This window comes from Neurospora hispaniola (genome assembly GCF_033458365.1).
Source record: "Neurospora hispaniola strain FGSC 10403 chromosome Unknown B0T23scaffold_16, whole genome shotgun sequence".
Classification (NCBI taxonomy): domain Eukaryota; kingdom Fungi; phylum Ascomycota; class Sordariomycetes; order Sordariales; family Sordariaceae; genus Neurospora; species Neurospora hispaniola.
Window position 1 is genome coordinate 11,555 of NW_026944421.1, and position 71,265 is coordinate 82,819.

The 71,265-nt window shown below is 37.5% G+C and overlaps 12 protein-coding genes across 12 annotated transcripts; 6 read left to right on the forward strand and 6 right to left on the reverse strand.

The window, feature by feature from the left end:
* Nucleotides 1-3,342: 3,342 nt before the first annotated feature.
* Nucleotides 3,343-4,211, forward strand: B0T23DRAFT_328208 (uncharacterized protein; the record flags this gene model as incomplete). Its single annotated transcript, XM_062835672.1, has 2 exons — nt 3,343-3,465; nt 3,561-4,211. Coding segments are annotated over 2 exons (774 nt in total), but the record flags the coding sequence as incomplete, so codon positions are not given.
* A 1,870-nt stretch (nt 4,212-6,081) lies between these two features.
* B0T23DRAFT_58624 (small Rho-type GTPase) lies at nt 6,082-7,832 on the reverse strand. Its single transcript, XM_062841508.1, has 5 exons — nt 7,516-7,832; nt 7,224-7,302; nt 7,126-7,131; nt 6,760-6,951; nt 6,082-6,689 (listed from the first exon to the last, which is right to left on the reverse strand). Exons 1-5 carry the CDS (start codon nt 7,548-7,550, stop codon nt 6,399-6,401), a joined length of 603 nt encoding a protein of 200 aa, XP_062687687.1. The 5' UTR covers nt 7,551-7,832; the 3' UTR covers nt 6,082-6,398.
* Nucleotides 7,833-10,234: 2,402 nt separating this feature from the next.
* On the forward strand, nt 10,235-10,627 carry B0T23DRAFT_58653 (uncharacterized protein). Its single transcript, XM_062841509.1, has one exon. The coding sequence runs from the start codon at nt 10,363-10,365 to the stop codon at nt 10,609-10,611; it is 249 nt and encodes an 82-aa protein (XP_062687688.1). The 5' UTR covers nt 10,235-10,362; the 3' UTR covers nt 10,612-10,627.
* Nucleotides 10,628-12,124: 1,497 nt separating this feature from the next.
* On the forward strand, nt 12,125-15,937 carry B0T23DRAFT_433528 (salt tolerance down-regulator-domain-containing protein; the record flags this gene model as incomplete). The annotated part of the gene is made up of 2 exons (XM_062840451.1): nt 12,125-13,654; nt 13,715-15,937. The coding sequence occupies 2 exons, from the start codon at nt 12,125-12,127 to the stop codon at nt 15,935-15,937; spliced, it is 3,753 nt and encodes a 1,250-aa protein (XP_062687689.1).
* A 2,502-nt stretch (nt 15,938-18,439) lies between these two features.
* On the forward strand, nt 18,440-20,039 carry B0T23DRAFT_58681 (uncharacterized protein). The gene has a single exon (XM_062841510.1). It carries the CDS (start codon nt 18,628-18,630, stop codon nt 19,846-19,848), a length of 1,221 nt encoding a protein of 406 aa, XP_062687690.1. The 5' UTR covers nt 18,440-18,627; the 3' UTR covers nt 19,849-20,039.
* Nucleotides 20,040-20,845: 806 nt separating this feature from the next.
* Nucleotides 20,846-21,660, reverse strand: B0T23DRAFT_348360 (uncharacterized protein). Its single transcript, XM_062836010.1, has 2 exons — nt 21,467-21,660; nt 20,846-21,373 (listed from the first exon to the last, which is right to left on the reverse strand). The coding sequence occupies exons 1-2, from the start codon at nt 21,592-21,594 to the stop codon at nt 21,085-21,087; spliced, it is 417 nt and encodes a 138-aa protein (XP_062687691.1). The 5' UTR covers nt 21,595-21,660; the 3' UTR covers nt 20,846-21,084.
* A 3,503-nt stretch (nt 21,661-25,163) lies between these two features.
* Nucleotides 25,164-25,712, forward strand: B0T23DRAFT_437251 (uncharacterized protein; the record flags this gene model as incomplete). Its single annotated transcript, XM_062840617.1, has 2 exons — nt 25,164-25,195; nt 25,315-25,712. The coding sequence occupies 2 exons, from the start codon at nt 25,164-25,166 to the stop codon at nt 25,631-25,633; spliced, it is 351 nt and encodes a 116-aa protein (XP_062687692.1). The 3' UTR covers nt 25,634-25,712.
* A 1,173-nt stretch (nt 25,713-26,885) lies between these two features.
* B0T23DRAFT_58699 (uncharacterized protein) lies at nt 26,886-28,205 on the reverse strand. The gene is made up of 2 exons (XM_062841511.1): nt 28,083-28,205; nt 26,886-27,964 (listed from the first exon to the last, which is right to left on the reverse strand). The coding sequence occupies exons 1-2, from the start codon at nt 28,094-28,096 to the stop codon at nt 27,325-27,327; spliced, it is 654 nt and encodes a 217-aa protein (XP_062687693.1). The 5' UTR covers nt 28,097-28,205; the 3' UTR covers nt 26,886-27,324.
* Nucleotides 28,206-28,563: 358 nt separating this feature from the next.
* Nucleotides 28,564-29,204, reverse strand: B0T23DRAFT_391389 (uncharacterized protein). Its single transcript, XM_062837937.1, has 2 exons — nt 28,936-29,204; nt 28,564-28,846 (listed from the first exon to the last, which is right to left on the reverse strand). Exons 1-2 carry the CDS (start codon nt 29,044-29,046, stop codon nt 28,709-28,711), a joined length of 249 nt encoding a protein of 82 aa, XP_062687694.1. The 5' UTR covers nt 29,047-29,204; the 3' UTR covers nt 28,564-28,708.
* Nucleotides 29,205-29,670: 466 nt separating this feature from the next.
* B0T23DRAFT_391391 (uncharacterized protein) lies at nt 29,671-30,598 on the reverse strand. Its single transcript, XM_062837938.1, has one exon. The coding sequence runs from the start codon at nt 30,339-30,341 to the stop codon at nt 30,159-30,161; it is 183 nt and encodes a 60-aa protein (XP_062687695.1). The 5' UTR covers nt 30,342-30,598; the 3' UTR covers nt 29,671-30,158.
* Nucleotides 30,599-31,201: 603 nt separating this feature from the next.
* Nucleotides 31,202-31,908, forward strand: B0T23DRAFT_391392 (uncharacterized protein). The gene has a single exon (XM_062837939.1). The coding sequence runs from the start codon at nt 31,421-31,423 to the stop codon at nt 31,826-31,828; it is 408 nt and encodes a 135-aa protein (XP_062687696.1). The 5' UTR covers nt 31,202-31,420; the 3' UTR covers nt 31,829-31,908.
* A 13,522-nt stretch (nt 31,909-45,430) lies between these two features.
* Nucleotides 45,431-45,595, reverse strand: B0T23DRAFT_328204 (uncharacterized protein; the record flags this gene model as incomplete). The annotated part of the gene is made up of 1 exon (XM_062835671.1): nt 45,431-45,595. A coding segment is annotated over one exon (165 nt), but the record flags the coding sequence as incomplete, so codon positions are not given.
* Nucleotides 45,596-71,265: the final 25,670 nt, after the last annotated feature.

Sequence of the window (71,265 nt, forward strand, 5' to 3'; positions counted from 1 at the left end):
GCGGCGTTAGTTCTATTCGAATAAAATTAATAATTAGTATCCTCCGGATAGGAGGAGCGGCTTTGCGCTTTGGGGTTAACTAGTAAAATAGAACATTCTTACTACGGACGATTATAATTAAAATTTAATTAATAAGAATTTTTAACGCTATTAATTAATCCCTAGGAAGGTTAATAAGTAAATAACGGCCTCGGTAAACGGGGTTAGTAAAATAAATTCCGTACCGGTTGTAATTAATCTCGGATTTATAATATTATATTTAAAGGAATTTTAAAATTACTAAATAATTCTTTAAAATATTATAAATTAAAAAGGTAATTATTTTACTATAGTATCCAATCTGGAGTTTAATTATTACTCCTTTAGAGATAATACTTTTAATTACCCTATCGGCGAGGATAAGCTTCTTTACCCGGCGGAAGTAAAAACGGGGAAGGTTATATTTAATTACGAAAAAATAATTAATAAAAATGAATATAGAATAGCTAGAATTAATAAGAGTAATACAATAATTTTTATACGATTTAATTATAATATAAAAAAATAAAAATATTGAATTTAGGGAAATAGAACTATTTAACGATTATATTCTAACCTCCTCCAAACCCTTTAACTTTATAAAATTTAAAACCCGTCTCTATAATAACGATAGGGAAGGCTTCTATATATAATTAGGTATAGAAGTTAAATATTTTTTAAATTATTATAATATTTATTACTAGTAGTAGTAGTAGTAGTAAGGGCTACGGTGGGAATAGCGATAATAATATTAGTAGCGAATACAATTCTAGTAATATAAACTTCTTCTCTACTATAGTAACCCTTACTTCTACCTTTCTTCTTCTTACCCTTATTATATTGAAGACTTTAGGAATTATAATTAACCGAGGCGAGGTAATTACGGGCGATATAACTATTATTACTATAATAGCGGTATTTATCCTCGCAGGTGCACTAATTGAGAATATCCTTATAAATAAAGATAGTAAAATCGATAGCGTCGAAGTCTATCTTATTATTACCCTAATTAATAGGAACGTTATTAGTATTATAAGAATTAATATTACCCGTATTAGTATTAGTATTATTAGAGCTATTATTAGCGGGGGCGCTATTACTAAAGATACGGATATTTATTTTATAGTAGTAGTTGGCGTTCTCTAAATTACCTATAATAGTGTGGCAGATTGCGAGCTACTTTTTAAAATTATTAGCCTTAGGAAGGTTGTAATGTGCGAGAACGTCGCGGAGGCGCTTATTAATCTTATTACGTAGGTAATAAACCTTTATAGAGTTATTAAAGCTATAGAAATTTATTAAATTAGTAAGCTCCAATTCGAATTCTATAAAAGATATATTTTTTATAAAGAATTTTTTAAGATAATAGTTAGTATTTATCTTTAAGTTAATATTCTAGAAATAGGTAACTAAATACTTTATAAATTTAATACCGGTCTTCCAACGCTAAAAATCTATATTTCCTCTATTTTAAATAATATTTAAATTATTTTAAATACTAAATAAGATTTCGGGACCTAATAGTATAGTAATACGAATAATCTTAATATCCTTATTAATATAGAGGAGGGGGTTATACTTCTACTAAAATAAAATATAGAAATATTATACTTTAAAAATCTTATATTTATAGGCCGTACTAATATTCTCCTTACCGGTAAAAATCGGCGGGTTTTCTACAATCTACTTCAAAGATAATATTTTACTAGTATTAATATTAGTAGTTTTATTAAAATTATTAAATAGGGACCGGATATTAGTATTATAAGATTTAAAGGCAGTATAATTTATATTAAAATTATTATATTTCTTTTAGAAGTTATTAAATTCAATTATTAAATTAAAATAATCGAAGTTCTTCTAATTAAAATTATTTTAAATTCTAATAACTACTTTATAAATAATTTTTAGTTCGTCCTTATTACGTTTAAGGTCGATGGTAATATTTTTATACTAAGTAAGGTTATTATAGTAAAGGCGACCGAGCGGGGCGATAATTAATTGGAAAGTGGGGTCCCGAATAATAATATTAGCTATATTAAAGTAAGTGCGAAAAATAGTTTTCTTTTCCTCGTTATTACTAATATTAATAAAAAGGTCGTTAATTATTATTGAAGGAAGGAGTTTAATAAATATAGTTTAATAAACGGTAATATTGGTAATATTAACGATTTTATTAAATACTTTATAAATATTATTTAAATTAAATAATATACTTTTAAGAAAGGTATTAAGATTAATAAGATTATTAATATTATTAATAGGAAAGAAAGATGCGTAGTCGCTACTTTCGTTGTAAAATATAAAAAAAGTAATTATATAAAGCGGTTTTTTATCCTTTAAATAAAGAGTACTTACCTTTATTTATTAAATAAAGGGAGTGAGACTATAATTACGACTATTGTAACTTACGACTGTCGGTGTTTGGGGTGCTGGACTCGGCGATTCGATAAGCGAGGCAATTTTTGTATGTACGTTGATTGAGAATTAATAGTATAATGAAAGAAAATAGGTTTACGTTGTAAATATAATAGTTAAAAAGTATAATTAATTATTACGGGTAAAGGGTAGATAATAGATGTGATTATACGTAATTATATGAAGGAGAAAGGAAGAGAAGTGTAGCTGAGTGTTTAGAAGGCTGGCCTTATAAAGGTAACCGGCGGCGGGTTTGATAGACCCGCGGCAGGTAGCGTTCTGATTAATTAGCTGCCGGTAATAGTCGGTTTGCCGGCGGTAATAATAGTGTACGGTAGTCTTAGAAGCTGCTGTACGCTGGCACCAGGCACAAGGTACACAGGCTAACCCTGTGATATGTAATAACGACTAGAAGCGGCTATTATATCTATAAAGAAGATTGTATATTGTTATTTATAAACTTCTACTTATATTTATAGGGATTGGTAGTACCTAAGGTATAAGGCGGGTAATATATAGTATTACGGCTGCTTATATAACCCTTCTACGGTGATGTTAGAATTGTTAATAGTTTTACACATCGTTAAACAAGGGTATAACGGTTAATCTTAATCGATTAAGGGTAATAATAAGGGTTATTACATACCCTTAAAGATATATAAAATAATAAAATTTCTAGTTCAGAGCGACATTTCAGAAGCCTTTTGGGCTCTAAATGAAAAAGACGGATTTTAGAGTAATCTACGGTTTCTAATTGGCTTAGAGTCAATTGTGGAGACGCCCATTTCAGAGCCCCAGTTTTCCAGCAATTTCAGAGCCAGACGATTAAAAGCGCTACCGAACAGCGCTCTTAAATTTCAGGCTCTAAAAAGTTCAGAGCCCCATTTCAGAGTATCCAAACACGCCCCAACTCCACCACTCACTCCTCCCGTTCTCTCCAAACCCACCGGCTCCGTATCCCAGTCGAAAGGTGATTTGAAACCAAAACGTCCGGCGCCCGAGAAAAAGCGATCGCTGTCGAAACGGGACGTAGTGCGCTTCTTCTTTATGTAGTGGAACGTCGACCACCACCACCATTGCGCGCAACCGAAGTGACAAGAAATACACGAAAGTACACAAACAAGCACACGACGACGCGAAACACCACCCCAATACACGCACCCATCATGTCCTCAACATTCACATCCCTCCGTGGCCTCGCCACCCGCCTCTTCGCCGGCGGCGCGCGTCCCTCGCCATCATCCCTCCTCCTCCCCAACAAGCCCGCGACCGCCGCCCTCCCCACCGCGATCCAACACCAACAAACCGCTTCCTACGCGAGCAAGGGCAAAAGCGGCCCCCCAGCCGGCATGTTCTCAGGCCAAAAGGCCGGCAGCAAGAAATCGAAAGGGCCCAAGCAAGTCGACCCGCGTATCATCAACATCCTGCGACACTTTGCCGTCCTCTCGCCCAAGCGGATCCCCCCACCCCTCCGGTTCGGCCGCAACAGGTACCTGCGCCACTGGACGATCCATCGCGCCTGGCTTCTTTTCCGTCGCCAGCAGCGCGAGCAGCGCGAGCGGATCTTGATGCAGCAGCACCAGAGCATGAGCAATGCGTGCGAGGAGCTTCGCAACACAGAGGGTCCCGGAACGAGGGAGACGGGATACCTGTATCGTGTGGCGATGCTGAAGAATGGTGTGTACGGACTGAAGAGTATCCCAATTGAGTATGCTAGTCGGGCGTTGGTGGAGACGCCGGGTAGGCAGGCTTGGAATCATGAGTGGAAGCGGTAAATGGGATGTTTGAGAAGGTGGGGAAGGATAGGGGTCTGAAAAGGATGGAGGGACGGGACGGGCCCGTATTTGTCTGGTGTGGGCATGAGAGATATAACAACCTCTGGGGATGGCAACAAGATGAAATAGTGCCAAAAGGGGGGTTTGGTTGATTGTACGAGTAGGGATAAGCAGGATTTTCCGTGGATTTGCTACGTTTTTTTCTTGCGTCAATTCCCGGTCTTGTTCTGGCCCATGGGTTCTGATCAAGATGTCCGTCCGTCCCCGACTTTGGAACGGAACGAAATGGTGGAATCATCGTGATCCGAGGACGACCGAAACCGCAGAGCGAGATTCTTGTTGGGTCAAGGAATGGGAGTCTTGAGGCACGCAAAGGGTGGTTCTGGAAGGAGGAAAATCAGCGACTGCTATACCCTCCCGGCCAAAGCATGCCGAGAGGGGGACAGCACAGCGAGACCGACCCGTGTGCCTGTTACCGCGTGTATTTGTTTGTGTATAAGATCCGCGCTTTGGGGAAACAAGGCAATACAGGCACGCTGCTACAACTAGAGAATGCCTCTTGATAAGTCTCGACAGCTTTTTGAATGTCTTTCAGGTTTCCTATTTATGCTTCTCCCCACCTGTTCCTGCTCTACAACTTTGAGTATGGCCGTGCTGGCATCCAGCAGCCAAGCCTCGTCCCTGACAAAGTTGTTGAGACACAAATTGGCCTGCCGAATAGTCGCAAGAATCAACCGAGCATGTCATTGTCTATACATGAGACCTTGGGTATAAACACGGATTCAAGCGTCTATGTTGTCTCTGTCAAACCTAGCTTCTAGGCAATTTACGAATTAAAACATCCCTAAAAGACCCTCGGCAATGTGTTTTCGAATTACACGTAATCTCTATTGTAGTTTTGTAACGGCATAGCTTAACTACAACGAGCGGAGAGCGGTCTCAGACTATCCACATCCGTCTTTTTTTTTTTTTTTTTTTTTTTTTTTTTTTTTTTTTTTTTTTTTTTTTTTTTTTTTTTTCCCATGACCGCTCGCTTTAGGTTACCCAGTTGACTGATCGCCCGCCAAGGCTACAGTCAAAGGTCTCGATTACTTTTGTCTCGGACGAGCAAGCCTAAGCAACCTTCCAGTTCAACTTCAGTCCCTCGTCGTCACGCAGTGCTAAATATTGATGTATAAGGAATTTCGAGTTGCATAGAATAGGCATCTAACCAACAATTCTATCTTCTTTGCAACTCATTTTGCTGCGACTGGATCTGCCCGAGTATCAAGAACAACGATTGCCTCCGCCATCTGATAACTTTGTTCCTCTTTCCCATCACCATGTTCTTCTTTCCAGACCTTCTATCAGTGGCCATTCCAGTTCAGTTATTTTGCAGAAATCGGGTTCCATGGGTTGTAAAGATTTGGATAGAAAACCTAAGATGGAATCCCCGTTCATGTCTCGCTCTTCCTTTTTGACACCCAAATAACACAGATTATGCCAAATTTCACCGCAAGCCGCAAAATGAATAATGCTGAAGGTGTGAGATACGAAACCCGGACAGTAAAACATGTGCCAGCCACATTGGGTTGCCCAAAGTCATCCGAACCCGCTGTTTGGTTAGTTAACACGAGAAAGCCGTGACAATCGAAGGAAAGTCTAAAGCCATATTAATACATAAGATATGTCTGAGAAAAAGGCTGGATGAGTTTCTCATGTGCCGCGTCCATTTCTCCTGCCGAAGCATCTGGCTGAGTGAAAATGAAACCCATGTGGATCATTATGGTCATTTTTCGTCCCGACATTCGATGTCCTGAGCAGCGAGGTTGATGTGGAGAGAGTGTGAGGCGAGGTCGAACCTTTCAAGTCGGCTGGCTTCAATGATTTCGGAGAGAACGTGTGCGTCTATCGAGTTACGCAGAGTTTGAGCTGAGGAGCCTTTCAACCAAGTGAGTGTAGATCCCTGCTCTTTTCTTCCCAGCCAAAAGGGAAGTCATCTTTGTGGATTTGATTCCCACTGCCGTTCTCTTTCGAGTTTGAAGCCATACGGAGTTCGAAGCCATATATACCAGTTATCCGCGCCCAGCTCTGCTTATGCTGGTCTCTGCTACAGCAGAGCTGGTTGTCGAATTCCTGCGCGCGATCGTTCGAAAGAAAGGATGGCGAATGGAGAGGATTCATACGGGTCCCCTTATCCCAGGACTCTCATAGAATCACACAGCACCCGCTTCCTTCCTTCTTCTCAAACGTTAGCAGCGCCGCTCGCGTGGCTGCCTCGAATACGTCGTCAACACCTTCTCCGGTAAGACTGGAACATTCGAGGTACTTTCGAGCGCCAATCTCCTTTGCTATCCTCTGGCCTTCGTCCTCCATCACGAATCGTTGGGATCGCTTTCGCATTTCTTCGATGGCAACTGGATCTCCCCTGAGATCCTTCTTGAGACCCACCAAAATGATGGGAACATTGGGACATCTTTCGTTGGCCTCAGTAACCCACTGTGAGAGGTCCTGGTTAGTGGTCTGACTTGATGATTTGCTGAGACAATGTGTCGCTCGAACCACCCACCTTGTGTTTAACGTTGTCCAAAGAATCTGGCGTGTCGACCGAAAACCCTATTAGAATGACATGCGCCTTTGAGTATGCTAGTGGTCGTAATCGCTCATAGTCTTCTTGTCCGGCTGTGTCCCATAGCGCTAGCTGAACCGACTTGCCATCTACTCGGCAGTCGGTAACGTAATTCTCGAACACGGTGGGGATCTATTGAATATTGTTATCGGTTAGCACGACGTGAACATGGACAGCGAGTATTAGGACGAGCGTGTTGGAGGCTGTCCATGTGATATGCTCAAGAGCACAGGAAGCATTGGGCACGGGGACACCGTAGGCCCGTGCCGCCATATGGTTTCACCGGCGGCTTTAACAAGTACTCACATATGTCTGTTCCCGCGCAGATACACGTTAGCCATTGATTCAAAGGTACGGATAACAGGAGGGCATATGCGTATGCGGGATCGGATGCGATAACTTACGGCTGGGAAAAAACCCAAAGTGAAGACGCTCAGTAGACTGGTTTTTCCACAAGCACCGTCGCCGATGATGACGAGTTTCCTATATCATACGGAGGATTAGCGTCTGCAGATTGGCGAGGCAACCAGTTGCTGGTATGTGTCTGTTCTGGAGGCTGGTGCAGCACAACGGCGGGGAAGGGGTTTGGTGTTCCAATTCGGTCACTCGAAGAGCTCTGGGTCGGACTGATTCGGTCCCGTACTTCTCCATCATTTCCCGAATCGCAAAGCCCAAGCAGGACAGGTGCTAGCTTACCTGCGGATGACATTCTGAGGGCTGCCTGATGCCATTTTGGGTAATGGCTGTAAATATCCTGAGCCTTGTGTTTGTCCAAACCAAGCTCACTTCGCCTGAGAGGACCTCGAGCCCCCTGGGTCTCTGCGCTGTCGACGGTGTGTAGTAGACGATGCTCTTGGGTTATTCAATTGCGAATTGCTATCGATGAAGATCTATCGGATATTGCGTTTCGGGATTGAAGTCGTCGCCGTTGCAACTGTACACACAGTTGGGGGTTGGTCGAGAGTATGTCGGGTAGAGAGGTACGAGAAGATGCGTTCGAGGGGCGGTCAACCTGGAGGTACCAGCAGGCTTGCGAGAAGCCAAGCGGCAGACGAGCGATGCAATCGGGAGAGTAGTAGAGCGCGTACGTTGGATTGCGTTGACGGCAGAATTGGACGAATAGGTGGGATAAAGCGAGGAGTAATTAGAGACGAGGAGAGAAAGGTGGAAAAGCTCAGAAAAAAAAAGAAAAAAAAAAAAGTTGATGGTTGGGAGTGAGGATGAATAGGGACAGGACTTGAACTGGAAATGGACCTGGAACTGCAGTGGAAGTGGTAGTTGCGCGCAACAGGCAGCTAGCGGAGCGGTTGGACAGTGACCGCGACCAGCAGTGTCAGGGCAGTGCTCGTTCGTTGGTAACCGGGTGATAAGGTAGGTAGGTTGGTAAGCAGCAGCAGACCGAGGGGAGTACCCGTGCCAGGACTGAAGTGAGGAGTCGGCAACTTGTACGGAACAGGAGAAGTGGAATTGAGCGTAGACTGTGCCTGCCTGGAATCCTGGACTTGGACTTGTGGTGGTGGTTTCGCGGGAAATTTTGAGGGGAAAACGACGGTTGATAGTTGCTGATCAAGGACGGGGGGCGCTTCTCGCTTTGAAGGAGTTCCGCAATTGCATTTGGGATTGATCTGAAAAGGAAACTGCCCCTGCCTTGATGGGATGAATTACGGCGGCTGACATAAACATCCTGGCAGTGAGGCTTCGAAACGCCGGACTCCTAGAGGTAACGGTGTAGGCAAGTGCGTGTGTTGTAGGTACAGTACTACGTACGTAGTACATGGTCCAGGCTCTGGGCTCCACCCGACTCTCTCTCTCACTCTTCAGTGTTCAGTCACTGTTCACGATCCATGTCCCGACCATGGAAGTGCCGACAATCCCAGGACCATATCGATGGACAGATGAACCAAACTGAAAGACACCACAGCCTACGCCTTTTTCTTTACACCCACCCACTACAGCAGCGACGAACACAGTCGAAACTCCAGTTACCGACAGGCTTGTCAAAGCTCGTCTCCGGCCGGCCTGGTTTGCTTCAAGATTGGTGTTGGTCCGATCCCTGTCGCCGCGACGGGGACATTTGGAGACATTTGGAGACACACAAATCCACGATTCCCAGGCACGGTACATCAGATTGTCCAATGTAGCGATGCTTGGTGTGTTGCCGCTACTAACTCTAGCGATCCAGGGCCCCCTGATTGCTGTTCTTGGTTCCCTTTTCCGGATGACAGCGACGGCCCTTCCTAGCAACAAACAGCCAAACTCGGGCAGGATGTGGACCTGTAGGATCTGTCCTGAGTTGTCTGTTGCACCAAGTCCTACCGTCGTCCTACCCTCCTTCACCTCCAGCAACCTCCCACATTAGGACATTTCCCAAGTCTGCGCAGTCTTCTCTGCCTCTCACGAGACTCTCTCATGGTGTGATGAAACGTCACTCTTTTTCCCTTTGCGGGATGCTGGCAAGATACAAAAAAAGAGCGGTCCTACCTCGTGTTGACGGGTGGGCCGCTTCCACTTCTAGCTTGTACTTGCCATCACAGCCATAAACGGTCGCGCGCTGCTCGAATGTCAAGCATGTCAGGGCGCAACGATCGTTTCTGATAGGTTATTGCAGCGCTGAAGCTTGGGCGATACCAAGGCTGTGCACTAATTAACGCTTCGGAAAACGACCCCCCCCCCCCTGAGGCTCGGGGCTGAGGCGATCCGCACGCAAGCCGCTTACTGCCCACTATGTACCCACTCTCTCCGGAGCCCAGCATCGAGAATCCAACGTGAAGGTCCCCAAAACGACATTTCCCGGCACTTTATGGCCAGTCAAGGTTAACTTACTTTCCGGGGTAAGGGAATTTGTCCTTCAGGGTTCCTGGTCAAGTGTTCCCTTCCGGGCAAGAAGTCCGTTCGAAGAGCTCAAGTTTCCAGCCGTGTTTATGCTTCGGTCCCTTTTGCTCACAAGATATCGAATCATGGGTTACGGTAACCAGACAAGATGACGGCCAGCCCGATTGTATGGGTTTACGAGGTAGGAGATACGTTCGATCACTTGCAGCATCTCCAGGCTTGTGCCAGACTGAAAATCCTCACCTCTCTGACATCAGTTTGGAACCATGTCTTGCTTATGATGAGCAAAGCCAATTACCCTCTAGCTCGATCCGCTTCACTCCCAACTCTGCGCCATTTCTGCGTTGAGCATTTCGACATTACCAAACCACAAGACAGAAAGCTTTTCGTCCACATCGTCGTCGCTCTCAAAGATACAGCAAATATTTCAGGGGTAAGTAAACAAACCAAGTAAAATGACCCTAACCCTGGTTCTTGGCAGACATGATGCCACCTTCTGTTTGGCAATGACAGCTTGAACGCGGCCTCATCCCTACCTAACAAAGAAGGTGGCATTTTTTCGGGTACTACATGGGCGATCAGCGGAACTCAAGGTGACGGCTTTTTTGTCATCGGCGAGGCGGCCTGTCGACACGTTTGGGAGGTTCAAGTCACGGCGCCCACGGGCTTTGACTCTTCCCGGGCTGTCATGCGTGGGAAACAGGCACGCCTATGGAAACAAAACCTACTGGTTGTCTAAGACGACTGAAGATGGGATTGAAGGTTCTTGATGGCAGCTTTACGGTACACCAACCCGCAAGAGAGTCATGCTTCGTTGTTAGTGCATCCCGTCTAGCAGCGAATCTGGAAAAGAACACATCTCTCCAAAGGCAACCTGCTGTTCAGTCTGCCAATAAAGATTTTGGGGGATGCGTCGACGTTTGGTTCCTCTGTGTCGCTTCGGAATGGGGCCAAAGATAACGTATAGTGGAAACTGAGATAGAAAGAGCGTCTCATATATGCTTGCATAACAATGTTGCCATTACCAATCCGTTGGCCAAGAGGGCCGTGACTACAGCCGATTTGGCTAGAAACATCATGTACCAGCACTGGATTGTACACGCGAATAATAAATCCAGAAAATGCACCTTGGTGGCCGTCACGAAACCGTTCTACTTGTAAGTAGTTGTGCAACTGCCTCAAGTGGTACGTAGAGGTACAATCTGGAAGTTACAGCTGTCTTATCGATAAGACTGTCGCTTGGCGCAATGAGCGAGTGGAAACGATGAATTCGAGGATCAGAGCGTCCGTCATTTGGCGAGCATCATCCGTCAGGGGCATGATGCTTTGCTGACAGCACGTGATGGTCAGCCTCGCTGTGGCTCACCAATGAAAATCTGTGGGGTTCGTTCTTCAGTCTCTCTCGCTGTGTGGAGTTTTGAGGCTACCCGACCCAACTTCGAAGGCAAAGACGCGACGTAGCAAGGAAGCGGCATCTGAAAACATCCGAACAGCACACTGGAGCAGTGGCCGAAGGAGCCACATTCGCGCTGTGAGGGGAAGGTGGAAGGCTTGCCGACCCTGCCCGCTCTGCTCGCCCAATCCACTTCATGCATCATTTCAGTTGCCGGTGCCGCGTTCCACTTCAGTTCCAATCGCATCGTCTCCACGGCAGGCCTGGTAGCTGCTCGTTGCTTGCTGTTCTACCTTTCAACCCGCTGCCTTCTATCTCCTCCAGTCTCCAGCTTGTTCATGATCTTGACAGACGCGGCTGTTCTTCTTTCCCCTGGCACCCAGACTAGAGGTACCCTATCGTGACGCCCTGCCGGGTCTTTTTTTATTCAAAAGCGCGCCTTCTACTCGTTGTAGCGGGCTGCCCTTTCGTTAATTAATCCCGTTACCTCTCTTACGTGAGTTTCGCCTGGTCCCCAAGTCGCTGATCTTTCAGATCGCATTTTACTACCTACCCATGCACCATTTGCACCAATCTGTGCTCCCTCTTTCCCACCATCGACATCACTCGCGAGTCTCCCTTTCCGCCTTTCCCGGCCAAGATAGCGACAGCGAGGTACATCATCATCGCTACTCAAGCTAGCGGTGGTACATCAACCCCTCCCAGCCGCCTAGTCACACCAACCAGTTCTCTCTGCCTCGAGCTCAAACCAGGACTCGCTTTTACATTCCATTCTTTTCCAACCACCACGACAGTGACAACGCCAAACCGCCGTTGCTCTATTCCCGCGAGCTACGTGCTTGGCTTCACGTCTTCATACACTGCATATTATCCCACTCGGTCATCTCGTTGCCCACCCGATTATCCGATCTGCGGCGCCGTAGCCCAACCGCCTCACATCTCTCTCAGCTTGGAGCTTACTTTGTCCTCAATTTTAGTTCTCGGCCGGACCCTTGCCCCTCCGATACCGTCGCACGGAATCGCATGTGCCCGATCCTCGAATCTGCTCGCGTCGTTCATTCTTGATACCAGAGTCAAACCATGAAGGGCAACAGTCGTCACCCTTCGGTGCCACCGCCGCCCTTGGCCCCGCAGTCGCCCACCTCCAAGGCCACGGCAAAATACACAAACAAAGATGGGTCCAAGTTCATTACGGTTCCCAAGGGGTCAACCCCAGCCGACTCGGCCCAGCCGTCCCCGACGATCACCACCGCTGCGAATGCTGCTCCCGGTCCACAATCGGCATCTACCTCGCATACACAAGGTCATGGGTTAGGTCAGGCGGAGGGACAGGTGCAACCTGTCAATAAGAAAAAAGCAAAGCGGCGTCAAAAGGCTGCGGCAAAGGCGGCTGCCACGCAAGGCATAGCTAACCCAGCACCCTCGAATGGCTTTCCGAGCCCTTCTCCGTCGCACGCGCAGCAATCTACAGAGGCCGATCACGACGACAGCCACGATGAGCATCTGGAAGAGTTCAATGATCGCAGAGATTCGCGGGCATCGAATATCCACGAGAATGGCTTTGCGCAAGGGGCGACTACAAGTTCTAAAAAGTCCAAGAAAAAGAAGAAAAAGAGCCATGCTGGTCAAAATGCGGCTGAACTGCCAAACAGTCCTCAACATGACACCTATGTCCCTGCGCCCCAATTGTCCCAACATCCGCGCCCGGGCATATCAAAGGAAAAGATTTGGAACACTAGCTCTCAGGAGGAGAGGGAGCGGATCAAAGAATTCTGGCTGGGGTTGAGCGAGACAGAACGCAAGGAGCTGGTTAGGGTCGAGAAGGATGCTGTGCTCAAGAAGATGAAGGAGCAGCAGAAGCACACATGCAGTTGCACTGTGTGTGGGAGGAAGCGGACGGCCATCGAAGAGGAGCTGGAGGGCCTTTACGATGCTTACTACGAGGAATTGGAACAGTACGCAAACCATCCCAATCAGGGCGAAGCGCCTCCGATGTTGGGGCGACGCCCGTCGTTCGGCTCCATGACAGGTATGCGCCCGCGTGGCCTCCCGACAAGCTATTCAAGTCACCATCAGCCCTCACATGCGCAAATCGTCGACCATGGTGCCGAAGAAGATGACGAGGAGGAAGAGGTTGAGGAAGAGTACAGCGAGGATGAGCAGGACGAGGATGACTATAGTGATGATGAGCCTTCAGAAGAACTGCACCGATCCGACTACCCGGCAGACTTTTTTAATTTCGGAAATAGCCTGACTGTGCAGGGTAGGGACAGATTCCCCATTCTTCCGTCTTTTCTACAGAGTATTCCCTCTCCGGGAACTAGCAATAACGCTTATGGCTCATCTTCTTTAGGCGGGATCCTAACCGTTGCCGACGACCTGCTGAAGAATGACGGCAAAAAGTTCATCGAAATGATGGAGCAACTCGCCGAGCGACGCATGGCTCGCGAGGAGGATGCGAGGGACCAGTTCGGTAGCCCCTTTTCTCACTCCACCGGCGACCGCAATGCCCATTATCACCCCCCGGCCGATGATGAGGTAGACGACGAAGAATACGACGAGGATTACGATGATGACGAGGAGGAAGAGTACGACAGTCAAGATGAAGAGGTATGGGTTCTACGTGTTGCACCGTTTGGGGGAGTGTTAAGTCATTAATCTGTTATTTAGGAAACCATGACCGAGGAGCAGCGTATGGAAGAAGGCCGCCGGATGTTTCAGATTTTTGCCGCCAGGATGTTCGAGCAGCGGGTACTTACTGCGTACCGTGAAAAGGTCGCTAGGGAACGGCAAAACATGCTGCTCGAGGAACTAGCCGACGAGAAAAGACGAAGCGAAGAACGCCTGGTCAAAAAGCAGAAGGAAGCCCAAAAGAAGAAGGAACGGCAGGCGAGGAAAAAAGAGCTTCAGGCTGAAGAGAAGGCACGCCGTGAAGAGGAAAAGATGGCTGAGGAGAAAGCGAAGAAAGCCGAGGAGGACCGGCAAAAAGAACAGAGAAGGCAAAGAGAAGAGGAAAAGAGGAAACAGAAAGAGGCTCAAAAGAAGGCGGAGGAAGAGGAACGAAGGCGTAAGGAAGCTGAACGCCAACGACGCAATCATGAGCGGGAGGAGAACGAGCGCAAAGCGCGAGAGCTCAGAGAGCGGGAGAAGAAAGCACGCGAAGAAGCGCGTCTCAAAGAGAAGGAGGCCCGTGAACAAAAGGAACGTGAGGCAAGGGAACAAAAGGAGCGGCAGGAGCGCGAGAAGAGGGAAAGGGAGGCCAAAGCCAAGGCGGAGATGGAGGCCGCGAAGGCGGCCAAGGATAAGTCTAAGCAGGACGACCGAGCAGCGCAGAAGGCTGCGGCTCTCGCAACCACCGCGCCTGTGCCCATCACTCTGCCCAAGAGGCCTGCTCAGCCGATCCAAACTTCTGTGCCGGCTGCAGTACCAGCCTTACCTCAACAACCTGCAGCATATGCCTCGCCTGTCATTCCCGTCGCCACCCCAGCGTTTCCAAAGGTGCCAGCCCCGGCTCAGAGTCGTCAAGTACACCAGCAAGAGAGTGTCACAACTTCTTCAGGACCAACATCTCAGCCGGGATCAGCCGCTAGCCAAAATCCTTCTCCGCACACATTAACACCAGTACTTACAAGTCCTGGTCCCATAAAACCACACAGCAAGTCCGGGGTTGCTGTGAGCGGGACACAAAGCAGTGGGGTACATTTACCGTCCCCCGCCCCTTCAACGACCGTCAACGCGGGTTCCAAACCACTTCAATCCCAGGCAAATCCCTTTGGCGGCCCCTCGATGAACATGCCATTCCAACCAACTCCTCAGCCCCCGCCTGGTTTCAGCAACCACATGCAACCCAAATATCCTCCTTTCTACAACCCTGCCAACAGTTATAACAGAGTGGCACCGGGGATGATGGCGGCGCCACCGGGTTTTTCTGCGCCATTAGGCGGGCGGGCAATGTCGATGCATTCACCTGGATTCCCCGGGCCCCTGGATTCACCAGTGTCAAGCTTTGCCGGCTTGCCAGCTGGATTGAGCTCACTGCTAGGCAAAGATAACGTGCCGTCTCACACTCGTCAGGGTTCCGGTAGCTTCGAAATCGGGCCTGTCGGCTCTTCAAGTCAGCCCATCAGCCGGCCGACGCCCATAGGAAGACCGGCCAGCGTGGTCCATGGCCAGCGACGATCACCCGAGTTCTCGACTAACGGAACCGATCAGGCGGAACAAGAAGTACATCTCGGAAGCAGTGCACTGCTCGAGCCTGATGACACTCAGCAGGATTTTCCTGCCCGGTCTCATTTTGGTCTGCTTGGGACGTCTGCGCCCGGGGTTCGATCTGCTCCTGGATTTGGTGGGGGGCCGTTTGGGATGGAAACCGGTTTTTCACTGCCACACCAGAACAGCCCGTGGAATCCGGTACCTCCACTTCAACACAACCCATTCGTGCCACCGCCTCCGGGGTTCCCGTCATCGTCACATCACGGACCATGGAGCCAGGCGGCACCGCCAGGAATCATGGGCCGAACTCCATCCATCGTGGAGCGTAGTGCCCCGTGGTCTGTGACACTTCGCAAGTCGCTCTGTGCTGTATGCGAAGATCTCGGTGCTGGCGGTAGTTCGAGTTACGATGGGTTCATCCCGTTGGGGGAAATCATGGCCCATATGAAGCAGTTTACAGTGAACGAAAAAGAAGTTCTTGATATATGCGATACGGAAGGAAACCCATCCAATGGCGGGGGGAGTTTCATTGTGCGGGACCCATTGTCGCCAAGTGGAAGCCCGCTCATTCGTTATGTTCCGGACGATGACGCTTCACGAGCTCCATACGGCCCTATCAAACATCCCGGCGATATCGGCAGCCCGATCGTCGGTTCAGGTTCATTTAATGTCGGATCATAGGAAGATAAAACATCGCATTCGGCCGGGCAAGGAGAGCCACGGCAGCCGCGCGGGATAACAGGCACTGATCAGAGTGCAATTCGCCAGACATATTTGCAAAGAACTCGGGATGCGCAAGGGCGAACACAGACGAAGCCGGATGCTGAATAAGTGCAAAACTATTTAGGGTCTTTGAGGGACAATATAGACCAACGCAGTACAGGCACGAGTCTAGGCTCCGATCCAGCACGCCTATACAACCAGTCCGATGGTGATCAATCTTGGCGCCGATTATCGCGTTCGGAATCGGTTGCACGAGCCGGGTTTTCAGCTAGTCCCCAATTTGGTAACAGTAGGGAACCCTCGTCGCGAACCATTACGCCTGTGGTTCAAGGACAGAACAATCGAAACCATGTTTTTTTTTGGCAGAAATCAGAGCCGCTCGCCGTCTTCTACTTCCCAAATCGCTAGCGGCTGGCAGTCACAATCCAGCACAGCTGTGGCTCAAGGTCCGGATAGCCCAGATAGTTTTGCGTTTGGCAGAAATCCGGGCCGATCTTCCTCGGTATCAACTACGCCTGTGGCGCAGAGGCAGGACAATCCAGATGCTTTCCTGTTTGGTAGAACACGTACAGCTGTTGGGTAAGGAAATCCAGGTGATAGTTCGTTTAGCCGTAGCGCAAGCAATCAGCAAGGCCAACGGAAGAACCCGGAACGAACAACGTGGGCGTGGTGATGAGGGCCGATGGGAAGAAGGCTTTGACTTGACTGTGTATGGGTACGGGTGTAGGTGAATCAGCCGCCGTATATGGATGGGTAATGAGGGTTATGAAGGCCGGCTAGTGTTGGACGGCTTGTAAGCAACATATGCATTTGAAGTAAGCACTATCTCTCTTTCGTTGTCGGTTTTCCAAGGAAGGAAGCGAAGTATTCATCAGACAACAACAATGATGCGAGGGGAGAACGGGCATGTTCTTCTTGTCCTCGGTACTGGCTTGTTATTAAAGGAGGAGAACGCCGATGAGGCTCATACCCAATGTTCTCCCGTGGTTGTCGTTTGTATCTTTCTTTTTTTTTTTTTTTTTTTTTTTTGTTCAGCAGCATATTGAACATGGAAGCGAAATGGTAGCTACTTAGGCAGGCTGTCTACTGTACAATTCAAAGCAAGGAGATATTTGCTGGCTCTCGAAACGTTGAAGCTCGATACACTTCTTCCATGTTTGTGGTATGCCAGTGTTCAGGTTGGTGGTGGATGGTCCGGCTCAGCCACTCCTTTGTGTGCTGCTTGATACGATGATTCGCTCCCCTTTCCCGTTGTGTCCCCAGTGGCGCTGGCTGATTGGGCAAGGATTGAATAAGTCCAGACTGTTCGTTCGTGGAGCCGTTCATATTCAGAAATTCTGGCCGTCCTTGATCACAAAAATCCATCTTTTTACTCATGCCCAAGGTCATTCTGATCATGAACCCCCGATGATGGATATCAACACTGTGAGCAAGAATAGTACTTAGTTGGTGAATACTGGAAGAAACGGAAAGCTGAAAACGGAGCAAAAGGCTAGGCAAAACTGAGCTCAAAAGGGGACCATGTGGATTCACGCTGTTCTTCTGATTGGACGACGCATCTGAGACCGTGCAGTGCTCCCCATGTGGGGACCTTCAGCAGTCGTATGCCAAGCCTCTTTTCAATCTCGCTGGGAGCAAAGGCGAGAAGGGAGAGAGAGAGGGATCCCTGTCCAAACCCCCAAATCCGAGTTTGACAGGATCATTACTGTCCTATGTATAGACAAGCAGCCGAGTATCGTTGCTGAGATAGTGCGAGAACCGTACGGGCGGATGGGCGGTAAAGAGCCTTGAGGTTGTCGGATGCGCGAGGATGCCATCGTGAAAGTGTGTTTGTTGGTGGTGTTTGAGGCTACATATCAACAGGGGCTGATTTTACCTGGGGGTTGTGGTCCTATCGAGCGGTATGTATTGGGAATACCGATGCCCACTGGGGAGATCGCTGTCAAGCAATGTTTGGTCCTTTCGGGGTCTCTGGGTCCCGTCATCGAGTCGAGAACCGGGGGGCAAGGGGAGGGGGGAAAAAAGGAGCGAAAAGGAGGCGGTCGCTCTGGAATTGCAGGGGTTCGTTCGCTCAAACATGTTCGAGCTGACTGGGCTTTTTCCATTTCTCAGACACACGCCGCCGTCTGCTACCATTTCTCTCCTGCTTCCATTCCTGATCCACCATCATCAATACCGTATCCTTTTCGACTCATCTTAGGAGGGGAGAGACGGCGACAGCTTCACTTTGTTGTGTCGTTGTTGACAGTCTTCAGCATCTATCTCCACTGATCCCTACGACATTCCCGTCCTGCCTGCAACGTGCCGATCGATCCCTGGGCCAACGGGCATCACCCCCCAAACACCTGCAAAACCTGGGACGACGAACCACCAGTCAGCCCTTCCGATCTCCAAAAACTCGTCAACCCGCACAGCCAGCCTACTGGGATCACCAAACCTCGTGTGTTTCGGGCGCACAACCAAACAATCACCAGATTCATTCAGGAACAGGAAAGCCGACCTGAAGATCCCGCCTTCAGCTTACCGCCACTGCCATTCGAGAGCACTTGGAAGCAATCAAGCTACCTACGGCTCGATCCGACCCGACCGACGACCGCCCGTCCGCCTGCCAAGTCGAGTACCAGCCTGTGACGGGAACAAGAAGGAAAATGGCGGCAACAACAAAACACTCGTCCCTCGCCGCCTTGGCTTCCCTCTCCCTCCTTCTCTTCTCCCCGGTTTTTGCCTCGGCCCAGCAAGTTCCCGGTCTAGAATGCCTGCACTTGCGCAGCCACGAGCTGGCTGTCATGGCCGCCTGCGGTGATGAGGGCGCTCTCAACCACTACTTCTCCACCTTCCCCACCACCATGTCGTCTGGCGACCCCGATTATCTCAAGACCCTGACGAAATGCTACATCGATTCTGGCTGCAACGAGGAGGAAACCCCCGCGCAGATCGCCGACGCCGCCAAGCGCTGCTCCGGAGGGCCCGCCGCCCACCCCCATCATCAGCTGGGCTCTCGCTCCGAGAAGGGTGCCTTCTACAACCACCGCCTGCGCATTCCCGTTGTTCCCGCCAAGCCAGCGTCCATCGCCGTCGCCCGCGCCGCCGTCACTGATGCGCCCGTCGTCGAGCCCGATGTCGCCCTCATGAAGACCAAGATCACCGCCCCAGCCATCCTGCCCCGCGCCGATGAGACGACCGAAACCCGTGCCGTCGCCGGCACCGAGCGGCCCTCGTCGCCCTTGATCTGCCTGACCAAGTCCGACAAGTCGATCCAGTCGTGCCCGACCCAATCCACCGGCACCGCCTCGGGCAAGTTGCTGCCTTGCTTTGAGACCTCGGTGCCCGTCGACGTGTGCGTCGAGGGCCTGATCTGCCAAAACGCGAGCGGCCAGGGCATCAGCTGCATGTACAAGCAGTCCGGTCTCGAAACGGCCGGCATCGTCATGGCCATCTACTTTGCCGCCACCATCGGTTTGGCTGTCTGCGGCCTGTGCTTCTTCTGCTGCCGCGAGCGCCGCACCATGAAGAAGCTCGAGCGCGCGGCCGAGGCGGCCAAGATTGCGAAGGAGGCCAAGTCTAGCGCCATGGCCGCTAAGAAGCGCACCTCTACCGCCCCCGCCCTCGACCAGCATCAGCAGGAACAGGAGCACATGTTGGAGCAGCCGCTGATGGGCGGCAACGGGGGTTACATGGGTGGTGGTGGATATCAGGGTGTCCCCCTGAACAACGAGTATGATGATGTCCCGGCCCCGCCGCCGCATATGGCCGATACGGGATATGGTGGTGCGGCGGGAGTTAGGGGTGGGTCGGGTAGCGGAAGCCCGACGGGCGGAGCGCCCAACCCGTTCTCGGATCATAATGAGGGACACCCTGCCTTGAGGTGATCAGTCCATTTGGAGGTTGTGAGAGTTTCAGTGTTGGGGTTGTTGGATGAAAGCAAATGTTTTGGTCATCTACTGCTGGGGCAGTCAGGCTGCTGTGATTGGTCTACTGTTGGAACCTCGTGTTCGAATGGACGAAGAGGGGGTGGTTGATTGGAAGACAAAGGTGCTTTTTTTGCAAAGTCTCGCTGTTGGCGGCGACTGGGTACAGGTAGTGAATGTGTTGCATTGTCTGGTGTAGGTATCAATGGATAAAGAACGAATGGACGGGAGAAGGGGGTTGTGGCGTTCTTACAGGTCCGGCGGACTTTCGATTTTCCATCTCAAGGAAGCGCCGCCACTGAGCGGAAGCATGGGCTGCTGTCTCGTGGAAAATATCATTCGTCACTTTAGCATGCTTAACCCTTCATGATCCTGAAAAGCTTGGTGTTGCAGTTCTCGAGCCATTTGCTTCGTCATGGGCACATTGGAGCGTGAACGTGTTCTGGTGATCCGGCGTATCTGATCGGCGCAAGTAACGGTAGTTTGGGTACTGTATCTGGTAGTCGTGGATGATTCGATTCTCGCATCATTTCCACCAACGGAAATGCCGGTGAAGAACCTCCATCGATGCATGCATGGACTGCAGAGTGCGTTGCATCTATCTTCTTTACCGCTCTCAAAGTGCATGCTTTTGTACTTGGGGTCTACATAGCCACGCCGCCGGTCCCGTCGTCGTTGCCTCAGGCATAGAAACGGTAGCATAAACACTGTTATAATACATGGCTTATGATGCGCCGGAGCTACACAACCCGTGGCAGCCAACCCGACTGTGTAAGTTAATTGGAAGCTGGGAAGACAAGTTCCTGAAAATGAAACACCAGCTGTACTTCAATCATTCGTTGGTGTTCCGAGCATTGGGATGCAGTGCATATACGGGGGACCAAAAATATGCGGGATCAACAGTGCACCTGTAGCCCATTTGGTAACGAAGAAGAATACCCTGACAAAACATACAGATATTCGACGTGAAGCGCTATATATTGCATTTCGAAATACATTATTTATAACAAGGATTGGACCTTTGTTTGGCGAGATATCGACGAGTGTCTATGGGGTTGCTGTGGGTGATGAATGCATACACTGCTTGCGCTCCCGCCGCCCCCGAGTCTGGAAGAAAGAATGGAGAGGACGATGATACCACCCATAACAACAGTTCATGGTCCGCACATTCATTTTGATACAAGATCCCGTCCTCAACTAAGCAAGCGTAAAGGAAGCCGGCCCCGTATATACACTAGCCCCGCTCGCACCCTGCCAGTCCGAAAACGGACCAAAGTAATTCAAATTGACCGTGTTGCCCACGACATGCGTATCGCTCAGCAGCACGCGCACCTGGTTGACGGCGCTGACGACGTTGAAGCGGAGCACGAGCTTGGGGTCGGTGGACGTCCACGCGCCGCTGTTGGTGGGCAAGGTGGTGCCGGGCGTGGAGTGCGTGAAGGTTGCGAGGGCGTTTTCCGGGTTGACGTTGATGGTGGCGCGGTAGCTTGGTTGGTGTTGAGGTGTTAGTGGGGTGTTTGTTGGATGGGAGGAAGGGTATGTGGGAAAGGGGGAGAGGAATGGGGGAGGGAAAACATACTTGATATGGGTTGCGTTGCGAGTGGCAGAGAAGCCGGTGACTGTGGCCGAAGTGGCATGCTGGGCTAAGGATGGAGCCGCGCTGGCGATGAGAGCGGCGAGGCCAGCGAGAGTAGTGGTGAATTTCATTGTGATACTGGGGTTATATTCGTGGTGTTTTTGATCTGGTTGTTCTCTTGGTTTCCTCGATAATTTGATAGCAGGGAGGTGCTAAATAATTGGATAGTCTGTCCTTGTCAAGCATGGAAAGGCCGGCTACTTATACTTTTTCTTCTGCAAATTCCTTCCTCGTATCCTACTTTACCTGGAGTTCTTGTTCTCGACAGCACTGGATTTGATTACGCTATTAATGTTCTAGATGCCGTCACAGTTGTGGTTCTCGACTTAAACCTCTCCAATACCATGTTAAAGACGCTCAAAATGTCCAATACGTACGTAATTAAATGATATATCTTCTCATGTGAATCGCTCTTGTGTGATGAAGTAGTTCATCATATCACGAAAAGTATTGGACATTAATTCCAGGTTACCAAATTCTCGAGTGTCTGGTTGAGTACAATGATTCGACGCCTCCTGGGATCATGATGCTTATTCTAGCATAATGAGTCCGTATGCGGCGAACAGCCCTGTGAGGTATCGTCTTTCTAAGAATTTCCCATTCCGACTACGCCTCTCAAAGACGACGCTCGCGATATCTTACCAAGGTTAGTAATATATGAGTAATTCAAACCACAGAGTTAAATGGTGTATACCTACCTTCCTTTCTCATTAAGCTTTGTCTTTTTGAGGGTCTGGAAAGATGGCAGTGAGAGGCGTGCATGAAATTCGCCAAGAGAGTTCCGTTGGATAAGTGATATTCTGATGTCTTCTCCAGAAAAGTTAGTTGTTGCATCGATGCTGTCTCGTCCCCACTAAATGATTTTTCGTTCGATATTCTCTGGATTGGTTGCACAGCGTTCCCACGAGAACACTCAATGGATTAAAAGGGGAGTCAAGAAATCGTCGTCGTCGCAAGTCTACCCCGGTCTCTTCAAAGTTTGGTACTCAGTAGACATTAGACTACCCCAGACCACGCTACGACACTCTGGGATTGAGATGTCCGAAGAGGCTGAAGCTCGGATTCTGCCTTCTCACCTAGATTGTGGGGTTGCCCCCAAGTTGTGCATACGAACACAAACAGAAAACGTTGTTCTAGACTTTTCCTAATTCTTCAGAATGCATCGTGCCCTCACCACACACGAAAAAAAATGTCCGGTGGTGAATGGTGACGGAGCTCCTAGTGTCCCAGAATCCTGCGAGAATGTCTGTCTCTCAGCCGTTAAGACAATATTTGCCGCTATGGTACTTGGCGGGTATGAATGTGCCCTTGTTGAAGCTTTCGTGGAGTTCTGACACATCATTTCAGTTGGTCTATTTGGTGAGACCTGAGGTACTCGAGTTATATATCCGGTTTTGGCAAGTTCCTTGTCCATGCAACCGAGTATTTTAGGGCTCCATTTATAATAACAATGATATAGTTCACGCTGACTGTGTATCTAGCTAGTCGCCCCCCTATGGGCACGTAGTCCTTCTTCAGTCAAGGCCGGGAGGAAAAACCCTATTTCCCGGATAGAAAACCTCCAGCTTCGTTATCGCCGCACCTCAAATACTAGCGCGGTCCTACTCATCCGGTCCGTCCTGCACACCTGCCCTCACCGGCATACTGTCTCTTACGAAGAAGAACCCATTTACTCGCACCACTAACGAAGGTCACCGCTAACTCGACGCATTTTTATTTTGGGATTGCCCTTCCGTATCCTTTCTCCGTGAGGTTGGGAGCTCTGGGTAGGTCTCTCCTTCCAAGTATAAGAAGGCGGTCTCCTCCCTCCTCCCTCCCTCTTTCCTCCTCTCTCCTCCTTTCTCCGTTCTTGTTGCCGCCGATATTTTTACCAATCTACTCACAGCTTGCAACACCCACCATGTCTGCCGCCGAGGCTTCCAGCCCTACCCGCGGCAATTCCGACGCTGCAGTCGACGCTGGAACTACCTTTAGGCCCCATTAACTTCGAACGTTATCGGCTGCGACGAGACGAGAATCATGAATTCTTCGAATTTAGCGTACAATTATGTTAGCTAAGTCTTCCATTCCATTCTGATTAGGGCAAGAAAAATAATAATCCGAGGATTGCATTGACTGATAGGGAAGGCAGGGAGGATCTTCTTTGTTACTGCATTGTGTAAGACTTGTTGCGTGAAGAAAAGAACAACTGCCGGTCAATTGGCGATCTCCTAACGACTGGAAATTGGAAACAAGCATGGGTGGGAAGGATGTCGAAAATAAGAGGACTCGAGTGTACCACGTGAGTCTTGTGGCTAGCAACGAAAGATGCTCGGGTAATAACATGCATCAAAGTTATGCATCGGACGAAGACCACCGCACAAAGAAATAAATGCTTTGTAGACTAGTACCGTGTAAACTCGACTATCCCCTGTGAGCGCCGGACATCTGGCAGAAATCTGCCAGAATTATGCTCTGTGATCACGCATATGCCAGCCAACGTGACTATCCATATCCAGTGAATGAAAACACGAGGATATTTCCTATTTTCTTGACTTGGGCACATTTGAGTATACAGCGGCTGGCCTTTTTTCTGTTAGCTCCCTGCACAAATCTGCCCTTTGTCCGGCGCCCAAGGAGGGATAGTGTTTGGCCAGTTTCGCGAGTCTATATGGTAGGTAGCTAAAAATGCGTGGTTATATGCAGGGGCAGACATGAAGTTATTAGGTATATAGAGGTAGGAGCTCCTGAACCTCAAGGTATTCCTTGAAGGAAAATAAAGTTGGAAAAAGAAGAAAAGGAATGACAAGCAAGAAAGCCAGCAAGCTGGAGGAACATGGATTAGATTTGAACAGCGGTAGGCACGATTTATCCAGTACAATGACTGCCAAAAACGTTGCATCGGACCTAGAATATCTAGAGAACTGCATATATACCTACATGCAGAAGTGACTGGTGCAATATACCTGACCCAGTTACCCGGCACATTTCCTTCCACGACTATACAACACTCGCGCCTTCCTTTTTTTTCTATTTTTTATTTTGCGTTCTGTTCACTAGATAAATCTAATGTTCCCCTGTGTCCCACAGTCCTAAAATCTTGAACAACATTCCTAAACGGAGCTCATCTGTCCTCAAATCTTGAACAACGTTCCTAAACGGAACTCATCTGTCCTGTCACTCATCTGTCACTTCAAACCTACAAACCTTGCTGAACAACCTTTCTACCCCAGGGACTGCTGGTTTTCCAAGCTTAAAAGGCAATTCCCATCGCACCCGAAAAACCATCTCTTGTTTCATCCATCATCCAAACTTGGGATTCGACCAAAAACTTTACTGCCAGACGAAAAGGCATTAACCATCGACAACCCCCCCTCCCACTCAGACAAATCAGGAACACCCATCGACTCCTGGCCACCGACCACCGACCAGCAACTAGCAAGCGTCATCCATTCCCTTTGCTATCAACATCGAAGGGTCGACATCACATTCTGAGCCAACGTCGTTCGTTAGCAAGTCGTCGTGTTCACAACCCGATCACCTCAAACCGTCAAATTCTCGACGCGACCGATCATCAGACCTCGGCAAAAGTGCCAATCGACTACCTACCAGTGACTAGACCACGCGCACGACAGGAAAGAAGTCGTCAGTAAAGGCAACCATGCCTTCTAAGAAACAAAGGCAGCATCACTGGTAAGTCCGACCCCGAGCGAGTTCGCGCAGTTGCCCCGCCTGCTGCGAAGTCCACAACGCTTCGTACTTCTTGACTGTTGAATCCAGACTGCTAACCAAACACCGCTGAAAATGCACAGCCCGGTGTGTACGCGCGTGGGCAATGTACGCTGCCTCAAGAAGCAGCACTGGCGCCCATGCGAGATTCACGGCAAAAGCGGCCATCATGGAGATTTTTCGGTCTGCGTGAAGTGTGACGGAAGTGAGAAGCGCGCAGAGAAGGCAGAACGGATTGAACGTCAGAAGGAGAGAGAGGAGCAGGAGAGACTCCGAAAGGAAGAAGCCGAACGGAAGAAACGCGAGGAGGACGAGGCGAAGCGGGCCGAGAAGGAGAAGGTTCGCCAGGAGAAGCATCTAAAGCATGAAAGTAAAGATGCGAAGAAGGAGGACGAAAGTTGAAATGTTGCGAGCAGGAAGGGGCATATGGGATGACGCAGAAGAGGAGGAGGGGCAGAGAAGGCTTCTGGCAGAGATGGACTCTGAAGTTCAATCAAGCAAGCAAGCAAGCCAAGACACAGCGTGGAAGGGAGGAAATAGGAAGAGAGGTGGTGATGGTCTTCGATTGTCGTTCACGCAACTCTCCGGCACTTTTCTGCAATGAAGTCACCACCACAACACCCATACGTTAAGATCAATAAACAAGATCCACCCAAAAACAAAACGCAAAGTCCCCAAAACTGAACCTATTGTGAAACGTGAATATGACTGTAGTTTCTCAAACGTGAATATGACTGTAGTTTTTCAAAAGAGAATCCCCCCTTCCCCCCTGTGAACATGTATGTACACCTATCCATCCATCCGGCCCACACCTAGTCGAAGTTCTTCAACATAGGTTCCAGAATGTTTGTTCGAAAGGCCCTAAGAGATATCTCATCCGCTGTTTGGAAGAAAAAAAAAAAAAAAAAAAAAAAAAAAAAAAAAAAAAAAAAAAAAAAAAAAAAAAAAAGAAGAAGAAGAAGAAGAAGAAGAAGAAGAAGAAGAAGAAGAAGAAGAAGAAAAACCTTATGAGAAAAATGGTAATGATACGATGCGGGAGCAACTGAAAACCTTGTATTGTATGGTGTGCGCACTGTTCCTGGTGTTGCGGCTCATTTTTGAAGTCATGGTTGGATAGATCGCTAATCCAAGTACTCCTATATGTCCAGTATACTTGTCGCCTCCCATTTACCAGGTAGTAAGGGCAAGTGACTCGATTCGTCCTTTGCATCCGCATATCTGGTTGACCACAGATTCAGGTAATTTACCTCCGGTGAAGTCAATTGCCGATGATGCCGAGTCGGAAGGGGAGGTGAATAGGTGGTGACGCATAGCCTCTCCCGCGCTGCAACAGTCATGAGTCCATTACCAGGTTCGGACGAGTTCCTGACTTGGGCACTATGGCTTCGGAATCTTGATAAGCAGAGATTGAAAAGGCTAGATTACGCTCCTGGGCTGATGGCGATATAGTGTCAATCGATTCGCTGACGGGACATTTTTCCAGAACCAGGACCGTTGTTGGAGTTTGAAGTGCTCTCATCGCTGGGGGCTGTCGTTCCGGGGAGATAAAGACTAAAAAGTGATCATGCAGTGCGCTTGCAATCGTGAGACCCAAACTGACATCCTTTATGCAATGCTGTGACGATAACTTCAATAAGAGTGAGACAAGTCAAGGATTACAAGACTCGGGAGGATAAGGTGGGAACATCGGGGGACTGCTAAGAAACACAAGACAAAGAAAAACTGGTATACAGCCGAGGTGCATTAGTCAAGTCAAGACAAAGCGCTTGCTCTTTCCTGACCTCAGTAATGGTATCGACTATTGATGATTGATCAGCTCCCCGAAGTGTAGCAAACACGGCCACCATGGCCTTGAAATCCACTTACGCACTAACAGCAAAACAGACCAGACGGGAAACAGAGCATAAAATACATAGACCCGGGAGAAAAGACAAACCCTTCACCTAATCAAATGTCAACTGTATTAACTCAAGAAAACCATGCTGCTTCTTATGCCCGGCTCCAAAAACGCTTTGTAGGTGGTGGGAAACCCCCTTCCTCCCCACATTCAACATTTTTTCTGTTCTCCATCGCAAACACCCTCCATGTATTATTTAATCCAGCGCCATCCTCCAAAGACCATCACCAAGGAAATGCGCCTCCTCGATCACCGGGCCCTTGCCCTTCTCCTTGATCTCCTTAGTCCCCGCAACCAGCACTCCAACGGCGCAAGCCTCCTCCTTGCCCTCAGCCAGGACGACAACAGGCTCGCCCTTCTCCAGCTCGCGACTCCAGTGTCCTTCCTCATCAGCGCCCTCATTGGGCACCTCGATCTCGTCGTTCTCGGCCTCGGCAGCGCTCTTCTCCCTCGGCGGCCTCTCATGCGGCTGCGGCAGGCGCCCGCCCTTGCTCGTCAGGCCGGGGGCCATCAGGGTGGCGCCACTCAAAACGAAGCGGATGGCGCCGCGGTCTATCCTGATGGTGGGGAAGCATTGCGGGAAGCGGTGGACGAGCTTGAGGTGGGGCACAATGGTGTTTTGTTGCGAGGGCGTGTCGGCCTGGAAGAAGAGCGGGGTGGTTCCGTCAATGACGTACAGCGACACGCGGTCGGGAAGCTTGATCTGCTCGAGCGAGGCCTTCTTAGGGATGATGTCGTCGATGTGAGGGGTCAGGAGCGGGTAGGTGGTCAGCAGCGACTGGCGCAGGTTGCGCTGGATCGAGGATTTGAGCTTCTGTTTGGGTGAGGGGGTAATGCTGTTTGGAGAGAAGAGTTAGCGGATGTTGGAGAGGTGGTGTAAGTAGAGTGACGGTGGTAAGGGAATATGGCAAACGAGGGCAGGTGAAGCTATGTTTAGAGCGGTGGATGACATACTCCTTCTTGAACATTGTGGCGGTATTTGCGACTTTGCGACCTTGTAAAATTATATGTTTTTATCTGTATGTGTGGAATTCTTGGTCGTCGTTTTGGCGAGTCTCGATGTAAGGACCGTCAAGCTGGGATATGTGTGTTGCTAAGTGAGGTGAACAATGGAAACAAAGTGAAGTGCTCCTCGCTGGAATCAATGGAGCTGGCGACAGGCGACGGTCGCGACGGCCAAGGCGATTCATGGCGGGGGAGGGGAAGAAGTTGAAGGTGGGGCCTCGACCTCGATCTGCCAAGACCGCCCTGCTGGGATCTGTGCAGCAGTCAACAGCCGCGCCAAAGCAGCCGGCGACCAGGGTGTGTCGTCATAGCGCAGCCGATAGAGGGGACGGTCGACGGCGATAAGGACATGGATACAAAGGGTCTCCGGGGCAACGGCCTCTATCGTCAGCCGTCAAGGTACTCACAGTAAGTCATGGCAGGATGATACTTTATATGAATTCGTCGCATTCGTTAAACACAGCGCCATGCTGCTATCTCCATAACTCATTAACTCGCTCGCTTCACAACTCCAGGTCATGCCATCATATCCTCAAGCCTGGTATAGCCATTCCATCACCGCTCTTTGTTCCCCCTTAACCGTGGACAACGTGGCTGACCTTCCCATCCTCGCCGACATGTACGTTGAGACGGTCAGGGTTAAAGTCTTTCGTGACCATCGAACCCGGCTCGATGATGCGGGTTGGCTTTGGGAGATCGGACTTGCAGAAGGTCTGTAGGCCGAAGAGAAAAGGAAGAGGGTCAGCTTCCATGCTTGGACGCCATCTCTGTCTTGCCATTCTCAACCAGGGGATGTTCTTACAGTCTCCGAAGTGTGGTCAGCGAGTGTCTTGCCGCACAACTTGTTCATCCACTCCTCCGTCTTCTGGACCGCGGGGTCGTTGGTGGTAACGCCGGGGACAACGAGAGGCATTTTGTCGGATATGCGTAGTGTCAAAGTTGATCAAGTTCTTGTTTTGTTTTGAAGTATTGTCTTGTATTTTTCCAAGCTTTCTTAGCGTGCAGGTGTCTTGGGTATAACGAGAGATGTTGATGTTGTTTTTGTTGTGGTTCCTTATATAGAGACCCGACACTTGAACTTCCCCTCAGTGTGCTGGAAGCCAAGGTGATGACGTAGCAACCTGAAACTCATCGCTAAGCCACATTCGTCACGGGGACAAAATGGGCTGTGGTGTGAAGCTGTGAGGCTTAGTTGGTGTGTCTGATCAGAACTAACAACTGAAACTGAACAGAACAAATTGAACTTGGGTCCGTCCTGCGCTCACAGACTCTCGTTGAAATTGGCTCCAGCAACACGCGTCAACCCGAAACGTACACTATCGTTCGACAAATTTTCGATCGGGTTCTTATATAATCTCGCGTACTGGTAGGTCAAGGTCAGGAGAAAGAGTTCAGCGTCTTAGTGGACAAGGTTCTTTTCTCGAGCCCGCCGTCAACAACCCATGCTGTTCCCCCCGCTTCAAACATATGCCGATGTACATTGGTGCAAGAAACCAATGTGCTACCACAGCGAAAGCAAAAAGATGTCCATGCTGAGAAAAAAAAAAAAAAAAAAAAAAAAAAACATACAACACCTGGGATTCGCTGGTCATCACCGACCCAACTACTAGTCAGGCCTCTAGGTTGACAGACTGAACTTGGTACAGTAACGTCTACATGCAGTACAGCTCCTCGAGGTCCAAATAAGGACATCATGAAGACGGGTGGCGCCACTTGGTGTTCCCTTTATGAAGGAACTGTATGGCTTAGCAGCTGGAAAGACACCCACCAATGGTATCCCAAATCTCGAAGTAGTATGGGTTTGGCCATAGACCCCAATTACCAGCCTGTCCCATTCCAGGTCCTTCAACTCCACCTTCAACGTTGAGCTCGGTTGAAGAGGTTAAAAGGGAGCTAGCGATGGCGACGTTGGGTTGAGTTGGAATGAAGCTTGATCCTTGAGCTGTAGAAACTTAATACTACTCTTCCTGGAAAAGGAGGGTAACACAGCTTAGTTAATACTACGACTCAATATCTTGGGCCGTGCTAGACAGTTTTCCTGTTTAACGAGTGACGAGGAAGGTGAGGGAAACAAAGCTCTTCAACTTCCATTAGCCGTTCACTAGACTCGGGGTCGACAACCCAGGTACAAGCTGCTACGCCCTTGCCCATTGACAGCTCCTCAGCCTCTTTCTGCGCAGACTCGGGCGTTATCAACCCGGCATACATAAATCCCTGCGTCGTCTCCCACCATTCAGCGACAGGGCACTGCAGGCATTGTCACTGCACTGCACTCCGCGTCCACTGTTTGCAAAGCAACGAAGCACGTGCTCTTTGTTCTTCCCGTCTTCAGCCTCTCATCATGTCAACCCATGCGCTCTATCTGTCACGCGTAAGGGCGTGCAATGCCTTAAGCCACAACACCATGCAAAAGATAGATGGATGTTCTGTTCGCTAGACAGAGATGCGAGTAACAGACGATAGGCTTGATCTGCCCAGTTCCTCAGGCGTGCACTTAAATCAAGGGAAACAAAGTACAAAGTCGGGCTTGTGAATAGGGCACGTGCATACTTTCAGTGGAGTTGGAGGCTGCCGGCTTCTGATCCTAGAGCTGTGGTTGCCTTGTCGCTCTCAACGCCGCCGTCACCCTATTTCGCAGCCCTGGCATGCAGCTCTCTCAGCCAATCGACTGGTACTGCGGCAGTGTGTTGCAAGCCAACCACCATGGTTATGATATGCCAGGATAGAATGAAGGGAAGTGGTGGGCTAATGCAGGCAGATGAAGAAGGTAGGTTAAGGCAGGTACGTGAAGGAGGTCCATCGTGATCAGTTTGTCGTAGTGGATCACCAAACCGTGATCCAACAAGACAAGAGCGAGAGATTCCCTTGTGCCACGCTCTCATCAGACTCGGCGACCAACTGAATACACATAACTGGGCTGAGGTAGTAGTGTAAGAACCACTCAGCAATGGTCTTCTGACCGAGTGCAATTAGCGCCAGCTCCCCACTCACCGTAATGCCTCCGTCCGAACGATATGAATATGGGAGGTGGTTGTTCAGTTTTTTGACCCTACCACATGATTAAAAGACCCGTTTCCTGTCCTTCCCGCTCCCATAGATAAGCAGAAATATTGAGTTCTCAATTACCTCTCGCCGAGTCCCAGCGGAGTTATCAAGTGCTACGAGCTCCCATATCCTCTACCCGGTCTACTTAAACTGTCTCTCCCTTATTATCTTCTTACTAATTCTCCTGATGACCTCCCTAAGCACAGACCATTAATTAATCTCTTTACTTCCATCTTTGCATAATGATGTGTATGACAGCTTCTATTACCAGAATCATTGCTGCGCTCGCTATCACCATCCAAGGTTCTGCCATACCCAGCAAATCAGGATGGTGGGATCATGATTGTCATATCCCGCCATCAGCCTCCTGGCCAGCGGCGACAGTTCCAACAGTACGACTTAGTTGCAACAAGGTTTTCTTCACCAGCATCCTGCCACCTGAAGCAAGCCTCGAGAACATCACGGCCGTTCCAGAGGGCGGTAGCTATGGCGAAGGAAAGGCAAATATTCCGTATCCGACTAATCCAACGAACCTTCCTGTACTATGTGCCGTAACGATCAAAGTAAGAAGTTCGCCATCGAGTGAGGTGTCAGATGACCCGACCCTATACCCAAAGCTTCCTGACCTAGTGGTCCGTATATTTACATAGAAAATTGGTCCGACCTACCAAAATAAAAAATTAACACAATTACTACAAAACGTATTCGTATAGAATCACTTCAACAGCAATATTAAGTAAGATTATTTCTCCTTTAATACCGGAATGGTATCGCTGGCGTCATCACATGTCAGATCACCTGACTGGGTGACCCAGCCGCTCAGTCGGGTTCAATTGAACGAACCGCTCCCACGGGGACCCGCCCATATAGGTCATGTAGATTAGATAAGGCTTGCGTGCCTCTCTAAGGTCAACCGACCGCACGCAAGCTTCCTGCTCGGGATTCTTCCTGCGGCATCACTTTACACATATTCAATCAAACACATATTATTATCACAACGTTCAAATACCCTCTCAACAGTATTAAATAGTAACTGCAACTTTAATTACTTAACTTAAACCACACCATACTATTATCGCCGACCAGCCTTATTCAAGAAGGCACTAAACAACGTCGCATCGAACAACAGAAGATCGCTTCTCTCTTCCAACAAAGACAAGAAGCATCTAAAAGTACATAAAACGAACTTAAGTACTCTTACAACCACATAACCACCTTTCCGATTCAAAAAGAAAGCGTCCTATTCATTCAATCAACGCAATCTTCCTCTCTCTATAATGAACTTAGGTACCCGTAGAGAATCACTTCGACCACACAACGAACTTAGGTAATCGTATAATTATTCTACACTCCTCCACCCTATACAGCGAACTTAGGTAACCGTATATCACTACCTAGATTCTAACGTCGTAAGACCTAAATACTAAAGGTTTCCCCCACTACCGAACTTAGGTACGTAGTAATATCCATTCCATTTTGATTCCTATTTACATACCTTCTATACTCTTAATACCAATCATTATCGTAAGATCATACCTAAACTCATACTCATTCAACATACTTTAGCCAACATACCCAGCTCGTTCATCGAATCCAACGACCCAAAGCTAAACTCTCGAAACATCCTCCCTACTTCCGAGGTCGGGTCCAGCCCCCTAAACCCTCGGCGACTCCATAATCACAATAGTCTAACGGATACGTCGGACATCTAAAACAAATATATTTATAATATTAATACTAATATCGAACATATTAAGAGCGAAGCTAACCTCTACCACCCCGACTATAATAAATCCTATATAACGACAACCACTAAGCCCCGCGGTAAACCCTTACTAATAAACATTCATACCCCGCCTATCGCAAATCCTCGTCGCAAAGTTCAATATCTATCAATAAGTCATCTTCAATACGAGATAACCCTTAATTGCAATTCAACCTCAGCCGGACTATTAGGACACCTATGTTAAGCTACGTAAATAAGGACCGATCGCGAACGTAACTCTAGAACTATAAATCTTCCTCGCAATAATCCGGACAAGGCCCTCCCAACGAAGCCGGCTAAATTCAACAACAATAAGAAATCGATTAAATATCTCAATACTAAACTCGATAGACAAATTAATACCCTATTCGACTAAATCACCTTACAATCAGTTAATATCTAGGACTCCTTAGATAAAGACCGCAAAAGGATTAAGAACCTACTAGTTGGGTAATTATCTAAAATCGGCGATATATTAGTTAAATAGTCGAAGAACATTAGGGAAATGATCGATTAAGCGGATAAAGAGAACGAAGCATTGAACGATTTATAGCGCCGCGAGATTAGCGGTGACTTTCAAACGGCTCTAAACGAGCAAATCGATACTTAGAAGAAACATTTAGAAGTTATATTAAACAATACTATCAAAAAACTAGCTAACTAGTAAAAGGAGACGGCTAAGATTATTATAAACAACATTACTAGACAAGTCAACAGAGTCCGGACCGAAGTAACAAAAGAAATCCGTAAAGAAGTATTAAAAGGATTATCTAATAATCCTTATACTCCTCCTAGCCCTATTCGGGTTTGGCTAAAGGAGAATTACAATCCTTCAACCCTAATTAAACCGTCAGCTAAAATAAGCACCTACGAAGCTAATAATATTTTTAACACACCCTTTAAAACTACGATATATACCCAACTAGCCAAGATAATCGCGGAAGACAAAGCAAAAAAGGGCAAGATTTAAACCTTCCAAACCTCTATAGAAAGCATATTTGAGGAAGCCCCTTACAAGGTATTGTTTCTAACTAACCCTTTCCGAAATCACGCCTTATTTACTAGAACTAGGCAGAACATTAACGAAATCATCAAACCAAAAATAATCTCTACCCTATTTAAGATAAGGGCGACTATTAATTTAACCCGGATTTAATCCGCACCCCCTCAAATCACTAACCCGCCTACGGTCCAACTCAACCTTAAAGGAACATCAGCGCTACCCCCCACCAAAGCCTAGACGTTATATTAATTTCAAAGACCCAACACCAATTCCTAAACCCCTTTTATAGGTTCCCCCTCCAAACCTATCGTCATTTTAAAAAATATTCCGCCTAAATAGATATTAAATAATACTAATACTAATTATAGCAACGATAGCCCACCTTACCCCAGAGACGACGGAGGAGAACCGCCGAACTTACTAAACTCCCCGCGTAGCAATAATAGAGGCAGCAACAGTCGTTTACCCTATATTCCGATCGGAAGCCGACTATACCTATATCCAAATAGAGGCGGACCCCCAAATTCCCTAAGAGGAGGAGGAGGCAGCCTACCGAGCAATAATAGCGACCGATATCGAGGATTCAGCTACAATAACGATAATGAAAATTTTGAAAAAATTAAATAGGAAGACATTGGAAGCTTCGACCTTAACGGATATAACCCCAAGGACTAAAGTGTCGTCAATGATAGTAAGTACACTATATACACCGACGTCTATGCTTTTTACAAACAAATACTATCCTTTATTACCGACGCTAAGTAAAGGTACCCAATAAACAAAATGAACAAACAACTCACACATTTATTTTATACCTGTTTGGCGGGTACAACGTATATTTAGTAGATAATAAAAATAGATAGCGGCACTAAACTCGATTGGAAAGGGAAAAGCATCTACGAATTATTAGATCGCTTAATTTTACACTTTTTACCAAACTCCGCCACAGCCACCGCAAAATTTACAAGAGGCTATTTCTACTTCCGTAATATTATTAACAACTATAACGCCCTTACTTACTATATCCAAAAGTAAATATACTATACTAAAACAATAGGTACTCTTACTAAGGATAATACCAACTAGTATAGAGTAATAATACAAATTTAGTCAAATATAAACCTCCGAATAAAGCAATACTTAAAAGCCCCGGTCAAAAAGGAATCTCTAACCAACTATATACAATTAATTGCCATATCCCGAACGGTACTCACAGCCACAACCAAACAAAAATCTAATTCCAACCGTAGGAACTCCAATAACCAATCTAACTTCGACTCCCGTAACCGCAACCGGAACCAAAATCGCAACCGCAACCGAAACTAAGATCGCAACCGGAACTAAAACTATTACTACAACCAAAACTAAGAACGCAACCGCGATCAAAGTCAAGACCATACCCGCAACCGCAACTAGAATCATACCCATAACCATAGCCGCGACCGCGATAATTATTACAATAGGACCGTAAATTATTAGGACTAATATTACAATCGAAGCCGAAACTACAACCTCGCCTACAATAGAAGATCCTATAACCACGCCCATTACGCAAGGGAAAGCAAGATTAACGAAGATTCAAACTCTAATAACAACTCCATAGAGGACATAACGGCGCATTTAGTACTAGAATCTACAAAGAAGTGTCGTAAGTACTCTAAATATTTCAAAATAAAGGAGCGTAAAACCCAACACTAGGACCGCTATAAATCGCCGCCTACGGCCAAAACTGAGAAATTTAAGACCCTATCCCCCCTAACACCCGAACAAAGAACATACGGATATTGCAAAGAGCAATATAAATCGCACAATACTCTATTCAAACATCTCAAAAAGTACAAACTAGCTGTAAAAGGAAGGTTAAAAGGGGAGGCCCCAACTCCTATTCCCCAAATCACGCCAACCCCTATTAAAACCACAGCCCCCATTAAAGTTCGCGAAGCCTATATAATAACGACTACTACTAATATTAATAATAGTCCTATCTCCAGCTACACCCACATAAGGGTTAATACTAGGGCAGCCCCGAATAGCGGCCCTATGGAAATATACATAAATCCCGGCACCAGCAGAACCCTAATCAGAAAGAAATTCCTTAAAACTCTGGAACACACTATTAAAACGCACAACACTAGAGTGAAAAGCATTAGAAGAAAATCAGTACGCATCTCTGAATAGGCTACATTCAAAATCTACTTCGAAGGCTTCGATAAAAATAGTAACCCTACCTTAATAAAATTTACAAAAGGAGCATAGGTAATCGAAAACCTCGAACCGAATATTCTTTTTAATAATAACTTCCTACACTCATACACCGCCAACACTAATTATAAGTCCGAGACTATCACATTCCAAAACCTCAACAACTTCTAAGTCGATTTTATAGCGCAAATCAACTTAAAGCCATGCCTCCGCAGGGTCACAACAGTTAAAAAGACTACTATTATGCCTGGACAATCTAGATATATTCCTGTCTATTACAAACCGCTACCTAAAGGTCGGAGCTTCATAATAAACTCAAAGTATACGGCAGCCGCCAACGCGGTAGTAAATTCAAAATCTCCATCTATAATATTCGTCAACAATACCACGGACAGAGTACTAGTAATCCCAAAACAGTTTCACATAAGTAGTATTACTAAAACTGCCGACAGCAGTTACTTAGCCCTTTCAAAGGGGATAATCATAGACTTAACAGCTATAAAACGCGCAAAAACCTCACTCAATCGTAAGTTTAAAGTTCTAATCGTTAAAACATTCAATATAATAGAAGAGGAAGTCCAACACAGAATCGAACCCCCACTCCCAGGCATAATCAACCCACCGGGCAAGTACAATTATATTAACAATATATCGGACAAAGAAATTATAGTAAAACTCAAAGCCGAATTTAAAAATAAAGATATTACGTACAAAGTCACCAAATACAAAAATAGTACTAGTTATACGACTATACTACTACTAAGGGCAAACGCCGAGAAATACTTAATATTAGAATTTAAGACTTCTAACAATCTACCCGAGAAAATCACCAATAGAAGCATCCATATATATACTCAAAACCCAGCGTTGGTACACAAAATCGAGCACCTTATCGACGAACACCCTTCTTTATAGGAAGAGGGAGGAGTTATTTCAATAAAAGAGGATAATATAATACATATACCGCTAGTAGAGGGCTGGCAAAACTAGCGAATTCGGGCCCGGTCTTACCCTCTAAGTAAAAAGGACCGGGAAGTACTAAATCAAATCTTTAAATCCTTATACAAATAAAGAAAAATAAATTAGGTCAACCAAGCCACACCTTTTGCCCACCCAGTATTCGTAGTCTAACGCACCGTCAAAGGCTAGTAGAAAGGCCGTATAGTAATAAACCTTCGGACGTTAAACAAAATTACTATCCCAGATAACTATCTATTATCCTTGCAATCAAAAGTTATCGCCTCCTTAAGGGGTAAAAGATTCATTACCATTATTAACGCTACAGCTTTCTTCTACCAATTTAGGGTATAGCTATAACACCGGGACCGGCTTACTTTAATTAACCCACAAGGATTAGAGCAGCCTAATATTGCCCTTATAAGTTACCGGAACTCCCCAACCTACGTCCAAAGGTTTATAAATCAATTGCTAGCTACTTTCGCTACCTTTTATTATATATTTATTAATAATATTATTATCTTCTCTAATATAGCGGAGGACTACCTACACTATTTAAAACAAATATTCAACTTATTCGCTTCTAAGAATATAGTTTTATCTCCGAAGAAATCGTTCATCGCCTACCTAAACATCGAACTACTTAATTTCAAAGTAGACACTCTAAGACTATCGACTACAGACGAAAAAATAGCAGCCTTCCAAAACCTCGAATTTCCCAATACCTTAAAATCGCTAAAGCAATACATAAGCGCATCGGGATTCATCCGACATTTAATTCTATATTACGCCAAGATGATTAAACTATTATAGGAAAGAAAGGTCGCCTTACTGACGGAAAGTCGCAAATCTAGCGCCATTATCGCAAATAACCTAACTAAACGAGCCAACTATTGTACAAAGACCACGTACAACCCTACGGACGCCGAGAAACAAACGTTTAGCGCGGTTTAGAAGGCTATTTATAATAATATAAAACTATATTACTTAAACCCTAACCGGCAAACGTTCCTACAAATCGACAGCTTATTGGAAAAGGAATATAGCGTAATAATATATTACCTAAAAGAAGGATACGTTTAAACCCCTAGCAACCCGGTTCCAACTAACCAAATCCTCCCCATTATATTCCTAAACAAGGCTCTCAGCAATACTAAAATAAAATATAGCCCATCCGAAATAGAAGTCGCGTGCCTAGTCTAGGCAGTCAAGCGGCTACGTACACTCGTCCACTCCTACAACTAACCCGTTATTGTACTAATAAACCACACAACGACAAAGGGCATCTACGAACAAACTATTCTCAATACCTCATCTACAGACAGAGGCAACCATCGCCTAATTAATACTTCCATCTACTTATTATAATACAACCTCAAAGTATATTATATTACAGGAAAGCTAAACTTCGTACCAAACGTATTGAATCGACTCCCTTCTAAAGGTAATAAGAAGGGACGGTTAAACGAAACGCCCGTTTTAGACAATATATAATTTATAAAAGAAGAAGTCTTTTTCGTAAAAGTAAAGGCGCAAATGGACCCAGCCACCAAAGCGAGCTTTAAGGAAAGCTACAAGTCGGACACTAAGTTTAGGCCGATTATAAGTAACCTTCGAAGCCACCCCAATACCACCAAGGTCGATAGCGTTATTTCTTACCCCAGGTACCTATTTGAAATTATAAACGGGTTACTTTACAACATCAACCCAATAGACAAAACAAGGCGATTGTACATCCCTAAAAACATAGTCCCAACTATCCTAAATAAAGCCTACAATAAAAAGTATTATTTCGGTAGGGATTATATAATATATAACCTAAGGGAATTCGCCATCGTCAAGAAGACGCAAACCATCAAGGATTACGTCCAACACTACCCAACATACCAACTCAACCGCACAGACAGGGAAGCTATTATTAGCAACTACCAATTAGTTAATCCCGAATATACTAAACCTATAAAGACTATTACAATAAACTTCATTACCAATCTACCCAAGGTCCCAACCTCGGGCACCGCATAGTACCTTCCCGGCTTTAATTTCTTTAACACTTTAATGCCAATATCTTACTACACATCAAAGAGATCTAGGCTCATCCCTGGCCACTCCACTTATACAGCCGAAGATTAGGGAAAAATCCTAGCACACGAACTAATCCTAGGCAATTAGGGATTTCCTCAAACTATCATATCCGACAGGGACAGAAAATTTACATCCCGAATCTAGAAGGGCATATAGAAGGCTCTCGGTACCAAACTATTAATAATAACAACCTATTACCCCTAAGGAAACAGTATAGCGGAGAAACGTAATTAGGATGTGGAGATAGCCATTTACTTTTATTACTTTATAAGGCCTGAATCGAATTAGGTAGAAATTCTACTTAATTTACAATAGAATATAAATAGCGTATACTCGGACCCAATCAAATCATCCCCCCACAAACAACTATTCGGCTTCAAACTAATAGGACCACTAGATCTAATCGCTAAAGCCGGAAGCAATATTATAAAGATAGCCGAAAACTACACTACCCTTCAAGACAGCTTAAAGGAAGACGCACAACTGGCCATAACCTTTGCTACCGCTAAAGCCAAAAAGCGATATAATAATAACTATCGCTAACGCGAATTTACTATCGGGGACAAAGTATATCTAAAATTATATAAAGGGTACTACTTACCCGGGCGCCCGTTAAGGAAGTTCTCCCAACAACGGGCTAGGCTATTTATAGTACTAAAACGCATCGGTAAATTAGCATATCACTTAAATCTACCCCCCGAAATAGCCGGCATCCACCTAGTCATCTCCGCGGCACATCTCAAAAGTACCCCCAAAGGCGAAGACCTATTTCATCGATTAAAACCCCCTCTAGGACTAGTAGAAGACAATCAATATAATTCCAATAACGAAGGGGAATACAAAATAAATATAATCCTAAACTATACGGAGGATAAAAAGAACGGAAGATGGAAGTATCTAGTGAAATAGACTAGCTACAGCTATAACCACAATAAATACCTCCCCAAAAAGGAAATAAAGAACGCTCGGAAACTAATAGTAGAGTACTAGGAACGTTTAGAAGGTCTGTAGAAAGCTAAAGCATTACTGTAAAAAGGAAGGAGGGTCTACTTTAAATAAAATAAATTAAAGGAACTGGCAGCATACAGAACTCCCTCCTATAGTAAGAACTTAAGACTAAGAAAGAAGTAAGGGGATTTACACATATACATTAGCAATACCACTAAGGACAATAGTAGTTCGTTTTAGTAGCCGGGACTTAATACCGGAATGGTATCGCTGGCGTTATTATATATTAGATCACCTGACTGGGTGACCCAGCCGCTTAGTCGGGTTCAATTGAACGAACCGCTCCCACGGGGACCCGCCTATATAGGTTATATAGATTAAATAAGGCTTACGTGCCTCTCTAAGGTCAACCGACCGCACGCAAGCTTCCTGCTCGGGATTCTTCCTGCGGCATCACTTTACACATATTCAATCAGACACATATTATTGTCACAACGTTCAAATACCCTCTCAACGGTATTATCCTTACAAGGCCGAAGTATACCGCTTGCAGTCTCCTTTTATTTAATACTTTAGCAATACTATTACGGATAAAATCGAATTTAATACTATTAATACTTTTACTTATACAAAGAATAATATATATATAAAAGTTTCCCCGCGGAGAAAAATCCCTAATCGCCCGTAGAAGACTTTCCCTATAGAGAAACAATTATTTATAGAAGGACTTAATACTAATAGGGCGCTATAAATATAGTTAGGGATTAAATAGTTTAAGGGTAATTTAATTTATCCTTAAACTATTTTTAATTTATTTTAATTATTCCTACTATTACTAATTCTAATACTTTAATTATAATTACTAAATTTAAACTTTAAATAAAGAAATTATAGTTTCTATAAACTCACTTGTATTATAATAGAATTCGTCCTAAATAATATAACTCCGGCCTTTACTATTATTATTGTAACGGATAAGGGGAGGGTTTATAATAAATTTATAATTAATATAAGTTCTATAAAATATACTTTAAAAATTTATAATTATATTTAACCGTTTTATATAATATATAAATAAATAAAATAGAGGAATATATATTATAGTATTACTTATATATTTTTTTTATCTATTAAATATTAATTTAAGAATTATTAGTAATATATTAGAAATATATTAGAAGTACAATTAGGAGACTTATATTCCCGTTCTTTTAGAAGGGCGTTTATATTAAACTATCCGCTTTTTTCTCTACTTTATTATTTTACTAGTTCTCTTACACTCCTCTATCTTCAAATTCTAATTGTAAATTTATTAAATTCAAATCTTCTTTATCTTTCTATTACTTCTCCTACTATATTTCTTACTTATCCTCCTATTACTTATCCTCCGGCTATTTTCCTTATTTATCCTCCTATTATTTTTTTTATTTATCTTCCTACTATTTATTTTCCGGCTATTTCTCCTATTTATCCTCCTACTATTTCTCCTACTTATCCTCCTATTATTTATCTTCCGGCTATTTCTCCTATTTATCCTCCTACTATTTCTCCTATTTATCCTCCTACTATTTATCCTCTAACTACTTTTCCTACTCATCCTCCTATTACTCATCTTCCGGCTACTTCTCCTACTATATTTCTTATTTATTTTTTTACTACTTGTCCTAAATTAAAAGTAAGTCCGATATATAAATCTAGAGGGCATTTTTAATCTAAATAATTAAATCCAATTCTCTATTAAAACCTATTACCTTACGTTTCTTAGGAATAATCGGGTGTAAAGTCCTATTAGGGATAGGGATAGTTATAGCCTAACCTAAGGTTATAAAAGCTATTAAATCCTTATACTATCCTAAATTTATTTATAATTAATTTAATTGTATTGAAATTTTATAGGGTTAAATTATATACTAATAATAATTATATAAACTTTAATTTTAATACTTCTAATTGAAACGTCCGGTAAATATTCTTTAGGAATATTGTAAATACTCTTTAAATACCTAATTAAATTACTATAAATTGTAAATATAATTTAGTATAATTAAATATTAGCTTTTATATTAATTTTAACAACCTTCAAATCTTATTTATATTAAAATTATATTAAATATCCGTGCTATAATAATCCAGCTTAGGCTCCTTCTAATAGTAAAAGATCTTATTAGGGACGATTATATATATACCCTATAGAAGTTAATAGGGATAATTCAGGAATAAATTAATATTTAATCCCTATACTTATATATTTATTGGCCTCTAAAGGGAATACTACAACTTAACGTTTACCTTTATCCTTAGATTTAGCGGGTTTCTAATTACTATTTAAATATTCCTTATATATATTAAAGGTTGTAAATTTATAATAAATAGGCGCTATTTTATAAAATAAATTATTAATTACCTTCGATAGATCCTATAGTAGTAGCGGAGTAATGGTAGTAAAATAATAAATATTTAAATAAATAAAGAATAATCGGACGAAAAAAATTTCTAAAAAAAAAATTGAAATTATTCCTCTTATATTAACAAATATATACATAATCGTACAATCTATATTGTTCTATACCTATTATTTATAAAGAGGGGTAAAATATTTAATAAAATCCGTCGATCTACCGACTAATTTCGGATAAAACCCTAATAAGTCCGAGGAAGTCCAAGCTTATTTGCTAACCTATTATATAATCTAAGTTTTTTTTTCTATTAATATTACTATATAGACTTTTATATAGACTTATACATCGCTTACATACAAGATTCGGCATCGTAGTATAATTAACATTTGTATACACTATCTTTTTAAGAGGCCACTAGTTCGAATTACCCTTTTTAAATCCTTTTTTTTAGGTTTTTTTTCTCTTTTTTATTTTTATTTCTAAAAAATAAATTTAATATATATAACTTTATATAAACGAGGATACTATATAATTTAATAGAAGGCTATATAACGCTTAATAACGAGTTTTTTGTATAGATAGAATTTTATAATTTATATTGTAAATAAAATATAATTTCCTTAATAGAAATATTACCTATTTATCTTCCACCTAAATCCGTATATATAAAACTATTAATAAATATTTCCTATAACGAAAATTCTAATAATATTTTTATTTAAAGTATAATTCCCTATAGGAAAATAATAAAGGTATAATTCCCTATAGGAAAATAATGAAGGTATAATTCCCTATAGGAAAATAATAAAGGTATGATTCCCTATAGGAAAATAGGGAAGGTATAATTCCCTATAGGAAAATAATAAAAGTATAATTCCCTATAGGAAAACAATAAAAGTATAGGATAAAAGCATACTTCTTTATATAGTAATAGTACGGTAATAGTAGAGGTAGTATTAGTATAATATATATATAAGGAAATCTAGTAAGGTTAGAAGGAATTAGGATCGGGAAGGGAATTTAATTAAATTTTATAAATATATAGCCCCCGGAGGGGGGGGGGGGGTATAAAGAGGCTTGGGGAATAGAAATATATAAATATAAGTAAAGAAAAATTGGAAAATAATTAATTCTAATATTTAACCTAGCGGTAAAAGGTAGTCTTTAATAAATTAAATACTAGGTAAGTATTTCTAAAACCCTCTAAGGGCTGCTAGCCTATTAAAAATATATTAGTAATATAACTTAAAGTATATATAAATAAAAAAAAGTATTAATTAATCTAACCCAACGCTTACTCTAATATTAAATATATATATTATTCCCGAATAAAAATATTAATTCTATTTTCTAACGTCTTATTAAAATAGAATTAAACTTAAACCGAATTTACTATTTCAATATTACTATCCCCTTTATACCTACTATCTCGACCTTTTATATTTTAATCCCTGTTCTTATTATTATCCTTATTAATTATTATTAATTCCCTATTCTTATTTTTATTACTTCTCCTAAATAAATTACTACTATAACTATCATCCTCTCTATTTTCGTTTATATTTGTTAAATTAATATTTTCCCTCTCGGATAGCCTCGGAATCTATTTAACGAATAAGTCTAAACCCGAACTCCGTAAAGATCTATATTATAAGCGTATTTTATAATTAAATACCGACCCCGTTCGACTTCTATTATACTTATTCCTATTACCTCTCTTAATTATTAATAACCTAATCCTAAAAATTAATTTAAAAAATAATCTAGAAAACGATTGAAAAAGCAACCTTAATATAGATAAAAATATAAAACCCCTCCTTAAAGTTATAATATTAGTAAATTCCAAAGCAATTATATTATTAGGAGGTAAGTACCTTACTACCGATAATATTAGTTAGATATTAAATAACGAAGTAAAGTTTTAGAAACTTCTATATCCTCTTAATATTAAATTACTCCTAGAACTAAATTTTAAAGGAATTTCTAAATATTTAAAGTTAATTAGGATGGAAAAGCCTTTATTTAAAAAACTAAAAGTTATGAAACCTATAGGCGTAAGGGAATAGAGGCGGGCTAGGATGGATATTATAACGCTAGAACCTCCTTTTAAGGAATAAAGGGTTAAATTAGGCTAATATTATTAGGGTTAATAATTATACTAATTAATAAAGAAATTATTATCGTTTAAATTGGACTTTAAATTAAATAAGAGTTTAATTATTATATTAGCGGCCTTTCTAATAATATTTTTAAATAGTAAATTAGTTTCTATATTAAGACCGGGGGTAAATTCCGAATTACTAAAATTAATAGTATTAATAATAGAATTTCCTATAATATTTATAACCGGGCCTCTACCCCTATAGTACAGTCTATTAGAGGACGAAGAATTTAAATTCGAAGAATTTAAACTCAAAGAATTTAAATTTCCCGAATTCGAAGAGTACCCCTATTTTAAATTATTACTCGTACTTATATATAATGGAATATTAATATTATAAACCTTACCGAAGAGTTGGTTATATAATTATATACTAATATTATTATTATAAAAACTTTTAATAAACTTCTAATTTATTTAGCTGGGGTCCTAAGCCTCTTATTAACTATTATTATTAAAAAGAGGCTTTAGGTTCTTTAATTTTGAACTTTCTTAATGGCTAGGTACTTTTTATATAATAATAATATTCGTAATATTTTCGACGAACGACTAGTCGGCTACTAGTTTACGGATAGCAGTTTTAGATATAAATGTAATAGCTTTATATAAGTTATAAAAGCGAATTTACTTTAGACTACGAAGGGTATAAATAAAATTTATTCTTTAAATATAGTGAAGGGCGCGATGTTTATACTAGTTAAATTAGTTAGCGGTTTAATAAATTATAATATCCTAGATAATTAAATTTTTATACCGATAATGGGTATATTTCTTTTTATTTTTATTAATAAAAATAATTAAATTTTTAAGACGATAATAGTTTAGGAGAAAATTAAAAGGGAAAGTATAGTGCGAGATAGGGATATAACTTTTTTCATTTAAAGGAATAATTAAAAATTAGTTTCTTATTAATATAATTTTAAAGTATTATAATTAGTTAATACGGGTTGGGCCGATCCTTTAATAAAATTATAAGAATTCATTTAGATTAGAGAAAGTGAATAAATTAAGGCCGTAAAAGTAATAGGTATTAATAAAGTAGAATTAATAGTATATTAGGAGGATCCGTAGGAGTAAATTAGAGGATTAGTTACTATAAGTAATATTACAATTGTATTCACTTTAAAAAAAGATATATTTAAAATTACTTCGGTTTCCGAGGGCTGTATCCTCTTCCTTTAGAAAGTCTTTATTTAGAATAAAAGGGTTAAATTAAAAAATAATATAAATAAATTTACCCTTTTTAAAAAATTAAAATTTAAAAATCCTAATTTAAATTTGGGTTAGGAGGGTATTAAAATTAAATTTTCTATTATCAATAGAACTAAATAAATCTAAAATAGTTACCTCTCCTTCCTTTAGTATAATAAATTTAATATTAGAATATACCCAATTAATCTATACATTTATATTCTCTTCTTTATTATATTATTTCTATACTAATTTCTAATTTGGAATACTGGTTGTAAGATATTAGTATAATATTTCTAGCTAGGTCTAATTAATATTAATACTTTTCCCACATCCAAATTTACTTTGTAGAACCTATAATTATATAATAGGGTAAGGGGTAATAATATTTTTTTTAATTATTATAAATATTATATACTACTTAAATATATTTTATAGGCCCTACCCGTAACCGTACAATTTCCACTTCCAATTTAATAATCTTTCTCCTAAAATTATCTACTTCTCTTTAGACTCAATCCTTTTATTCTTCGGCTTCGTCCTTTTATTTATTTACTTTAACTTTTTTAATTCGAAGATTATTGTTAAATTTAACCAAAATACTACAAACTTAGGTATATTATATATTTATATAGGGCCCTTCTTAATATAATTTATATTTATTAAAAGTAAATAGTAGTATAAAGTCGTTTATAGTCTATAATCCCCTAAATATTTCAATATAAAAGAGAAATAAATACTTTAAATTAAATTTAACGGTTATAAAATATTCGAATTTAATATTTATTATAATTGAACGAAAACGGATAGCGTATAAATAGTAAATTGAAGGAGATATAATATTATAAGGGAAATTCGGATATTTAACGAAGGAAAATATAATAGGAAAGAAAATATAATAAGAAAGGATATAAGAGAATATAATAGTAGAGGTTAAAGCGAACCGGCGTATTCGAGGTTTATTAAGGATTAAAAGAAGAAGATATTAACCGGAAGAAGAAATATAGAAATCTTCTTATAATAGGAGAACCCTAAGCTGTAGGAGGCGTATAAATATTAATAGAAAATAGAAGGACGGATAATAATTAGTACCTGCCCCGGAAATAGAAATAGAAGCTGAGGCGATATATTAAATAAATTTATTTATATTAAAAGGGATAAAAATATAAGGATATTAAATAAATAAATAAAAATAAAGAAATATTAAAAATTAAGATTTATTTCTAATAATTCTAATAGGAAAATAAATAAATAATTTATTAAATATTAATTTAGTAGAGGAGAAACTATTAGAACATAGAAATAGTATTAAACCGGCGGAAATAGTAATTTAATTAGGATATCTTAAATAGGGCCCTCCTCCAACTAAGGCATTTTAATTTAAAATTTCAAGTATAGAGTCTTATTTAAGTAGGACTAATTTAATTTTATATTACAAATAGTAATTTCATTAACCTTTTAAACCTATACAATAATAATTTAAACGTTATAAATAATAGCCTCTATACCTCCGGAGTAAATGAAATTTAAATATAAATTAGGATAGGGGGATAGGGTATTGAAGAGAGGCTTTTAATTATAATAATTTTAAAGTATTAGGGATAGAATTAAGGAATAAAATTAAAAATCGGTAAATTAGTATTATTCCTTTATAATATCTTTTATAAAGCCCCGGGTTATTTATTCTAAAATATATATATTCCCCTTCTTTAATAATATATCCTCGAAATAAAATTTCCCTATAGAGAAATTATAATTATTTTTCTATATAAAATACTCCTTAATTCTATTAGGAAGGCGAAGTATTTTATAAAAGCCCCCCTCCTCCCCTCCCGGTTGTTCCTTCTAATTTATTTTTCTTACTTTCTTTTAATTATATTTTAAAATAAAGTTTCTCTATAGGGAAACAACGTAGCTAAAGAAGATTTAATAATTTACTTTTCTATAGAAAATACTCCCTAATTCTACTAATAAAATAAAGTATTCTATAAAGGTTTCCTCCCGGTCGTTCCTCCTAATTTATCTTTCTCTACTTTTAACCACACTTCTTCGAAGTAAAGTTTTCCTACGGGGAAATAACGTAATTAGTAAAGATTTAATAATTTATATCTTCGTACAAAACACTCCAAATACACAGCCCCGTTATAAGTATAAACCCTTACCTATATTAAAATACCTCCATTCACTCGCTTATAATAACTAATTAGAAATTTTAATTTAATTTAATAAATTACAATATATTTATATATTTAAATAATTAAAGTATTTAACTATTTAATTCAACTAGATATTTATAATAACGCTCTTAATTTAAAAATTATCCCTATTTATATAGTAAAACCTCCTATTCAAATTATTCTTTATAATTTTCGATTACTAAATTAAATTATTTATTAAATAATTCGAAATTAACCCCTTTTACCCTTAAATCTTCTACTATATTTACTCCTATTTAAAAGACTGGATTAAAAGAATGTACTAATAAATTTTTATTTTACGTTTTTTTATTATATATAAATTCGAAATATATACTTAGAAATTAATTACTATAGAAAATATTAGAGGAATTCCATTCCTACCCTATACCTTATAAACGCTATATATTAATTATTAAATATTAGGATTTATATCCTTTAAAAATATAATAATATTTTATACCCTTCTAAATTATTAGTATATCCGCTATAACAATTACCCTATTTAAAGGATACCTTAAATATTTTATATAAGTATTTTCCTTATAATTAATAAGAATATTCTTAAAATAATGTTTATAGCGAATAAAAATTTTATTAAAATATTTATAGAAATTTTAATTAATAATTTATTTATAAGGTTTAATATAGTTAACTTTATTCACACTTTATTAAAGGAATTAGAAAAATAGAATATAGTATTTAAGGGCGAAAATAGGCAATTACTAGGTAAGGGTTAATTAGAATACAATTAAAATTAAATAAATTAGTATTATTTTACTTACTAAGACTAAAATACTATATAAATAAATTAACGGAAGCTAAAAATATCGGTTTAATACTTAAAAAAATTTTTATGCAATATTTTCAATATACCTTTTAAAATCCATTTATCTTTCCTAATATTTATTACTTTTATTCTATATAATAAACCTGCGTATATTTCTTTACCTCCCTGTATAGACTTTTTCGTAGTTCCGTATAATTAATTAAATTATAATTTAATAATTAAATATAGAAAGGGCCTCGCTAAAATAAAAATTATTCTCTCTATTTTTTTGTATAGTAGTAAACAACCCGGATAATACCGACCGGGGATATTTTATAGTAAGCGATTACTTAAATCGAATAATATTATTAAATAGGCTATTAAATATAACTTCCTTTATAGGATTTATTCTTTCCCTATAAAGAAATTTTAAATATTAAAATTTATATAGGCTTAAAATTTCTCTATAAAGAAATAATCTTAAACGGCCTAAAAAGTAATCAACGTTTATCTATAGAAAAAGAAAAAACGGGTATGTAAAATCGCTTAATACTAATATTTAAATTATTAAATTAGAAAACAAATAAATTAAGAAGTATAGTAATTATATATTTAAATAATTTAATAAAAATTTAAACCTATATTAATTTTAAAAGGAAATTACTTTATTTATACTATTATAAACCCTCCTATAAATCTAATATAATATTATATAAAATACAATTTAACCCCAACTAATTTTAATATATAACTTTTAATACCAACCCATTCTAATTCGAAAATATATTATATATCAAAATTACTACGACTATTATCTTATTTATTCAATCCTCTAATTATTCTATCCGAATATTTACTTATAAAATTAATTATATTTGTGAAGATATTACGGTATAATAATGTACCGTTTATTTAGTAAGTTCGAACTTAATATAAAAAATATTACGATTAATTACTTCGATTTACAATATTAGATTCTCGAACTAGTAAAATAATTAAACGCTAAAGGCATTTATAAAAATAATATTTCAATTAGTATATAAAATAGTAAAAATAAAATATAGGTAAGGTATAATATATACTATATATATTATTCCTAATTTTAAGTAATATTATTTCTATTAAGTAAGGTAAATTAAAGTAAGAACGTATTAGTATATTATCCAGCTTATAGTATAATACTATTTCTATTAAACTAATATTATCGGTATTAATTTTAATAATTTTAATAAAACTTAACAGGTAGATCTATAAAAGTTAATTCCCTCTCCAATAATAATTTAGTAGGTAGTTAATCTTTAGGATTGGTACTAGGTAATAATTTGAACTATATAATTTAAATATATTATTTAAGTAGTTTAAATTATTAAACTATTTATTACTAATTATTTCGAACTATAACCAAACGGCGCAGTATAGGAATATTAAATTCGAATATTGTCAGGAGGCTCAGAGCTCGTGCACGGAAGCACCTCAGCGGCTGCTGCTCCCCTTCGTCAACCGACGCGTAGGATTACTAATAATAACGCTTATATCGGGTCGGGCTCGTGGGAAGGATAATCCGGCACCGCGCCGAAGCGCCAAACTAGTACAGGGCTCTATAATACTCATTAACGGATAAACAGAGTTTGCATAGGTATAAAAGAGGCTCAACGGAACGTAATTTATTATAATTAGTAACTATCAATACATCTTTAAATTAACCCCTAACTTACCATCCCCTACATATAACCACGACCGTAGTCACCTCAACCTACCTTTCGCCTACGTTTCTAATAAATTAATAGTTCTTCCTCTGGGAATTAAGTTAATACTATTAAAATATATATACGTAGCGGCCAGTCTATTTCTTATATTACTAAAGCTATTCCTCATCCCTCTCGTATTACCACCCTTATAATTACTATAATTAAAACGATTTAACCTCCTCCGCTTTTATTATAATAATACTAATCTACTATAGAATTTATCGAAGAAAATAATAACGAAGACTACTTCTTTACACTATTCTAAACTCCCTATTCGTATCTTTAAACCTCGGAAACTAATAAATTCGTATATAAATAATAATTATTCGAATTTCAATTTGCTATAATCAAACTCTTTTTTAATTACTTCCCTTCGTATATATCCTAATAAGAATAATTCACATTCGTAAGCTTCGCCGAATAAAATTTAATAGAAAATTACCCCCCTATCCCTACTAAATTTTATTATTAGGACTACCTCTTTTATAATTAAATTTATATTTCTACTATATCTCTCTTTACTACCCCTTTATTAATAGTTATCGCTGCAATTACCCCTTTACTAACCGCGGCTATACTAGTCCGTATTAAATACCGTTTTAAATATAATATTACTAAATTTATTAGCGAAAATTTTTCGCAATTACGGAACTACTTCTATAATATTAATATATACTTTTAAAAATACCCCCATACTTCCCTTTCGTTCGCCATTAACTATATCGAGGGCAATCCTAAGAACGTATAAATCAAACATATATTAACTTTCTATAATAAGCCCAATTATAATACTATTTATAATATACTAATATAGAGCGACTTCCGTACCTTTTTAAAGACCGAATATAATAATAATACCTAAACTATTAAACAATCCGCTCTCAATAAATTCGAATATATACAGTAAAGCGCTTCGGAAATTATTCGTACCTTCTACAATTACTATTATACTAAAGAATTTAATCTATTATATAACTAACTAGAATATATTTAAATCATTACTTAAATTAACTAATTACACCCCCTATTTAAATAAAACATCCTCTTAATAGCTAATATTAATATAATAAATAAAATAATAGCGTACGCAGAACGGCTAAAAGGCCTAAAAAATATCGAACCGTCCGTATTGCATTACTAATACTAAATATCTTTAAAATATAATCTATTATCTTCTTCGTCTTCGTACCCTCCTACTTCCTCTTTAAATATCCCTTCTTAATCGTCCTATAGCAATAACCCCTCTAATTTTCTCCGTCGCCCCCCTACTACTTTTTAAATAAATCCTAATTTTATTTATTCCCTTTATTATTAAAAAGGCTATACATATAGCCAATATACTTAACTAAAGCTACCGAATACCTACTATAAATATAGTATAATAAATTATTTCGTAATAACATACCCGAACTAAACCTATTACAATTATAATTAAATTAACTATCTAGTATAGAATTACCCCATCCCCGTAAGTGCCCCCTTATATAAAACGAACGCCGAACTAATCGCAATTAGAATAATAGCCGCAACCGCTTAGGATAATACAAGTAAATCGCAAATATACTTAAAAACAAAATTATTAGTAAAAATTTATAAAAATTAATAGAATATATAAAGGTTAATAAATTCGGATATAGAATTAAATTTAATTAATAAACATTTATTCCTATCGAATATAAAAATTAATCTAATACCCTATCATTTTATTAATTTTTCCCTTCGGCCTATTCCTATATATAATATAACTACCTATCTTATTAGAATACGTAACTCTTATAGTACTAAACGGATAAAGTGAATTATATTTATTATAATTAAATCCCTAGCTATAGAAATTATTTTTAATTACCCTTAACTTTATAAATAGAACCCTAATATTAATTAATAATAATAATCGTTTCGATTTCGTATTAAGGCTAACAATCTTATATTAAGTATAATACCGGCGAAGGAAATATATAACGCTATAACCGTCCTAGTAGGGCTATAGTAGGATTTAATTCCGCTATTAGACCTTTAAGAAATAGTAAGGGTAAAGGAGGGTTTCCGCCTTCCCGTATATATAAATATCTTATTCAAAATTCCCTCTTCCTTAGTATTAGAATTTATAACCCCACCCATCGTAGTAGAATCGGCCGAATCGCCTCTAATCCCTACCCCCCTAATAAAAATTTTTTAAATAATATTTAATAATATTTACCCTACTCTAATACCCCCCGCAGAACTAATACTATTACAACCCCTAGAATTACTAAAGGAAATAAAAGGCAAGCCCGCCGTCTCTAAACTAATTATTCCGCCGGAATATAAAGAATTCTAATCGGTATTCGAAGCCTTAATTATACTCCTACCCCAATACAATCGGCTAAAATATTATATTAATTTAATCGAAGGGGAGTCGGCGCCTTAGGGACCGATTTATATACTAAATATTAAAGAACTAAAAATATTATACAAATAATTAACGGAAATATTCTAGAAGGGGTAAATTCGTCCCTCTATTAACTTAACGGACGCTCTTATTATTTTTATTCTAAAGAAAGGTAGAAAATTAAGGCTCTACGTCGATTTTAAAACGCTAAATAAAATTATAAAAAAGAATCGAATAATATTACCCCTTATTCAAAAAATTCTAAATTGGTTATTATTAATTAAAATCTTTATAAAATTAAATTTAAAGGATATATACTATAAAATTCGGATTCGAAAGGGAAATAAAGAGAAGACGGCGTTTCGTACAAAATACAAGCACTATAAATTTTTAATTATATTAATAGAATTAGCGAATACGCTAGTAATATTTTAAATATATATTAATAATATATTAATAGAACTAATAAATATTATATATATTATTTACCTTAATAATATCCTAATTTATAGTAAAAACGAAGAAGATTACATTAACTATATTAAGGAAGTCCTTTAACAATTATAAAATCGTAACCTCTATATAAACTTAAATAAATATAAATTTTATATAAAGTAAGTATCGTTCTTAAAATATATCGTTTCCCCGGAAAGCATAGCAATAAATTTAGAAAGGGTAATAATAATAGCGAAATAGGAAGTTCCAACGAATATTTATAATATTTAAATCTTCCTAAAGTTTATAGGATTCTATCGATACTTCGTAATATTATATTCCAAAATAACTATACTCTTAATAAAATTACTAAAGGGGAATAAACGAAGGCCATTCAAACTCACAAAGGAAGCAGAAGAAATATTCGCGGAATTTAAAAAATAGTTCTAAAAAACTCCTATATTATATTACTTCGACCTAATATTATAAATCCAAATAGAGACGGACACATCGGATTTTACAATCGGAGCAATTCTTATACAACTACACAATAATAAATAACACCCGGTAATTTTTTTTTTAAAGAAGAAATCGCCGGAGGAAACTAAATATAGGATTGGAAATAGAGAATTATTAATAATCATAGGAGTACTAAAGGTATAAAAGTAATATCTATTATATATAAATAAACCGTTCTTAATAATTATAAATTATTTAAACCTATAGTATTTTTAAAAAAAAAAGCGGGCTAGCGCAAAGCAAAATTAGTAAATATTAAAATTAGTAGTATATAACTTTAAAATTAAATATTATCCGGGAAAATTAAATCCGGCGGATAAACTATTAAAAAAATTATAATTACAAGGAGAAGAATAGAAGGTAGGGGGCGACTACCTATTAATAAAAATTATCGAAGGGGGCGAAAAAAAGGGTTGGACGATAAAGGAAAATTAAATAGTAAGGGCGCTAATAAAATAAATAATTTTAATTGGAAAGGAGACTTAAAGGACGGTAATAAAAGAGAGGGAATAATAATAGAATATAGGCGAAATAAAAGAAGATTGGATATTGGAGGACGAAGGGGTCGAATTGTAAGAAGAAAAGTAGAATTCGTAGGGGGAAGGTAAATTAAATAGGGAAGAAAGGAAATAAAAGGGAATTGAAAGTAATAGTAAAAAGGACGGAGTAGTAAAGAAAAGGGTAAAATTCGCAAGCGAAGCCACTACTAAATTAAGGAAGGAGGACGAAAGTATTATTATAAAAAATATAGGCGGATATATAATAGTAGTAAGGGTATAGAAGGACGAAAAATAACTACTACTATTAGAATAATAATTATTAAAAATATAAAAGGAAGATTTATTTATTATCGAAAAAGTATAGAAAAACGGCGAAGGGAAGAGACGGGCAAAGAATTAAAAAATAGGGGAAGATAGAATTCTATAATATTAATACTAGGTCTATATCCTGGAGCGGATATGGGCCGAATTATTCCATACCTACTATAATATAATAATAATAGAATACCTAAACTAGAGGAAAATATTAAAATATATTAATCAATTCTACTATTAACCTACTATTACAACCAACGTCGAATTATACGTCCGCGAATATCCAATATACTAGAAGGCTAAACTTTGCAACTACTAACTATATAGGCTATTAAGGTCGTTACCTATCCCTACTATCCTTTAATAAAATATTTCGTACAATTTTATTACTAGAGTATTAAAATTATTCGACCCTATATTTAATCGGACTTGCAACGCAATTCTTATTATTATCAACCACTTTACTAAATATACTTTATATATCCTTACGTAAAAAACAATTAATGTTCGATAATTTACATTCCTCTTTTAACGAAACATCTTCTAACAATTTAACCTCCCAAATTCAATTATATTAAATAGAAGCAGCCTTTTTACAAACTAATTTTAAAAGACTTACTACGAATTCCTAAATATTTATAAACGCCTCAATACAACTTAGTACCCCCAAATAAATAAATAAATAAAGAAGCAAAATTAAAATTTAGAATTATACCTCTAAATCTTTTATAATATAGAATAAATCGATTAAGCCAAAAAAATTATACTAATACAATAAACGTATAATAATTATTTCTATACCACTATTAAAAAGTCCCCTTCGGAACTATTCTTCGGGTATTATCCTTAAGGACTAATAGACCCGGAATAAGGGCAAAGGATAATCCTTCTAATAATAATTACTAATCGGATTAACGAATTACTTTACAAACAATTAAAAATCGTAGCGGCCTTAGAAGTTATTAACTAAGGGTATACGAAATAATATAATAAAATTCGAAAACTAAAGGAATTCGATATCGGAAATTAGGTTTTATTTAATATAAAGTATATTAAATAACACCGCCTAAACACTAAATTAGTAAATAAGTTTTTAGGACCCTTCTAAATTACTAAAATTATTAAGGAGAAAAAGATAGTATACCGACTTATATTCCCCGCGTATTACCGGATCTATCTAATATTCCCTATTACTCTACTAAAATTATACTATAGGAATTCTATTATAATAATACTATAAAGGGAAGTCGTAAATATTAAGGAGGATAATATTTAATATAAAGTTAAAGCAATTATAAAGTATCGTAAATCCGGCTACTAACATTAATTCTAAATTAAATAGAAGGGGTATCCGGACAATAAAAATTCGTAAATTTTATAAAAGAATATAAATTACCCGGACCTTCTTAAAGAATACAAAACTAGGGAAACGTAACAATAGCGTACTAGTAGCGGGCTAACTACTAGGTTAATAAAGGTTAATTAAATAATAGGAGGAAAATAGTAATTATTTAGAAATCTAAAATAGAAACATAAAACACAAACATAAAATATAAAACGTAGACACAAAACACAAACGTAAAACACAAAACGCAAAATACAAACGTGAAACATAAAACGCAAATATAAAACGCAAACGTAAGACGTAAAACGTAGACGTAAAACGCAAACGTAAAACACAGACATAAGACGTAAACGTAAAATATAAACGTAAAATACAAAACGCAAATATAAAATATAAATATAAAACGCAAAACGTAGACGTAAAATACAAACGCAAAATACAAACGTAAAACGCAAATATAAGACGTAAACGTAGGACGTAAAATACAAATATAAAACGTAGACGTAAAACACAGATGTAAAACGTAGACGTAAGACGTAAATATAAAAATATAAAACGTAAATACAAAATATAAACGTAAAACGTAAATATAAGGCGTAAAGTAGGGATATAATAATAGAAACGTAAAGTAGAAACGTAAAGTAAAAACGTTAAATAGAATAAAAAATAAAAAGGGAAGGTAATTTAATTTAATATAGGATACTAATAAAGCGCTAAATAGAATATAACCTACATTTTCTATTATCGCCCTAAACAAAAAAATCCTTAGTAGCGTCTACTATTATTAATATAAAATTAAAACCTACAACTTTAAAAGGGATACTCCTACGCACTACCGCACCTATTAATAATATTTATAAATACTATTTTATACTATTTATTTATAATCCTTCCTTGCGAATTTTAATAATTTATTTAATTTCTTATTTATAAATACCAGCCTCCTATTAACCGTCTAACGCTAAAGACCCTAATTACGACTAGGGGAGGGGGTAATGCGAATAAAAGAATTTAGCGCCGAAATATTTATAGGAAAACCGCCATCACTAGCAATAAGACCGCTAATAAGGGCCACCGGATTAATATTAATATTAATATTACTAATATTATAATAATTAAATTTCGAATAGCCCTTACAATCGAAATTCCTAACTCGGAATATATTAAATAATATTATAAAAAAACTATTATTAATAAAGTATACTTATATCGCAACCCAAAACACTACCGCAAACCAATACAACCGCTATAAGAGGGGGGTGGGTAGGGGGCTACTAATATTAGCAAAACGTACAATCTCAACCGCTATATCCTACATATCGTTCCAAAGATTACAAACACCGTAGAAGACTTTGAATATATAACGGCGCAGCGACAACGAATACTACGATCTCTCGTTGAACTCTGGAAGGAGAAGTCGTTAGTATAAAAAAAAAAAAAAAAAAAAAAAAAAAAAAAAAAAAAAAAAAAAAAAAAAAAAAAAAAAAAAAAATAGGGGAGATAATAAAGGGAAGATAGCGTACCTTTAATCTAGTAAATATACGTACCAATTAAATAGAATACTTCGCGCAAATTTAGAGTTAGGGCACTAGCGAATACTTAGGCTAAAGCGATATTATATCCTAAGTAAGCAAGGGGGCGGACATTATTAAAGAATAGGAAAAGAACGGCCGATTAGAAGTTAATTACGGGCGTAAAGCGAAAGGAAGGGGAAAATAGAATAAAAAGAAAAAAAAACGGGGAGGATAAATAAATATACTAATCGGGTTTATAGGGGAGATAGGGATTAATATATAAATATATAATAAAAATATATATATTTATAACGGGGGGCAATTTAAGTAAAGGGGTAAGTAAAGCGGCCGCGGAATTAAGGGAGGGGGTAATAGATATAATTATAAAAGTAAAAATAGGAAGAAGAAGAAAGGAGAGGCGAAGAAGGTAGGCGGAAGGGACGTTATATAAATAAAGGAGGAGGTCTTTATACAAATATAAATCGAAGTAAATAAATACAATTTAGGGCGGACGAATATAAAATAATATAAAGTAAATAAAATATTAAATAATTATATAAACAATAGGAGGAAATAAATAGAAGGATAAAACAAGGGCAATAATTAGAAGGGGAAGGATAAAACGAATAGGTAATAGGACGGTTATAAAAAGGTAGGAGAGAAAGGTAGAAAATAGGAAAGTACGTAATTCGGATAGCAGTAGGGAGAGCGGAGGAAAACAATTAGGAATCGTACCGTTAGAATAAAAGGAATAATACGAAAAATAAAACAAGGGTAACAAAAAGGCAATTAGGAAGGAACAACACAAATAAAGGAGGTTCGTAAAGGAAATAATATATAGAAGTAGGAAGTAGAGGAAAAAAACGAAGGTCCCGAAGATAGAACTTATAAGGAGGGGGATCGCATTTAAATATTATAGTAAATTGTAACTATTTATTAATACTTTTAAATTCAGTATAATATTCTTTAGTAAATAAAACGAAATTTATTACTTTATACGTTTACGGAATAATAATCTTAGTAATAGTTAGGAACCCGGCCAACTTTTTAAATTTAATACCAGTTTTATATCTATATTAGAATTTATAAAAATAAATATTATAATACTAATATTCTAACGAACGGTACGCTAACACTTTAAATCTAATACCGGTTTCGTATCCGTATTAGAATTTAGAAGAATAAACATTACAATACCAATATTCTAACGGACAGTATACTAATATTTTAAATTTAATACCGGTTTCGTATTCGCGCTAAAGTTTATAAAAATAAATATTACAATACTAATATTCTAGTGGGCAGCTTCGTATCTATATTTAGAATTTATAAGAATAAATATTACAATACCAATATTCTAGCGGGCGGCTCGCTATATTAGGGGCTTATAAGAATAAATATTATAATACTAATATTCGGGCGGGCGGCTCGCTATATTAAGGGCTCATAAGAATAAACATTACAATACCAATATTCTAACGGCCGGCTTTATATCCGTAATTAGAATTTAGGAGAATAAATATTATAAAATTAATATTCTAACGGGCGGCTCGCTAATAGCGAAGCAGCTACAATATCCGGAATACAACATCGGCGGCTATTACAAATAATAATTCGTCCAAACTAAAGGGCAAGGATATTATACCCTCGCCGGCAATATAGCCCAATAACGCTACAATAGTACAATACTAACACCCTCCGCTACTTAATTAAAATTTACTACGAATTACAAAAGTTCTAAGGATAGAACTTATAAAGGGGGGGGTCGTATTAGGAGGCTTAAAATTTATATATAGAAATATTTTAACAATTATTACTCCCCTTTATTAACTAATACGTAGGATTACTAATAATAATACTTATATTAGATTGGACTTACGGGAAGGATAATCCGGTATTGCACTAAAGTATTAAATTAGTACGGGGCTCTATAATATTCGTTAGCAAATAAATAGAGTTTATATAGGTATAAAAGAGGTTCAACAGAGTATAATTTATTGTAATCGGTAACTATTAATATATCTTTAGATTAACCCCTAACTTACCGTCCCCTACGTATAGCCACGACCGTAGTCACCTCAGCCTACCTTTCGCCTACGTTCTTAACAAATATAGTACTTAAATAGCGGTAATTTATTTGGATAGACTTATTAATTTATATACTATAATAAAGCCTTTCTAATCCTATAGTAGCCTAAACTTCATTTAGAAATTTAGAATAAAGAATATACCTTTAGAATTAGGGTATATCCTTTATAGTTACTTATTAACTATAAGAAGATCGATAGTAGTTACTTTAAAATATAATTATATATATACTTTTTTATAAATTTTACCCTAAATATCCTTCTATTTAGAGAATAGAGCGGCGAAGACGAGCGATTAATATTTATTATAAGTATTTTCGATAATAATTAATATAAATAGATTAGAAACGCGCTTAAAAATAAGCGGGTCTATTAGAATAAATTAATAGTCCTTTTAAGTTAATTAGATATTTTAAATATTAAATACTACTTTAGATAATTTTATATACTTTAATAAAGGTTAGAAAGGTAGAGTTTCGAGCGGTAGTAGTAAAATAAATAAATTATACTACTATATTCCTAACAATTTAATATATATTGTAATAGGAAGAGTAGATGAAGAATTTACTCTATAATTAACTATTATAGAATTTAAGAGTATTTATTCTTATATCCGAGATTGTAATAGGAAATATTCCTTATTCCTCTATATTATACTATACGCATCCTTCTACTTTGTATTTAATAGTACGGATTAATAGTTAGAGGCTATATTATTATTAATAATATCTCCTTATATAATTTATATTAGTAAATAAATTAATAAAATTCAAACGAATATTATAGGTATAGGGTTTCAAACTTCTACTTCACCCGTATTATTAGGATTTATTATATAATATTATCTATTTAGCTTCTTCCACTTTCTACTATAATTATAGGTTAGGAATTATAATTATAATAATACTATAAAACAAACTTCTAATAACCGAATAGTAAAATATTAAATTAAATTATATTCCCTTAGATTACTTCGAATATCTTTAATATATTATTTAATACAAATCTTTAATTACCGAAGCGGCCGAATTTTAGCGGCGATAGGTAAGAGATAAATAATAGCCTATATTAAATCCTTAATATAATATTTAACTTAAATCTTCAATTACTAAAGCGGTTAAATTTAAGTAGCGGTTATACTAATAAAGAAATATAATAAGGTAATTAGAATAGTAAAGGAGGATTTTAAAATAGTAAAAGTATATAATAATATGTATTATTAAAAATAAGAAATACAAAGTAGGAATTAAGAAGGTAAAGATTTAGGGAAAATTAAATTTAATAAAAAGGAAGGGGGGAGGGGGGGGGTAAAGAGGTATATAATAAATAGGCGGAATAGGATTCGTACTTATATATATAAGGGCGGTATTATAAATTAAACTACTCCTTATTAGACTGTTCATTATGTATAATATAAATAGAGTATATTTATACCTTTATTCGTTATTATAATTATTATTTATAGGGGTTTATATAATTTTCGGTTTGCGGGTATCTCTATTAAGATATATTGAAAAAGAAGTTATAATAGATATTAGACGAGAGGTATAAAGATAATGAAATGGAGTAAAAACTACACCAACACGAAAAGCACCCTACTATACCTAAATGTAGTAAGGAGCAGATCCGGAATTGAATATAGCTTTCGTCCTTAGGAATTAAAATAGAATAGTAAAGTTACAATTTATTAATTACTATTAAAGACTAACGAAAAGGATAAGATTCTCCTTATTAGTCTTAGGTTGGCTGGATAGGTCTAAGAGTTAGTTCTTTTATAAAAGGGTTACTAAATTTACTATTATAAGGGCGTTCGATGGTAATTTTGTAGTGTAGGAGCGGGATTCTTTAATCTATTATTAAGGATAAGTATTATTTGGTTTAGTTTAGAGTCCCTCCTTCTTCTTTCTTTTTAGTCGGGATCTCCTCCTTATATCCTTTTTTCTATTTATTATATTCTTAGGGTCCTATCCGATTAGTATAATAGATTTGTTCCTTAATAAATAATAAGTTAAAGTTTAAATACTTCTACCTATTATTTAAAAGTAAAAGTCTATAGTAAGGAAAAGAAGAATATATAAGGAAAATGAAAAAAGAATAAATGAATTACTTTATATTATACTTCCCTTTAAATATTTTTATAATCCTCCTTAAAAATATTTATATATTTGAAATAAAGAGTAAAGAAGGAATATACTAATACTTGTAATTAGGTAGGAGATTTATACTAAAGAAATAATAATAAGAAAAAACGAACTATAGGTTATATTAGTAATAATTTTAAATAAATAATTAGGGTAGAGGTTTCTTTCCTTATTTTTATCCTCTTCTCCTACGTCTCTTAATATTTTTAATAGTAACCCGCTCTCTCCTTTTTACTTCCTTCTTTTTTTTTTTTCTTTCTTCTACCTCCTCTTTAAATAAATCCTTTATATTTTCTAAATTTATATTTAATAGATCTTAGATTTTATTTATATTAATTACTTTAGGTTAGGATAGTTCCTATTTTATTTTCTTTAAAAGGGTTAGAGTATATTTCTATTTTATATTTATTATAGAAGTATTCCTAATACATTTAATCTTTAGTAGGTCCCTTATAATTAATTTTTTTATTAAAAATATAAAGTAATTAATTAGGAAATAGTCGTAGTTTTTAAATATAATTTTTACTACTTATATTTTATTATACTTTATTATCCTCTTTTTCCTAAATTTCGAAAGGGTAGAGGGGTCTAATATTAATTTTTTTTTTTATAGAGTTTATAGTATTTTAGGTTTGGGAGCGGATCCCTCCTTCTTTAATTTAGGCTTAGGTTTTAATACTTTATTAAATATAAAGGTAGGGTTTCTATCCTTATCCTTAACGCTCCCTCGCTTAGATATATCTATAATAATATTTTTCTATTTATTAATAAAAATTAAAATAAGTAATTTAAATCCTTATTAGATTAAATTATAAAAGGCTTTAAAATTTCCTATTATTACCTCTTCCGGCGGATTTCTAATAGTAAACGGATATAACTCTTTATTATAATTGTATTTATTATTTAGTTTATTATTTAAAGTTCGTATTAAATCTTTATATTATTCTTTATTTAATAATTCCTCCGTACTACTAATCTACTATATTCTAATATAATTATATATAGTACATATTTATTACTTAACTATAATCTCTTTTAATTATTTTATATTATTAATTTATATTTAAGGTTTTTAATAATTACCCTCTTCCTAAAAGATAGGGTTAATATAAGGGTATAATATATTAGTAATATACTAATCTTTACGTTTTATTTCGATAAAAAATAATTTAGCTGCTTCGAATATTTAGAATCTATAATTCTAACCAAATTATTAATAAGGAAATACGTATATTAAAGTATTACTCCGAACCTTTTCTTACTTTCCCTCTTTATTCTGGTATATATAGTTCTTTTTATATAAGACTTTAAGTACGGTTTTAATCCGTTCTACCCTTTTTGTAGTAAAGTTTGAGTTGTATAAGTACTATATATTATTTATTTAATCAATGATTATTAGTGAAAAGTAATTTCCTACTTAAATTAGTAGATATTACTATTATATTTTTATTAAGAATTCTTTAAGGTTCTCCCTTATTACTTTAAAGTGTAGATTTATAGTATTTAATAGTAGTATTATTGGTAGAATATAAATTTAATTATTGAAATTTTTTAATATTTATATTAAAGTTGCGTATATTTTAGTACTATTTAATTATTATTTTTAATTAATATAATACTATAAATTTACTATCCCTAGGGTATACGAATACTATAAAATCCTACCGGGCTAGGTAGACTCTAGCCAATCTTTTAGGGGGAGGAGATCTATTCCTATAACCTTCTTATAAGTATTTTTATTTATATTACTAAATATAAGAATAAATAGTAGTTCTATTATATTACCCTAATTCCTTTTCTCTTTATATTTGGGGAAATACTAATCTAAATTTAGTAGTAATTTCCTAAACGGTTTTAATTATAGGGGGCAAACCTCTTCCAATTATATATTAATTTCTCTTTAATTCTTAATATCCTCCGTTTATATTTATTTTATATTCTTTGTATATTCGTTTATTTATAAATTATAATTCTAAAGTACGGGGGTAGGGGGAATTTTTAATTATAATTTAAATTTAGAGTTCTTTAAAAGGACGGTTAGGTTTTTAGAATTACTTTCTTAAAGTATAGATTTATTTTCGTAAGAAGGAATCTCTTCTAATATTTATTCTTCCTATTTTATATTTATAATTTTAATAGGTAGGCTACTAGGGATTTCTTTCTTAATAAATTCTCCCTTCTCTTTTTATAATTTAGAAGGAGGTTTATTAGGGGAAGGGATTTCTTATATTAATTCCTACGTAGGATTCGACCTAGTAACGTTCGGGGGCGAATTTATAGACGGAATAGATTCTTTAATAATAGTAGGTAATAATATAACGGGTTAAATCTCTTTAGCGGGTAATTTTAGTAACTAGCGAATCTTTACTCTTTATTAATATATAAACTCTTTTTTGCCCTCCTTTTCCCAAAAGGCGGAGATCTCCTTATTGTTACTATTATTACTTTTAAATTTTTAATAGCGAATATAAACGATTTATTTTGGCTTTATATCGTTAGGCGGATCTTCTTTTATTATAAATTAAATAATATTAATTTTATAATATTTTAAAGGGTTAATTACGTTCTTTTTTAGCGATATTCTAAATTATTATAATTATTTATATTTAAATATAAACTTAAAGACTATAGGTTATATAGTTAGATTATATAGGTATAACATTTTTGTAAACTCCTTATTAAAGGGTCTTTCGAATTATAATTCCTCGGGCTAGATCTATAATACTTTTATCTCTCGTATTTATATAAATTATTAAATAATAGTTTATAATACCTTAAGTTAAGTCTATAGTTCCTTTATCTTATATATTTATGTAGGATATTAAATAATAGTTAATATAAATTTGTTTTTAATAATATAGTAAAATAATAGTAATTACCGGCGTATACCTTTATTAAAGATTTTTCATTTCTAATATAATTAATAATTTAATTGTATTATAAGAATTAAAAAAATTACCTAGGTATTATTTCGTAATTATAATCGGAACTTTAAATATTTTTCGGGTATAAATCCGCTGGAAAGGTATTTAATATTCCGTTTATTTACCTTCTAATAATACTTTTATACTTCCTATCCCTACTTAAAACCTTCCTACTTTTATTATTTAAGTAATATATATTTAATTAAACGTATTTCGTTTACTTCTTTTTATTTCCATTAGTAGGCACCTAATTTCTTTTTACTTCTCCTCGTTTATATTTTTACTAGTTTTTCTTTAATAATTGATTGTAAAATATCCTCCGAATCTTTCTCTTTAATAGTATAAATCCACGTTATATTTGAAAATTCTCTTCTTAATATTTTTAACCCTCTTTAGGTAGTAATTTAAATAGGGGAGATTCCTTTTAAATTCTAAGGCGAAAATCTTTAATTAAATACTAATATTCTAAAATTTATTTTTATTATTAGAAAAAGGTTATTGGTTCCTCTTTCGATTAACCCTATTCTTACCTTCCTTTTAAAGATTAAAAATAATTTAAAATATTTTAACGAATACCTTAATAGTAAGCGCTAGTTTCTATTAAAAGTTTTTATTAACCTATCTCCGGGTCCGTTCTTTAAGGATAGCCTTTAAAGAATAGTATATAATCCTTACTATAAAGTTTTTACTAAGGAAGTAGGGGTTTTTTCCCTAAAGTATTTTACTATAGCTAGTTCGATATATTTTAAGTAGAAACTCCTAAAAAATATTAATAATTTCTACTATTTTATATTAACTTTTAAAATGGCCGATAGGTATTGCGAGGCGATCCTCTCCTATATTTAAAGTTTTAGAATTAAGAAATATTTTCCTTAGAGAATTTTTATTAAGAAGAAAGGCGGTTAGCCCTAGGGGTATTATATTAGTTCCTTCCGTATTAAAAAGGAACGTATTTTAGCTCTATTTATTTAGAAATTTAATATCCCGTATGGATTTATTCCTCCCTAATTAATATTTTCTCTTATATTAATTATTATCCTTTCTCTAGGAACCGATACACTTACTCTTATTATTTTAAATAATTTTAAAAAATATTTATTTCTATTTTCACCTCCGCTAGTAAATAGGAGACTCCCAATATCTAATCGCCCTTTCTTAATTATATCTCTATATTAATAAATATTAAGGGAGGAATTTATAGTAATTATATATAGTTCGGTAAATCCGCTACCTAATATATATCTTCTATAACTAATTTAAAATATTTAAAATTCCTTACCCAATGCTAATTATAATACGCCGGTCTTTATTGGACGTTATTAAATAACTAAAGCTAAAGTAGGGATTTTTTATTCGTTAATAATATTAATTAATTAAATTAAATATCCTTTAAAGATTGGATTCCTTTTAATAGGAAGATATAGTCCGAATATACTACCTACGAGTATAAATAACTAGGTTTAAAGGGAAAAGGGGCTGTCGTACGTAGTAATTATAAAGTATTGAAATTATTTACTTAGGATAATTCTTTATTTTAGTAAAATTTTAATAATAAATTTAATAATAATTAGGATTTAAGTAATAATTCTTTAATTACTAGAGATTTATCCTTTAATAGTATAGAGAATAATATTAGAAATAAAAGTATAAATTCGTATAAAATTAATATACTTATAATCGAAAATAATATTACTCCTTCTTTAATAACCCTAAAAAAATATAAATTAGGTTATTATAGTTAAAAGTAAGGTGAAAAGGGTAGTAAGGGGATAAAAATTAATATTATAAGTAAGAGTAATAATATAAATTCTTATAATATAAATAAATTTATAATTAGAACTTAGGTAGATCTCCCTTTATTAATTTCTAAGGATACTAAATCGGACTATTATAATAATAAGTAGAATATAGAGGGTAGTAACGAAATAGAAGTTAATAATACTAATTTGAATAATAGTATAGATTTGTATAGTGTTAATATATCTCTAATTAAAGTAAAAATAATTCTAATTTCTAAAAAACCTAAAGTAATTAGGTATAAAAGGAATTAAGGTAAAAGGGGTACTTTAAATAATTATACGGATTTCAAAACTCTATTTCCCGAAATTCTGCTTCCTAAATCTATAGAATTCCTTCTTAAAAATTAAATTTTAAATTTATATAACCTCTTAGATATAAATAATAATATTCGCTTTCCTAAGGATTTTAATAAATTCTTTCTATTTAGCGGTAGAAAATATAGTAAGGATGATAATAAGAAATATAATATTAATTCGTAATTTATTACTATTTATAGTATATTTAAAATTCCTTTATTTAATTATACTTCTCTTATCTATATATATAGTTCTGGGGGTAAAAGGGACCCTATAATTATTTCTTTATCCAAAAATAGTAATTCATAAAATAGGGAGAAGGGGTAGAGGGGTGGATTTTTTATTGTTTTTTAGGTCGAGATCTTCCTTTATTCTTTCAGTGTAATTATAGTATTTAGTCTTCCCTTCGAAAGTAGTAAGAGTTTAATTTACTATTTTTATTAAAAAATTAAATAGAATAATAATAAAATATAACGATTATATATCTTCTAAATTACTAATCCCTTAATTATATAATATAAATCCGCTATACCCATTTCTATAATATTATTACGTAGTACTATTATATTAGGGCCGGTTTAATCTAACTCCCTTTATATTATAAGAATTAGTAGGGATTTCCCTTCGTTAAAAAATAAAAAAGTAAAAATATTAAAGTATTCTAAAAGTAGAAATATAATTGTAAATATATAAATTATAGATTTATAGAGAAAAATAAATATTAAAGGAAATACTATAAAGAAAAAAGTTAAAAAAGGGGGCTATATCGTCATTTCGGTTTCCTTATTATATATTAGTTGTTAGGTACGGATTTACCTATTCCTAAATATGCGAATAGGGCGTTAAATTAATCCTTAAGATTTATTTATATTCTTGGGGGTTTCCCCTTAGGGATTATAACTTTAATCTTAATCCGAATTAAATCTTTCTATATCCTATCCTTAAAAATATTTTACTTCATTTTCCTTTTCTCTACGGCTATACCTTTTCTAAATTTGTATTATAATGCCCGTCCTAGAATTTCCTTTATAAATAATCTATTATTAGCCGGTTTAGGGTTTCTTTAACTTCCTCCGTCCTCGGGTAAAATTTATTCCCTATTAAATATTATATTTAGGTTTTTAGTATTTAATATTACTCTATCCTTAATTATAAACTTTTTAATTTTGTTAATATTTATAAACTTATTAAGCTATATTCTATCTAGAGTATTAATATAGTATACACTCCTTAAATTAGAGATCCAGTATATTCTATAGGGGCCTTACTATTAGTATAAGAATTTCCTTATTAAATTTATATTAATCCTTCTAATACTATTGTACTTTAAAATTAAATTACCGACTTTAATTTAAATATTTTTAAATTATATTTTCTACTAATTTTATTTATTACAATAATTAATTGCTACTTCCCTTATTACTACAATTTTTTCTATAGTTTATATAAATTTATATTTAGAATCTTTATATATTTAAATAATTATATTAATTAATTCCTCTTTAATTATTACCCTATTATTATTCTTTTAATTAGTAATTTACTAGGAGGGTAAATTAAATTCAATTAATAATACTAGATTATAACTATATATTAACTAAAAAGGAATATACCTATAATTTCCTCTAATAGTAGTCTAATCTATAAAAAAGATGTAAAATAAATACTTTTTCTAATTAGCGTTACTCCTTTTAATTATTTTTATAAATAAAAAAATAATTATAGCATATCCTTATTTATTTATACTATTAACTTATAAATTATAAAATATAATAAATTCCTTAGGGATCTTTAACTAAAGTAAATATTTAATAATAGCCTTCTAAAATTCTACGCTACTATTAACTAGAATTATTAAAGGGTATCCCTACTTTAAGAATAGGAATTTAAAAAAATCCTTTACTTTATTTAATAAAGCTATAGGGAATAAGGTAGCTTTTACGTAACCTATTAAATCATCCCTAACTTTTAATAGAGGGACTCTTTTACCGTTCGTACCTGGGAGGTACTAAATATCTAATATCTACTTTCTAAAGGGGTGAGAATTTGGGTAAATCTATTAATAGCTATCTTCGAATTATTTAGGGTTAAATATTTAATAATTAGGGTATAAGCGGATTAATTCTTCTATTTAGGTATATATTCCTTTCTAATAGTAGTATTCTATAATATAATAGTACATTCCTTCTCGGCTTTTATATCCTACTTCATTATAATAATAGGATATAATCTATTAATATTCCTTTAAATTATTAACTAATTATTTTAGACTCTAGGTCGAAGTTGCAGGGCGTAACCAAAGGATTCTATTATATACTATAAATTTAACGGTATTAATCCGGAATTAGCGTCTTATAGCAGCTCCTTTTAGCTTCGAGGGGACTTCGTAGGTTAATAAATACTTAATAATCTCTTTTAACTTCTCAAACTATTCCCCTTAAAATATTAATTAAAAGTTATTTATATATATAATAAAAATAGAATAAATTTATACGTCTATAAAATTATTAATATCCTCCTTATATACTTATTTATAGAAGTTAGAAAGTTTAAGGGGTTTATAAAATAAGCTATTAACTATTATATTTTTACTCCCTAGAATATATTTAATATTAAAATTAAAGATTTTTATTTAGGCGATCTACTATATTAGCAACGCACTGGGTATATTACTTATAATTCTATTTAATTAGTAGACTAGGACTATTATATCGGTTTTAATTATAAAGTAAATACCGAATAAGTACCTTCTTAAACGTTTTAAAGTATAGAGGAGGCTCCGAAGTTCCTTCTTTATAGTATTATACCTCTTTTCAACACCAGACCAAATCCCACTTTCGAATTAGTATAGGTATTGCTTTCCGTCCGGGCCAATCTATTCTAAAATAATTCCCTAACCTTCTAGTAATATATTAACTATAAAGAAAATTATTCTGTAATAATTGTTATTATATATTAAAGTAGTAAAAATTAGTATAGTAGTAATTATATATTGTAGGTACTCTATTACGAACTATTCGTTCTCTATTTACTAGAATTTAACGTCCTTCTTTATTAAATTATAGAAGGGGATTATAATAATGCCGAATCTTCTAATCTAGATTTTATAATACCCTATAATATTTAGGAAAGTATAGATTTATTCTAGCTCCTTTCCTTTCTTATCGGCTTAGTATTTATAATAAATTTATTTATTAATTTTTATAATTTTATTTATAATTAACACTCTTCTATTTAATATATATAAATACCCTACTAATATTATTTCCTTTTAATACTATTAGAATTTCACAACTGCAATTATCCCTCCTACCAATTCTATATTAATAAGCACTTTATTAATATTTATAAGGTATTCTAATATATATTTCCTAATTCCCTTAATACTAATCTACTCCTTGCTATAATCGCTTTAGGGTCCTTTAATATAAATATTATTAAAGTAAGGTTAGTAAATATTAGGAATTAAATTGTATAATATTCTTATTATTACCCTTATAAACTATATAATAGAATTCGTACTTCCTTATAGTAGAATAGTTATCCGGAAGTAACTAATAGGGGTCGAAAAGGTAGTAAGGTTATAATTTACTTCATCGAAGGGGATCTAATTATATTTTAAAAAGAAATTTAATAAGGATATTATTTTATAGCCTCCAAATGCTTTACTAAATTCTTCGTAGCCTAAGGGTGGATTAGTATTTTAGAGAATTACCCTATTAATCTGTTAAGCGTTATTAATAAAATATAAACCGCTATCCTTCTTTATAACTAAGAATTAATTATTCCTATATACTGTATGATTTTCTTCCAAAATCCCCTTCTTAATTCAATTTTTTAATAAATTGTATACTTTATTATAGAGGGCTTTCGGAATTAGAATAGCTTTTATTTACTAAACGGAATAAGGGATAGTACAGATCTCCTAAAATAGAATAATATTAGGATCTAATTTTCTATATTTAATAAAATCCTAAATTAGAATTTACTTTTTATTAAAGAGGATATAGGTAAATAATTCGATTTCTCTTTTATTTAAGGTATTTTAAACTATTTTTAATAGAATTTAAAATCGTTCTTCTATTAAGCGTAACCCTCGAATTAATTCTATAAACCTTAGTACTATATAATAATCCTATTCCGAACCGTAATTTTTAAATATAGAGGCAATCCGCTCCTTCACTACTATTAATTTCTTTTCCTTCTAATTAGGGTCTCCTCTAAACTTTAACCTATCTAATATAATATTATTAATTAAATTTACTTTCTATACCGCTTACTTATATATTATATTAATTTATATAATTATATATTCTAATCTTCCCTTAATATAACCTTCCAACTCCTCCCTTTTCTTCCTATAATTATCCGGTAATAATAAATACCCTACTAATAGGTCCTCTAAATTTATATTCTT

Bases quoted from the DNA above. Each gene is read 5' to 3' on its own strand.
- B0T23DRAFT_58624 (XM_062841508.1), bottom strand. From the start codon at position 7,550: ATGGCATCAGGCAGCCCTCAGAATGTCATCCGCAG. The intron at 7,303-7,515 runs GTAAGCTAGCAC...CGTATGATATAG, and splicing joins CCTCAGAATGTCATCCGCAG to GAAACTCGTCATCATCGGCG. The intron at 6,690-6,759 runs GTGGGTGGTTCG...GACCTCTCACAG, and splicing joins TGGACAACGTTAAACACAAG to TGGGTTACTGAGGCCAACGA.
- B0T23DRAFT_58653 (XM_062841509.1), top strand. From the start codon at position 10,363: ATGGAAACAAAACCTACTGGTTGTCTAAGACGACTGAAGATGGGATTG.
- B0T23DRAFT_58681 (XM_062841510.1), top strand. From the start codon at position 18,628: ATGGCGGCAACAACAAAACACTCGTCCCTCGCCGCCTTGGCTTCCCTC.
- B0T23DRAFT_348360 (XM_062836010.1), bottom strand. From the start codon at position 21,594: ATGAAATTCACCACTACTCTCGCTGGCCTCGCCGCTCTCATCGCCAGC. The intron at 21,374-21,466 runs GTATGTTTTCCC...ACACCAACCAAG, and splicing joins CGCAACGCAACCCATATCAA to CTACCGCGCCACCATCAACG.
- B0T23DRAFT_391389 (XM_062837937.1), bottom strand. From the start codon at position 29,046: ATGCCTCTCGTTGTCCCCGGCGTTACCACCAACGACCCCGCGGTCCAG. The intron at 28,847-28,935 runs GTAAGAACATCC...TTCGGCCTACAG, and splicing joins CTGACCACACTTCGGAGACT to ACCTTCTGCAAGTCCGATCT.
- B0T23DRAFT_391391 (XM_062837938.1), bottom strand. From the start codon at position 30,341: ATGTATGCCGGGTTGATAACGCCCGAGTCTGCGCAGAAAGAGGCTGAG.
- B0T23DRAFT_391392 (XM_062837939.1), top strand. From the start codon at position 31,421: ATGATGTGTATGACAGCTTCTATTACCAGAATCATTGCTGCGCTCGCT.